Source organism: Vigna umbellata, chromosome 5 (genome assembly GCF_029865625.1).
Source record: "Vigna umbellata cultivar VRB3 chromosome 5, Vumbellata_1.0, whole genome shotgun sequence".
Taxonomy (NCBI): Eukaryota; Viridiplantae; Streptophyta; class Magnoliopsida; order Fabales; family Fabaceae; genus Vigna; species Vigna umbellata.
In genome coordinates this window covers 55,908,573-55,975,500 of record NC_142169.1, presented here as the reverse complement: position 1 = coordinate 55,975,500, position 66,928 = coordinate 55,908,573, and the positions used below count along the sequence as shown (strand labels likewise).

At 32.4% G+C, this 66,928-nt stretch overlaps 5 protein-coding genes and 1 pseudogene across 10 annotated transcripts; 2 read left to right on the top strand and 4 right to left on the bottom strand.

Annotated features, from left to right (window-relative positions):
* The first annotated feature begins 21,917 nt into the window (after positions 1–21,917).
* LOC124835608 (zinc finger (C2H2 type) family protein) lies at positions 21,918–24,006 on the top strand. The gene has a single exon (XM_047310575.2). The coding sequence runs from the start codon at positions 22,645–22,647 to the stop codon at positions 23,788–23,790; it is 1,146 nt and encodes a 381-aa protein (XP_047166531.1). The 5' UTR covers positions 21,918–22,644; the 3' UTR covers positions 23,791–24,006.
* A 2,450-nt stretch (positions 24,007–26,456) lies between these two features.
* On the bottom strand, positions 26,457–30,420 carry LOC124835611 (GDP-mannose transporter GONST2-like). 5 transcript variants are annotated; one of them, XM_047310579.2, is made up of 10 exons: positions 29,699–30,420; positions 29,238–29,434; positions 28,743–28,953; positions 28,411–28,550; positions 28,121–28,250; positions 27,529–27,627; positions 27,213–27,367; positions 27,017–27,133; positions 26,758–26,855; positions 26,457–26,661 (listed from the first exon to the last, which is right to left on the bottom strand). In XM_047310579.2, exons 2-10 carry the CDS (start codon positions 29,423–29,425, stop codon positions 26,618–26,620), a joined length of 1,182 nt encoding a protein of 393 aa, XP_047166535.1. In that variant the 5' UTR covers positions 29,426–29,434; positions 29,699–30,420; the 3' UTR covers positions 26,457–26,617. The 5 variants fall into 5 exon arrangements, with proteins under 5 accessions (XP_047166535.1, XP_047166534.1, XP_087971252.1 ...); XM_047310578.2 differs by having other exon boundaries at positions 30,019–30,420; XM_088115126.1 differs by having other exon boundaries at positions 30,156–30,420.
* Positions 30,421–34,287: 3,867 nt separating this feature from the next.
* LOC124835607 (transcription factor MYB119-like) lies at positions 34,288–36,984 on the bottom strand. Its single transcript, XM_047310574.2, has 3 exons — positions 36,569–36,984; positions 36,334–36,460; positions 34,288–34,992 (listed from the first exon to the last, which is right to left on the bottom strand). The coding sequence occupies exons 1-3, from the start codon at positions 36,982–36,984 to the stop codon at positions 34,288–34,290; spliced, it is 1,248 nt and encodes a 415-aa protein (XP_047166530.2).
* A 4,707-nt stretch (positions 36,985–41,691) lies between these two features.
* LOC148198671 (uncharacterized) lies at positions 41,692–42,722 on the top strand. Its single transcript, XM_088092109.1, has 2 exons — positions 41,692–42,181; positions 42,503–42,722. Exons 1-2 carry the CDS (start codon positions 41,995–41,997, stop codon positions 42,679–42,681), a joined length of 366 nt encoding a protein of 121 aa, XP_087948235.1. The 5' UTR covers positions 41,692–41,994; the 3' UTR covers positions 42,682–42,722.
* Positions 42,723–50,462: 7,740 nt separating this feature from the next.
* On the bottom strand, positions 50,463–52,625 carry LOC148198670 (ethylene-responsive transcription factor RAP2-4-like; annotated as a pseudogene).
* A 10,602-nt stretch (positions 52,626–63,227) lies between these two features.
* Positions 63,228–66,081, bottom strand: LOC124835560 (Tetratricopeptide repeat (TPR)-like superfamily protein). 2 transcript variants are annotated; one of them, XM_047310512.2, is made up of 3 exons: positions 65,924–66,081; positions 64,349–65,751; positions 63,228–63,687 (listed from the first exon to the last, which is right to left on the bottom strand). In XM_047310512.2, the coding sequence occupies exons 2-3, from the start codon at positions 65,674–65,676 to the stop codon at positions 63,438–63,440; spliced, it is 1,578 nt and encodes a 525-aa protein (XP_047166468.1). In that variant the 5' UTR covers positions 65,677–65,751; positions 65,924–66,081; the 3' UTR covers positions 63,228–63,437. The 2 variants fall into 2 exon arrangements, with proteins under 2 accessions (XP_047166468.1, XP_047166469.1); XM_047310513.2 differs by having other exon boundaries at positions 65,928–66,081.
* Positions 66,082–66,928: the final 847 nt, after the last annotated feature.

Here is a 66,928-nt window from a genome sequence, read left to right as displayed (position 1 = left end):
CGCTTTTGGGAGGCAACCCAACTTTCTTACCTTTTCTTATGTGTGATTTTGTTGTTTGAGTGTGATGTGATTGCTTGAATTTGCTTTAGAGTGTTTTAGCTTTATTTAGTTATTTTGGAGCATGTTAGTTTGCAATTTAACTTATGTGATGTTAAAAGTTACATAGGTGTTTTGGTGAGTTAATGTGCTTTAAGAGTGCTTCAATCTGTTTTCATTTGTTTTGGTGTGATTAAGTATGCTTTGTTATGTTATGATATGTTTAGGTGTGTTTCTGTGTAAAAATCTGGTTTTAAGGTGTAAGATTTAGGTGTATTGAATTTGGCATTCATATTTTAGATTCATGCATTTAATTTGTTTCACTGTGATTTCCATGTGTTTTTATTGAGTTGGAGCATGAAAATCTAGTTTTGATTGAGTGTGAATGCATGAAAAATGTCAAAAGTCCAAGAGTGAATGTCTAAACTGCTGAAAAATTGCATCTGCCAGACCACCGCTCAGCTGCACCTGCGCGGTACCTGCGCGCCACACCAGTAGAGAGCTTTTTCTGCATTTTACTGATATGGCGCTCAGCTGCACAAACCCTGTGCCGCTCAGCGCCAACAAGCCTGCACGAATAGGGCTCAGCTGCACAAAACCTGTGCCGCTCAGCTATGGCGCACCAGGACAACACTCCTACTTTACTAGTGTTTGTGTGATTTTTGTGTTGTTTGCATTATTGGTTTATGTTTTGCATGTTTGTGTAGTTTTGAATTGTTGTGATTTTTGAGTTGTGATGTTGTTTTTGTGGTATTGTATAAGTTTATTATGTTATTTATAGCTTGGTTTGTGTGTAAGTGCATTGAATGAAGGTCTAGAACCGAAACTCACTTGGTGAGTGGCCAATTTCGCAGAAATCTGCATTATGCAGAAAACTGAAGCGCCCCCTGCACCAGGGGCGCCCAGCGCGAGTTGCACCAGGGGCGCCCAGCACCAAAAATTCTAGTTCTGCACTTTTGTTTTTCTTGATTTATGATGAGTTTCCCATTCTTTTGCACTCTTTCACACACTCCTTTTGATGTGTTTTTATACCTTTTTGTGTTGTTGTACCTTTGGGAAGCTTAATTCTAAGACTTCCCTCTTTGTTCATGTACTTTTGTCTTTGTTTGTTTTGGATTTCATTGTCTTGTTTCTTTGCTTTCTTTTGCATATTTCTTTTAGTGTGTTTTATGGATCTTTCTATTCAGTTGTTGACTATGGGATACTAATTTTGCTTTGAGCTTTCTTGTTACAGGACAAGATCTTCTTTAGGACTTAACAAGATCAAAACCACCGCTGGCCAACCTTTGAGCCAGGCGTGAGCAGAGCATTATATGACTTGAAAATTTTGCTGCTCGTGTAGCATGGCCTGGGGGCCAGGCCCTACTGATGGGGGAGGTGGAGCAGTTTCGGAGTATACTCTACTGTTGGAGGAAGATATTGCAGATGAAAGTGAAGCTAGTGTCCTACACTGCTGGAGATGCAAAGAGTCCATTTTATTCGGTTTTTCAGTTTTAATTTCCAGTTCTTATTTGCTTTCAGTTTTTGAATTTGGATTTCTTTTTGACTTGCCTTATGGATAGTTCTTGTGCAATTGGTCTGGTGATTTGAGTGAATCATATGTTAAGCTTGAAATGAATGCAAATCTCTTGTGCTTGCTCTTTATCCATAAGAATTGTTTTGAAAATCTGATTGAGATTATGTGGTTGAGCTTGTTGAACAGAGATTATGGTTGCTTGTATCTGTTTAGATAGATGCTTGGTTTGAATTGTGATCGATATTCTTGGCATGGTCTTTATCAAATTTTGGAACCTTGAGTAAACCTGTGAGATGTTGTGCCTCAGAGTTTATTGCTGAATGTTATTACTTTGGAATCACAGTGGATTTTGCCTAAGTTTCTCTATTTGAACTGTTACTTGCATGTTACAAATGATCAAGGCCATCTTGTTCTTCCACCTCTTCTACATTTTGAACCTAAAAGCCAATGTATAACCTTTGAACCTTAAAGAAAACTTTCTCATTCCCGAAACCTTAAGCCTATTGAAAAATCCTTAATCTCCTTACCTTGAGTTGAGATGAACATATATGTTAGAGTGAGGAGAATGGTCTAAGTTTGGGGGAGTTCTTGTCAAAAGGGGAGCATTGAGAAAAACAATAAGATGAGTAAAAAGAAAGAAAAAGAAGAAAGAAGAAGAAAGACAAAAACATGAATTCAATGAAAAAGAGTTGGGAAATAAGTTGAGAGTGGTTTATTCAATTTTGGAGAAAAAGAGATACTATGTTATATCATGAACTAAATTGTTTGGTCTCTTATCTCAAGGTGCTTTGTTGTCCAGAAAAACCAATTTTTCTTCTTAGCCCAGCCACAATACAAGCTTCAAAAAGTCCTTGTGATGTAACTTGTTTGTTGATGTGTTTGATATTGTTGAAACGAAAGGCAAAGTTGATTTGTGTAACATTGTAATAGTTGAGAGTATGACACACATCCTTATACACCATTGTGCTTGAGTGAAACACTTTCCGTGGTGAGGATTGGTTCCATGCATTCAATGAAAACATCTTGCCATTTTTGTTGATCTATCAATTGCATCTATCATGTGATTTTGAACTGTTAGCACCATGATTGAAGTTTAGCTTGCTAAGACTATATTGTCTCTTGAATGTGATTTATAAGTTGAGCAAGCATGATTGATTTTGTTTATTTGATTGAAACTGTGCTTGAGTTGCTAGACCATTGTGATTGAATTGTTTGCAAGGTGAAGTACTTTTGCTTGAGGACAAGCAAAGTTGTAAGTTTGGGGGTATTTGATAATGCTAATTTTTACCATTATTTAAGCATCAATTTAGTAGCAAAATCAACTCCTTTCTAACTTGTAACTTGTTTAATCCTCTTCTTTTGTCATGTTTTCTAAATAAATGTGTTTTAGGCTACATTGATGTATTATCATCACTAATCCCCTTATTTTGTAGGTAATATTAAGCTTAGAAGAACCTCCAGCAATGTATAGAGCTTAACCAGTCACAAAAGCAAGTAAAAAAGAGAGAATTTTGGAATGCTGTGGCTGGGGTGCAGCTGGCGTGCAGCTGAGCGCCACCTGATCCGACTTGCTGTAGCTGAGCGGTACAGTCCTGTGCAGCTGAGCGCCACCTGATCCGACCTTCTGCCGCTGAGCGGTACAAGTTTTGTGCAGCTGAGCGCCAACTCTCTGGAATGTTGTCGCTGGCGTGCAGCTGGCGTACAGCTGAGCGCCAGCTCTCTGGAATGCTGTCGCTGGGCTGCCGCTGGGGTACAGCTGAGCGGTGACGCTGCTGATGTGTCAAAATTGCCTATTTATTGAAGTTGTCTCGAAGCATTTGGGGTCTTTGGATCTTTGGAGGCGCGATTTCACTCAGAGGAGAGCTTGGAGGGCTGCTAGGGTTCGTGGGAACACTCCCTTCTTCCTCTTGGGTTCTTCATCTTCTTCCATGGCCATTTTGTAAGCTTTAGGGTTCTCCATGGAAATGGAGAACCAAACCCATCTTTGTTGGGATTAGTTGTAGCCTTTGAATTCTTGTGTAATTGTTGAATGATTTGATTATATATATGCCTTTTCTATCAGGACCATTGAAGAAAAGAAAAGAATTCAGAATGATGTAAAAGCTCGGAATATTATTGCATCAGCATTGACTGTTGATGAGTTCTACAGGGTTTCTGTCTGCAAAACTGCTCAAGAAATGTGGGACGTGCTCAGAGTGACACATGAAGGAACGGATGACGTAAAGAGGGCAAGAAAGAACTCCCTAATTCAAGAGTATGAAATGTTCCGGATGAAGCAAGGAGAAACAATTTCCGACGTTCAAAAACGCTTCACCAACATTGTCAATCATCTCATTGGACTAGGTAAGTCATTTGATACTGATGAATTAAACATTAAAATCTTGAAGTCTTTAGACAGGTCGTGGCAACCTAAGGTGACTGCAATCTCGAAGTCACAAAACCTCAACACCATGACTATGGCGGCACTATTTGGAAAGTTGAGGGAACATGAATTAGATCTTGGAAGACTTGATGAAGAAGAAGCAAAAGCCAAAACCAACAAGAAGAGTTTGGCATTAAAATCAGAGGTTGAAAGAAGCAAAGCTAAATCGGAAGATGAAGATTCAGACGAAGAGGAAAACTTAAGCCTAGTGATCAAAAGATTAAACAAGTTCATGAAGTCTAAAGGTAAAGGAAGGTTTAGATACGAAAAGAAAGATAATCAAGCATCTTCCTCAAATTACCGATGCTATGGCTGTGGAGAGAAGGGGCATTTAAAGGCAGACTGCCCAAATCAAAAGAAAGGTGAAGACAAAAAGGAGAAAAGATTCTTCAAGAAAAAGAAAGCATACATTGCATGGGAAGATGACAACGAAACAATTTTCGATTTGAGCGAATCTGATGAAGAAGCAAACATTTGTTTAGTGGTGAACGACGACGCTGGAAGCCAAGTAAGTACATCTAGCGATTCTGATAATTATAGTCAAATTAGTGAAGATGAATTGCATGAAACTTATGCTGCTTTAATAGTAGAATCTGAAAAATTAGATAAAGCTCATAAGAAATTGAAAAAGGATTTCAAAAATTTAAAATTAAATTTTGAAAATATTTCTGAAGAAAATAAAAATTTGAAATCAGACTTTGAAAATATTCTTGAAGAAAATAAAAATTTAAAATTAAATTTTGAAAATATTTTTGAAGAAAATAAAGATTTGAAAAATAAAGTTTTATTTTTTGAAAAGGGTAAATTTACTAGTAGTGATGAATGTGCTTCTTGTGAAAATTTTAAGAAACTACTAGAACACACAACCTTAGGAGAATGTAGTAAAAATAACGAAAATAAGGTTGTTAAAAATAAGTATGTTCCTAAAATTAAAAATAAACATAATAATAGAACCCGTAGAACATGGATAGAAAAAGGAACAACTTATAGGAACACAAACTTTGTATCATGCTTTTATTGTATGAAAAAGGGTCATACTTCAAATAAATGTAAAATTAAGCATTATGGTGTTCCAAGTGGTAGATATGTTTGGGTTGTAAAATGATTTCTTTTTTCTAAATCTAACCCAAAGGACCCATACAAGTAGTTGGGTACCTATTGTTTAATATTTAGAATTTCTTTAAAACAAAATTTAAGAAAACTTTATTCCAAGGCCGATGAAACTATTTTTTTGGATATCTTCTAATATACAAAGCATATATAGTTTTCAATCGGAAAACATTTGAAATAGAAGAATGTGTGCATGTTGTATTTGATGAAATTGTAGACCTTGAGGCAAAACCTCTTGAGTCAGTTGAATTAGATGCAGGCAATGATGAAGATTTGTAGAAGACAACAAATGAAGCGAAGAATGATGACAATCCTCAAGATGAAGATCTAAACAAAATGTGGAAACAATCTAGAGGATTATCATTACGAAGTTGGAGGCATATCTAAAGGGATAAACATTAGAAGAGACCTAAGAATCTTTAGAGATATCTTAGGATTAAATTTTTAAATGCGTTCCAGTTTTGCAACTTTGAAAAACTAGCCATATTTTTGTATGCTTTAAAATTCCTATCTTATATAGTTCAATGTATGTTTAAACAATGTTTTATAAGTTCTTCATCCTAAAATTATTTACTTTAAATATCCTATTGTGTATGTTTGAATGAATCTTTAAATTTGAAATATTTTTAGCTCATATGCATACATGCTTTTATTAAGGGGGAGTATTATCTTAGGGGGAGAACATCAAACACACCTTTTTAATTATGATCAAAAAGGGGGAGAAAATGTTTAAAGCTTATTTAAGCTTATTTGCTTATTTGTGTTTATTCACTAATGCACTTTTTCTTCCATAAGTTGTGTTTTATCCAGATTATTACTAAAACCTTTAAATCAAAGTAGTTTTTGATCATCATCAAAAAGGGGGAGAATGTTAGCAAAAATCAAAGATGAAGTTTTGATGATGAACATATTTGCACAAGTCAAGATCCACAAAGACAAATTGAAGATCTCTGTATTTTATAAAGCTTTTATAATAATCAAAGTTGATGTAATAGTGCTCAAATATGTATTAGGGTTCATTCTTGTAATTTATATTTGACTTATTTAGTTAATCGATTATTCCTGAGAATAATCAATTAACACTAGCCGTTGGGGGTTTCAGATTTGAAAAACTAGCCGTTGGGGGTTTCAGATTTGAAAAACTAGCCGTTGTACTCATTATTAATCGATTAATATTTATGTTAATCGATTAAATGCGTTAGATGGCCCGTTTTCAAAGAATGGAAGGGTATTAGGCTGAGTCTATAAAATGGCTCACTCTTTATCTCAAAAATAACTCTTCCCTTGTGCAAAAGATCTCTGAACTCTTTGAGAACTCTGTGAGATTGTTGAAGCTAAGGAACTCTTGTCTGCAAAGTCCTGAAGTGCTATTGCGGTGACAGAGGAATAGCTTGTTCATCCTTGGTGTGTCCGAGGAAGTGCGTGGAAGAGAATCATCCTTCGTGAAGCATTCGAAGGAGGTGGTCATCCTTTGTGAAGATTCAAAGGAAGTGTAAGTTCGTCTCTTGTGGTTTCAAGAGAGGTGGTATCATCCTTTGTGAAGATTCAAAGGAAGTGTAAGTTCATCTCTTGTGGTTTCAAGAGAGGTGGTATTTCTAAACTCTTACAAATTGTTTTTCTTTGTGACTAATATTTGTAAGTGTTTTGTGTTAGTGAAAAAGGTTTATCTTGTTTGAGATAAGCGACTGGACGTAGGATCCTAGTGATCTGAACCAGGATAAAATCACCTGTGTAATTTTTCTCTTTCCCTTACTCTGTCATTTATATTTAATCATTCGCCCAGTAAGAAAAATTAAGAGAAAAATAATAAAAGGCACAATAAAAGTATATAACCAATTCACCCCCCCTCTTGGTTTGTTCCACGCTAATAATTCCGTTGCAGCGATTCTAACAATGGGACGTTGGCGTAAACAGGTTTTTAAACGTGGCATTCACAACTTTATACGTGGAATATAGGTTTTTAAACGTGGCATTCACAACTTTATACGTGGAATATATAATTAAAAAAATTCTGAGAATTGAAACCCAAATTAGGGTTCATCATCTTCAACCTCACCTTTCATCATCTTCAACCCTAGCGATTAATGCTCAGGGTTTATCATGAAATTTGGTTTTCATAAAACCCAAAAAAGTTTGTAAAATATGAAATTAAGCACCACCAAATTAGGGTTTATTAAAATCATATTAGGTTTGAGATTTGAGTGGAGTCGCAGGAACTTCTTGTCTTCCTCCTCCGACTTCGTTTCTATTCCCACAATTCCCGTTTATCGCTTTGCTCCCTCGCTCAAAATTAGACTCGAGGAGTTCGAGTCCTTCGCCATCGACCGCCTCCGAGGTCTATTTTCTTCTTCTCTTTTCTTTTGTCGTCTTTCGATTCTTCCAAGTTGAGATATCTGCTTTAAATTCCCTCTCTTTTCATGCCTAGGGTTTCAATTATCTATTATGCTTATAACAATGTCCGCTACTCGATATATACATATATTTGATTTAAGAAATTAGTATATCGTTGAAGTGGATATCCGAATTCAGCAAGCAATTTGTTTGTATTTTTAATAGGTTATCTAAATCTGGTCTATTGTGTTCAACTTCCGTTGTGCGGACATTTTGCAAGTTTTGTGGTTTTGTTTTAATGGATACTATTTCTTCTTGTAGTTCTCAAGGGCATTTCTGATGGTAAGTCGCGGGGGAAAAATCAGAAGAAATGGAAAATTTGGTAAAGTAAATTTTGTATTTGACAATTTAGATTTGTTCGTCTCTCTTTTATTCTCGACAAGAAAAAAAAAGCGTGTGTGGTGAGCTGTTTCGTTGTTGATTGGTGGAATTGTTGTTATAAGGCTAGTTCCCAAGAGAAACTTCAAGACTTGATCGATTCTATTTCTCCCGCCGAGGTGAATCAATCTTGATAACCTTTTCTCATTTCAATTTTGTTTTCTGTTTCCGAACATTTCAAATGATAATCAAAGTTTAGGCAGAGGTGTGCCATATTTTGTTTTTGCAATCCGTAGAGTATTCAGAGTATCCAGAAGTTGTTGGGACTCCTCGTCTAGGGTATTGAAGAAGATACAGAGTATGAGATTGGAAGAAGAGGCGGTAGAGTACGACTTGCGTCTGGGGTTCTTTAGGTTGTGAAATTTGAGATTTCTCCACAAGTTTATGTGACACCCGATTCAAATGTAATTTAGAATTGATTTTTGGATTTCTTCTCACAGGTTTGATGCGTAGGGAAGAAGATTTGTAGGTGATGATAGGGAAGAGGATTTCTGAGTGGTGCTTCATTATAATGGAAGATGACATTTTTTTTAAATTTTTAATCAAACATTTTCCACGTAACACCCTGCTTATGTCATGTTTAAAACCGGTCACGCCAATGTCTCAACTCATCAAAGGGTGTTGCTCCTTCCACCACCACCCCTTGCTCCCTCCACCTCCCCAACCCTCTACAATTTTTTTTTAATTACAAAAGTAGTCTTTTTTACTTTTAACCCTATTTATTTACTTTATTCTGAAACCCTAAATTTCTACCTATTTTTACTCACCCATTTTCACTGCACAGCCCCAGCCCCACTCTCCCAAGTCTCAATTTTTCTTTTTCCAGATTCCCACCCCCTCCAACTCTCACCGGATCCGTTTCTTCTCATCTCCCAATTCTTACTTCTCTTCTCCATATTCGTTTAGTTCTTCTTCATATTCTTGTCTCCATGTCTGTTTGTTTTCGTGGTGCGGTGGTGTGGCTTTTCGTGGTGCGGCGGGGTGTTTGTGTTGGTCATTCGGCGGTGCAGCGGTTCCAAAAGATAATGAATATTTTATGACTAACAATAATGAATATTTTATGACTAACATCATAAAAAATAATTTTATTAACATTGATAAAAAAATTCTAAATGACATCAATGGAAACATATATCATTAATGTTGGTAAAAAACAATTATTGCAAAATAAATCTGGAAATTAACCACAATCGATTGTTAACATGAGATAAATACTCATTATTGTTAGTAAAATGTGTTAAAGTATTTGTATCTCAATTTCAAAACAATAACGGAATAAAAAAATGAAAAATGTATACTCATTAATTAAAAAAATTTCAAAAGTTCAAAATTCTTACTATGTAATTATAATTTAAAATTTTCTAAATTTAAATGATCAAATTCCTATCTTAAAGTTTTAAAATTTCAATATTTTAATTTTTCATTTAAATGATTATATAAAATGTTTCAACCTTTTTATAAAATTAACTATCATCCACAATATTTTTTCTAACACATTGCGACATATATTTCTTCCTCATGTATGAACATTTTTTTATATGAGATTGCATAACTCTTCCTACGTTGGTGTGAGTAAGATAAACAATCAGAAAGTTCAAAAGATACAACAACGGAAAGAAGCATAAAAAACAGAGAGAGATAGAAGAAAATGAAACATATAAACATGGGTCCACCATTAAAATGGTTGTGTTGTTTGGGTGATGAGATCGAAGAAAGAAAGAAACAACATAACTGTCAATAACAAATGTTTGTTGGTTAAGCATAAACGAGACCATCGCATTCATGTAGGGAATTGGAGTGGCTAGAAATTTAAAAATATTAATCCTAAAAATAAAAGTGTACTGAAGGATAAAACAAAGAATCATAAGGTGGAGAGAGGGATAAAACATGAATGGGGAGGTGGATGGAGCAAGAGGTGGTGGTGGAGGAACAATACCACTCGTAAAAACTTAACTCGTTAAACCAATTTAATGGTAAGAACTTAAATGACTCAAATTTTCATTTTCTAGAACTTGAGGATTTCAATAAAACATGAATCTAACTAAAAAAACTCAGGAACTTTTGAGATTTAACCAAAATCAAAAGGCATTGTATTTACTTATTATATTAGTTTTGCTACGATCAACACCAATTAAAAAAATTCTGTGAAATTTAGAAATTTTAAGAAAATAGAAACTTGTATTTTTTATGCAAGCGGATTCAATTTGGTTTTCCTAATAATAATAATAAGATACAAATATTTATGCAATCAGAAGCATGTTAAATCTTAAAAATGAATGAAAAGAAAAACACAAGAGGAAAAAAAAAAGCAAAAACAATATAGAAAGCTTAATAATTAAAAGAGAAAATATTTTTAAATGCATTTTAAAATTCAAATTGTATTCCTGGTATAACATATGCAAGTTTTTTATCCCACTTGAAAAATCAATAGCAGTAGTCTTTAATTAAAAAAATAATAATTACTCTCAAACCAATATTGAAAAAATTAAGAATAAAGTCATTTAATTGCAAATGAAATCTATAACTTTTAACATATCAATAACACATTGTTAAAGGACAAAAGAATTAAATATATAATCAAACATTTTATCTAAAAAGAAAGAGAGATGCAACTATTCCATCATGAAATAATTTTATTATTTTTATAAATAATAATAACATGATTTTTCAAAATTTGGCCCAGAATTCTATTTAAGTTGGAATGGAGACGCCTGTACCTTACATTCACTCCCATTATCTTATTTTTCTTTGTCTATTCGTTAAGCTTCGAGTAGCATTAGGAAAAAAGATGAACAAAAAATAAAGGAAAAAATGAATAAAATACAACTTCACTATTTTTCTTTAAATATTGTAGGTTTAATTCATCATTTTTCTAGTTCGTAAAACTAGCATAATTTTCTCCCTATTTTACAATCATCTTTTTATCCACATCCGAAAGAAACAGATTTTATACCCTAAAAATTTTATTTTCAACTTTCTGACACACTTCCAACCTTTTCAAAAGATTTATTTCTTAACTTTAATAAAAATATTTTCTTTTCTTTCTTATTAAAGTCACCTTAATAAATATCTTTTTATTTTCTTCTTTTCCTTACTAAAATCACTCTGCACCAATTAATAATAATTTAATTTAATTTAAAATTTAAATACTATTTAATATAATTTTATATTTCAACAATTATCAAAATATGATTTATATTATAATAATAGTTATATTAAAAAACAAAAATAAAATAATTAAAATAAAAATAACAATAAAAATAAAAAATGAAAAAGTAAAATAATAATAATAATATAAAATTTGATTTGATACGTTAAAATATATTAAAATATTAAAATAAATTAAACAATTATTAAATTTTAAACAGAAACAAAAAAATTAAATATGCTAACGGTTTTGTTTTTTTATTTAAAATTTCATAAATATTTAATTTAATTAAAAATAATAATTTTATTTATTATATTTTTTTAATTTAATAATTATTAAAATAGGATTTATATTTTTATAATAATTTTCTTAAAAAAGTAAAAATAAAAATAAATAAAATAAAAGTAATAATAATAAAAATGAAAATAGTGTTTAAAATAAAATTAAAAATATTTAAATATATTATATTGAAATATTAAATTAAATAAAATAATTACTAAAATTTACATAAATAAAAATGAAAATTTGTTAATCGGAAATCGGCTAATATATTATTGCGGATATGGATATCCGATTAAAAATCTTCTTAAAATTATTATTTTTATTTAATTTTAATAATTATTTAATTTAATTTAATATTTTAATATAATTTAATGTATTTAAATATTTTAAATGTGATTTTAAATATTATTTTTATTTTCATTATTATTATTTTCATTATTTTTATTTTTATTCTTTTAATAAAATTATTATAAAAATATAAATTATATTTTAATAATTATTAAAATATAAAAGTATAATAAATAATATTATAATTTTCATTTGAATGAAATATTTGTTTAATTTTAAATTAAAAAACAAAACCGTTAGCATATTTAATTTTTTTTCTATTTAAAATTTAATAATTGGTTAATTTATTTTAATATTTTAATATATTTTAACATATCAAATCAAATTTTATATTATTATTATTATTTCATTTTTTATTTTTTATTTTTATTATTATTTTTATTTTAATTATTTTATTTTTATTTTAATTATTTTATTTTTATTTTTTAATATAACTATTAGTATAATATAATCATATTTTAATAATTATTAAAATATAAAATTATATTAAATAATATTTAAATTTTAAATTAAATTAAATTATTATAAAGATGGTGTAGAGTGGCTTTGATAAGAAAGAGAAGAAAATAAAAAGATATTTATTAAGGTGTCTTTAATAAGAAAGAGAAGAAAATAAAAATATTTTCATTAAAGTTAAAAAATAAATCTTTTGAAAAGGTTGGAGGTGCATATTGAGATATCATAAAGTTAAAATGAAATATTTGGAGATATAGAGTGATATGTTGGAGGTGTAGGATGAAACACAAAAGATCTGTCAAAATAGTTGGACTAAGAATAAGCCCATAAAAGATAGATAAACCACAAAAGAAAAGGTATTCTCATATTTTCTTGGAAAACCTTTTGTAATAATGTAATGGTAAATATAATCTTTTAAAATCTTGAAAGCTTTCAAAAAAATATTTTCAGGAATGTATAAAAAGTTTCCAGATTCATATTCCAAAAAGATCTGAAAATAAAAAGAAAAATCGGAGTGAGACATCCTCAATTGATTTTTTTTTAAACTATTAACAAGTTCCGTCATAAAATAAAATTTCCAAGTTAGGCACGTTGAAGACATACAACTCTTAAATAACATCTTAGATAAAAAAAAATATCTTAACAGGAAAAATGAAAAGAAATATGACTTAATATTTTCTTGTTTCACAAAGGAAAAGAGAATTTAACAATGTTGTAAAATTATAGCTTAAAATCATTAAAAAATTGGAGCTTAATTAACAACAAAATAAGTTATTTTCTTAAGAAATGAAAAAAAGTTTTGAAAAGAAAAGCACAAAAAATAAAGCAAATAACAGAGAGGAAAATTCATATTTTTTTAGATACTGTGCATATAGAGGCCATGATGTCCCCCTAACCTTACATCAACACTTCAATAAGACAGAGGTCTCTTTCATGCTTCCTCACTTCATTATGTACCTAACATATCTACACAAAAAATCTTCTCTTCTTAATATTTTACATCATATATATATATATATATAGAGAAAAAAAATTAGAGATTATGTTCACAATATATCGGTGAGGTTTTATATTTATGTGATAATGGATTGAAGTAGGTGACTTGCATTTACTGCTATTAACTTCCAATTGTCAAACGTTAAGCTAACTTTGACATGAGAGTGTCTTCTGCAAGTATCTTGCGAAGGTTTGATACAACACTTGGACTTCTAGATCACATCTAGACTTTAGACAATACAACACAATCCACACCGTTAACCTCAACCCCATACCCGAAACTGTTAGCATAAAACTAAAGAGAAGAAGTTTTGATGATGTATCAAAGTCAAGTCTCAAGTGCTCTTGTTGTAAGAAGATCTTCATGAAGACTTGTTCTTATGTTAAAGCTTTTGTAATTTAGTAGATTTATGTATGGGTTGTGGTTTATCTTTGATTTTATGTATTGTTTGTCTTAGGTTGCATTAGAATGCATTTTGAATCAAAAAACCTCATTTTACACTCAGGATAATCAATTATCAACTAATGATAATCAATTACAAACTAATGATAATCGATTATCAACTAATGATAATCAATTACAAACTAATGATAATCCATTATCACGAACAATTATGATAATTTTTAAGTAAGCTTTATGTCGTTGTGCATTCATTAAATGCATAATCGAAAAAAAAAATAAAAAAACAAAAAAAACTTCTCCTATAAGGGAGGTAGACGAACCATAATCCTTTGTTTGAGGGGAGGATGTTGGCTACAAACAAAGTCTCACATCACATAAAATATGAAATACACATGAATTTATATACACATAAGATACATCTCTTAGTAAGAGGTCTTTTGGAGTGGTACCAAAAGCAAATTCGGTAGGATACTTTTATATATTGATTAATTTTTTTCTTATAAAAAATATGAATTAATAACGTATTAGTTTTAAATATTTGATTCTTTTTTTAAAAAAACATGAATTAACACAATATGAATTAATAATATATATAATAATGTAACACGTTTAAAAATTATTTTTAATAAAAATATTATTATAACATTTATAGAAATAATAAATTTTATCTTAATTTATAAAAAAACTACGAAATTTTGAAAAAAAAATTGAGACTAAATTAAATATATATATATATATATATATATATATATATATAAATTAAATTAAAATGAAAATAATGACATTTGACGTTAACACCACGCTGTCACATGATACTAAGAGTTTTACGTATCAAGAACTTGATATATGACAAAAAAATCTTTTATATTTTTTCTTAAAGTATATATAAAAAAAATATAATTGAAGCACTTTTCAAAAGTTTCGAAGTAATTAAAACTTTTTTAAAAGTGAAAATCAACTTAAGTTCCACGCAGAGACCATCTAAGTTACTCATTTATGTTAAAATTAGTATCAGTTTTCCTATACTTGTAACTCATACTTTAGAAGTAGTTAATTATCCTAGTAAAAAAATTTCCAACATCATTGACCATAGGCCACCCAAAAATCCAAGAAACCCATGGTCTCATATTCCCGCATTACACCCATTCTTAAGAGAGTTCATATATCAGAAGAAGCTCTCACAATACTTAAGATACCATTTGCAATTACCACCATTGCAGAAAAGAATATCTAGTTTTACCAATGGAGGAATTGATACGATTACAACTAGATAAAAAATCATATACTTAAAACACTAATCACATGTTAAGAAATTTGTGCCACCAAACTCATTCAAGTAAAAAGATTCATTAAAAGACTCTAAATACGACAGAGAACTGTTCATTAATTACATATTCACTGAAATGGACAGCTATAACTAAACAAAGGACTATTCTTTGGTATTATACCTTATATAAATTATCACCATCCACAAAATGAGAAGAATTTTTTGCTCTTGTGGGTCTACATGTTGCCAAGTGCCATCATATATTCATCACAAATGTTACTCTTAGAAGTGCATATAAATTACTCTAACTCTTGCAGTTTCTCACCTATGTTTAAAAGATTCCAACAACGAGTACAATCAATCATCACTAGTAAGAAGATGAGATTCAAATTCATTGTAAGACAATTGTGAAAAACACAGATTACTCTAAGTGCTTGTTTTACTGTCTCCACATTTCACTTCCCTCTATATGTTGTCAATTTGAGGACCCTTCAAAACAGGAATGGGGTCTGGTCACAATAGACCATGCACAATTATTGACATAAAATCATGTGAACTCTCTGTTTCCGAATAATAACAATAATGTAATGTGAAGCATGAAAACAAACGAAACTAAAAGCATAGAAAGAGAGTAATTATGATGTATATTTTACTAACTTTCTACCAGATTTTGGTTTTTCTATGTATTTGGATCATATTTTCTCATAAATTACGAAAATAAGCGAGTCAAAAGATAATTACTGGTAATGAGCTAAGTCATTCGAACTTACGAAGACTTCGTAATACATCGTGGATAAATCTTTAAGGACAATGACTCTACACACCTTAAAAATACTGCTCGTGATTTTGTCTGCAATTTTACAACAACTTTTTCATGAATTTCTAAAAAAAATGATTTCTTATGAATTTTGCTTTTAAAATCGTCATGAATTCACACAATTTAATATATGATCAATAATTATTTTAAAATTTCTGGATAAATTTGTTCCAGATATGTAAAAAACCTCCAGATTTTACACTATGTATTTCTCCACAGGCAACTAGTCAATTAGATTCACTGGGTTTATTCTAAGTATGATAGTTGAGCCTTCTTTATTATAAGGGAAATGTAACTAATAAGATTGCAGCAGCAATTAAAGTTGCCAGATAACATGCATATTGATCGACAAATAAGAGCAAGCTTTCCTTTATTATTAGTGGTGTGAATAAAGCCTATTAAGATGGGGACACAAGCGTTGATGATGATACATTTTTCTATTCCTTATTATGTAAATCACGAGCTTAGTTTATATTTCATTATTGTAGTGTGTTTATATATATATACACTAACATAGACCAAATGTAACTTCATTTTATGCTCAACTTGCTTTTTCTTAGTGTGGTGTCAAGTTTCCACTTACTATTAGAATGGAAGCTTTGGTTGGTTTATCTAAAAGTTTAAGTAAGATGTTATATTCTTAATTCTTTAAAAGTTTAAGCTACCCATTTAAGAATTAAATTCTTACACTTGGTCATAAATTCTCTAATAAAGACATGTCATATTAGTACAAGACCAGTTACTTTAAAACTTAGATGTTGAAGTGTCACAACATAACCCCTAACCAACAGAATCACCATTGAAGATCTTTGGAGATTATTTTTTCATTGTTAAGCTGTTAGACAGTGCAATCAATAACAACATTGTGATAAAATAGTTATGCTTCTTCCACTTTAAAACAAAAATAAGTAAGGCACTTGTTAGGAAAATGAAAGTGGTTGCATCATATGCCATACTTAGTGATCACATTGTCGGCAGCTTTCTCTTAGTCTTGGAACCAAAAAAAAAAAGGAAAAGCTTTATTGTGCTGTCCTTAAAGGCCATTAGAGAGAACCAATTCAATAAAGCTCTTTTAAAGTGCCTATATAATGGACTCTTCTTTTCTTGTTCAGACCCTTTTTTTACTTTTTCTGTTTCAGACCCTTTTTACCTTCTATTCTTCAGTCAACCATGTGGTCAAAGTCAGAGGCACGAACGGTTGAAAGCTTAAGAATTAATCTCAGTTTCCTTCAATCCATGCACACCCACACATATATGTCTTGTAATCTTGAAGCCAAACCAGACTGGATATGAAAATTAGCCAAAATAACTTGGAGCTGAAACAAGAAACTTTGCATTATTCTAATAAAGTCCAAAACAATTATTGGATAATTGTATGCTTGTATTCTGTAGTTTAGTCCAACAGATGAAATTAGTGTCCACCCAACCTAACTACTTATCTTGAGAATGATCAATAATATATAGGTATCTTTTGATATTGTACTTTTAAGCATACCCTACAAAAATTGAGATTCTAGTTTGGTGTTTTGGTATACGTGCTGCTACTTTAATCTCATTTTATATATTGTAGAGCATGATTCTGTGAAAATTTGTTTCTGCATTCCCCAAATTAACCCTTAGAACTTATAATGGTCTATAAGAATTTGAACTTCTGTAAACTCACATAATAGTATGAACACTTGGTTAGACTGACAGAAGTAGTCTAAGGTAAAATGCAAAACTCATTGAGTGGAAATAGCTTGGATCCACTCAGAACTCAAAATTAATCTCACATCTCATGCATAATGGCCAAGATTATTATTATTGAAGGAAATGGTTTTATGAAGAAGAAATAACTAACAGTCTTGGTCAAAACAATCTGAAAGTCCATATCTAGCTGTGTGTGTACATACACTATGATGATTAACATATATAAAAAGAAAAGACTAAAACTGACGTACATTAGAACTTTTTGAGAAAAGTGTACGGATTCTATTAACTCGTTTTTCAACTGAGGATATGCTACTGTGGTCATCAGAAAAACATATTATTCCACTTGTATTCTACTTTAATTTCATGAGAAGTAAATGTTTACTGGGAATAACTTGCACATAGAGCAATAATTGTCAAAAAGCCTATATACTCTCTATCTCTACCCTAAGCAAAGTTACCGTTTTTAAGCCTTGAATTATTCACTGCTATACCAATTCCACCAAAATGAAAGTCAAACACTGCAATCATAGTCTTGAATAAGCCTCAAAATGCAATGCCCATGACACAGCAATAGAATGCAAGGCATAATAAATATCCTTCATCAGGTGGGCATGCTTCAATAAACAAGGGATATTTCTAGATCAACTTTAAAGTAAAGAGAAAACTATCTGGACCCACACCAGTACAAAGCTACAAAACTTAGATGATATCATGTGGCCCACATGGAAATCCTTGTTTGTCTAGGCCCCACTTTCATCATGAAAAACCCAACTGGGGCATTCTCAATGAAACATTCATATCCAACAATTATTACAAGCTTTACAAGGTCACTGGTTGAAGACTTGACTTGTGAGGAGTAATTTCATCTTCATTTTAAAAATTACCAAATTGAGAATCTTTAAGTAAAATAAATCTTCACCCTTCCATTATTTGTTTGTATGACATACCCTATTAAATAAAACTCACATCTTTTGATGTTTATTCTTATGTTTCTATTAAGCAAATATATGTTAAGTATAAATTAGTCTTATACTTTGAGTTTAGATACAACTCAATTCTAAAATCTAAACCAAGAATTACTCCCACTTAATGAGATAACTTTAACAAAGATTTACATTTAGATATAGCAACCCAATTCAAAAACTAACTCAAATTATGAAGATTGGCACTAGTTTGTATGCACTATTTATATTTAATTGACCTGCAATGATTAACAACCACTATGAATAACAGTTTGATTTGATTTTTTTCAAAAAAACCCATTTGTCCTGGTTTAAAATAGAATGATGATCACTTGAACTGTGGCCAAATAGTTATTACAGTCTCTATCTTGTGTGCCTTTGAGGGTTCAAATCCTGAAGCATGTCCATTACATTCAACTGGTCACACCATCATTATGTCAAGTACTTATATACCTTTAACGAGCGTTTTGATTCTGACTGCATTAGGAGAAAAACTTAGCACTCTGAGTCATGCTTAAGCTACTCAGCCAAAACATAAAACTGATGCTTAAGTTACAAGTTTGTTCGTGAATCAAGTTCCAAGATGTGTATCTAAAAGTTAGAAACGCATCCCTCGTACTATAATCACAGACACGATGTGTGTCATGCTTCTTTCAACTTTATGATTTTCTGTGTACTTTCACATGTTTAGGATCTGATTGTTTTAACTGAAAACTCACGTTTCCAGTGCAGAAGAGAAAATGTAGCATGAGGTAACGTCCGATGATTTTGTGCCTTGTGAATTGTGCATAGATTGTTGGTCTTTTTATCGTATTCCTCGTAAACTGTTATTGCAGGTATTGGGACGAGTATTAGAACACAATGGACTGTGAAATATGCATTAAAAGTGTTATAATAAAATAGATTATCATGCAATTACTACAAGAAGTTTCACAAACATACAAAATGGTGTAATTGAAATCATGCATATGCATTTGTAATTTTCAAACTCCATCACATGCTGGTTGTGTAAAACAGGAGATTGAGGATGAGGACAAGGGCTGTTAGTCATTATTGGAGCCATATGTGAACAAAACTGTATGATGAGGTTTATTCACTGTTATTATCAGTTTCTACACTAGTGCTTACAGAGAAACTGCTTCAGAAGTGGTTTAACATTTTACTATTTCCAAACTAACAGCAATTTTTGACTTTATATCTCTCTAGCCATCGCTTTTGAATCTCATTTCTCATTGCTATTCTCATGAAAGAATGGAATTAGGATAGCAATGGAACCAAATTCAGTAAAAATGAAACAATTTGTTTGGATAATCTTTTCATGAGAAACTTTTAAAAAGGAAAAAAAAAACCTTAAACTAAAGATATCTTATGTTTGTTAACTTCTATAATTTTTACCTCGTAATTTTTTGAAGTTTTTAATTTGTGAATGAAAAAGAATGGTGTTTGTAGTTTTGGAAAAATAGACATAACCTATAAAAGATATATAAATACATGTGGATGAGTCTGAAAGCAGTAATGAAATTGGCATGGTTGATTTGGTTTCATTCACTAAAATTAAAGGTGAAGACATAAAACCTTAAAGACAATAAATAGTTGCCTTGTAGTTAATGACAAAATGGCTTATCACTCTCACGTGCCCCAAAGGACAGGAACATTTGTCTGTGTGCCAAGGACACTGCATACTACAAATCTCAATACATATGAACCATGCAATCTGTGTATCAATACATTGTAACAGATTTAGTTTTATTTATTACAATCCCTAAATAACTTAAAGAACTCTAAAGAAGATAAGTTAAACACTCAAATCAGAAAATGGGCATTTAGAGACAAAGTCATGTGTGTACCAGCTCGAATCTTTACAAGGAAAGCTACATAAAGAAGTAGACAACCTTAAGTGCTTCACTTTGGATTCTCTTTCACAAATGGATTACATGTAAACGGTTATTTCATTGCAGCTGTCTCACACCTCCTATAATTAATAACTTTTTTTTTAATTTACCATTAATTAAGTACATAATTTGGTTAACCAAATAGTTTACATTACATTTAAGTGTAAAATATACTTTCAATACATTTTCTCATCCAACACTTCGATTTATAAGTTGCAATTTATATATACCAGTGATTATGTTTTTATAGATTAATTCAATTTTCATTTTTTTTATAAATACAAATATTTTTAATTAATTTTTTTATCCAATTGGACACTGAAAATTTTTACACTTAAAAGTTCTTATCGTTTAATTTTATCTGGTAAATGAAGTACTTATTATTTTGTTTACTTCTTTAGATATAAATATATATATATATATTAAAAATGTGAAATTTTATTATAAATATAAAATAAAGTTGTGCATGTATTAATACCAATAATTTTCATAGCACTCATAATCACTCATTTAAGAAAAAAATTAAATGACAGAAATTTAATAAAAAATATAACAAATTTAATAGAAATTTGATAAAAGCTATTTAAATTTATAATGAAATTAAAATTTAATTAAGGGTAGTTTTAATTCACATAATTTTCTTTTACTACTATCTAGATTTTTTTTAATGATATAATTAGCTAGAGGGTTTCTTTACCCACTTTGTTATTGTCTCTCGATTTCTTTCATATTGTTACCATCATGTTTTTCATTATTTACTTATTTTAACTATATATAATATATATATATATATATATATATATATATATATATATATATATAGCCAATAAAACAATGTTTTTAAGAAAATTGTGATGCAATGACGAATATGTCAATTTTTGTCATGCAATTATTAATAGATCGATAAAATAAATGTATTAAATTTAAAAAGTGATAAAATATAGAATAAAAAAGTGTATAGTGTATCTGTGATAGAAAATTGTGATGGAAGTGGAAGAATCCACGTGAGATACTGACATTGGTGTGATATGATTGAAAGTATATTAAATTGTGAAGTTTAGTGAGAAAATTGTAATGCCTAGCTAAATTATGATGCTAGCTAGGTTAAAGTATCTGCATTTCATCATCTTAAGGACCTTCTAATAATCTTCACATGCCAACTATCATCATTTCTCTCCAGCTATTCTGACATCATTGTCTTCCTCGCATGTTTCATAATATTTCATCTTTTTCTTTTATTTAACATTACTCACTCTTCAGTTTTAATTTCTTCAGTTTTTTACAATTTTTCTTTGCGAGTTTATCTTTATTAATGGTACGCAATTACTTATTAATTATCCGATAATTTTAGGTGAAAGATTTAATCGGACCAAATGAAGAAGAATAGTTAAAATAAGGGGAAAAACATGAGCCAATAATTAATGAAAATAGAAAATAAGAAAACTGTTGTGAAATAGTTCATATTTTAATATTGTACTACAATAGGACATCTTCAATTATTTCTTTTTCATGTGCCTAGCTTTACAGACATATTTATTATAGAATTTATTTCCATTGTAGTATAAAAGGGAGTCTTATTGGAAGGTGGCCCTGCTCTACTTTAAACTCCAAGACAGTTTTTTTTTTTAATAATTATGTAAAGTAATTGAGTGAAAGGGTGTATTAATAGTTAATTCCAACCCAAACAATAAATATAATAATTATATTTATGAAGGAATGCAACAAATATATAGTAAAACTTAAAAATCGTGTATAAGATATGATAAGTCAGTCACATTACGAAAAGCATTCAGTGTGTAAATTATGCTTATTCTTTATTTAATTATTGAGCTTATTTAATTATTTAATGCTTGATAATTACTACTGATCCACGTCAATGATTGTTGGCAGAAGAAAACCAGAGGGAAGGTGAGGTAAATCTGAGATAATTTCTTGCTTCATAATTGCTTAACCGTGTAGAAGCAGTGGCACCACAGAATCACTTTCCACCCTGAATTCAAGCTCAAATTAGCAAACCAAACACAGTATATATTATAGATTGAATCACGTACCGTTACTTTCGGTTAAAGCTTATACATCATGAACGCAGCAACACTATATCCTTAGCTTCTTCTTCTTCCATTCCTCATATAATAATCTCTTTCTGGGGCACACCACAGTAAGAAAGAAACAGAGATCAGTGCTTGCTTTGCTTAGTTAACGCTGTGAAGTTGCGTTCCACCTACTCTTTTTAGTCTCTTTATCTTTATTCTTCTTCTGTTCTAACGCCCCCACCCTACACCCCTCTCTCCCATCAACCTTCCTTTGCATTCTTTCTTTCTTTCTTTCTTTTCCTTTCTTCACTTTCCTCCCTTCTTCACCCTAACTCATTTCATCTTCTCCCTATGAAATGATTCACAAACACCACCCCGGTTGCACCATTCACCACCATGCCTACTTAGCCTACACCATCATTCACAATCTCAGAAGCCCCCACAGATTTAGGTAAGTGACCACAAAAGATTCATTCTTTTTCTGCCTTACAACTTATGGCATCATCCATTGCCACCTTCTTCAACAAGTTCCTTTATCTCCTCATCCTCTTGGTCCACCTTGGCTGCTTCATCTTCACCACCACCGCCGGAGGAAAAAAAACGCCACCATCAAAGAAACGCAAAATCTCACCCTCCTCCCCTTCCCACCCAAAATTCAAAACCCACAAAGCCCTGTCCTCTTCTTGGCATTTCATTAAACACCTTCTTTCCACCAAATCCTGCAAAACCCCCAAAACCGCCACCTCCCAATTATCCCCTCAATCTACCGCCCCCACCTCCACAACCTCCGTCTCCCCCGCAGCAGCACACTCCCTCGTTTCACTAACACAACCCGACCCGGACAGAAAACAACCCGGGTCTTGTCCCGAATCCGACATTTCCGCCGACACCAACCTCTTCTTCCCTCTCCGCAACGACATCTTCCCCTGCACCGCCTGCGGCGAGATCTTCCAGAAACCCCACCTCTTGGAAACCCACCAAACCCTTAAACACGCGGTTTCGGACCTATCCGGATCCGACCCAGGTCACAACATCGTCCAGATCATCTTCAAATCGGGTTGGCCTGAATCCAAACCCTCCCCCACCATAACCCGCATCCTCAAGATCCACAACAGCCCAAAGATCCTCGCCAAGTTCGAGGAGTACCGCGAGGTCGTCAAGTCCAAAGCGGCGCGTCACGGATCCCTCACGCGCCGCCGCGACGAGCGCTGCATCGCCGACGGGAACGAGCTCATGCGCTTCCACTGCTCCACGTTTCTGTGCGACTTGGGACACAGTGGGGATTCGTCAATTTGTTCTCAGCAATTTTGTAATATATGTGGAATTATTAAGTCGGGGTTTTCCCCTAAACTCGACGGAATTGCCACGCTGTCCACCAGCTGGCGTGCACACGTGGCTATACCAGATGACGTGGAACGAGAATTCGGCTTCATGAATGTCAAACGGGCCATGCTCGTTTGTAGGGTCATTGCGGGTCGGGTTGGATCCGATTCAGACGACGCCGAAAAAGCTGATGGTGGTTTTGATTCGGTAATGGCGAGGTCAGAGACTGGAGTTTACACGCGGCTTGACGAGGAGGAGTTGTTGGTGTTTAATCCTAGGGCTGTTCTTCCTTGCTTCGTGATTGTGTATACTGTGTGACGTGATGTATTCAATGGCTGTGATGACAATGATTATGTGAGCTCGGTCGATCCAACGTTGGATTGTAATTTTAATTTGGCTAAGTAATTTGTAGTTTTTTTTTTGGTTTTTCATAATCTGGGTTATTATTAGACCCTTGTGCACGAAATTTTGTGCATTAAATTGACACATTATGGTATAGAAATTGAATGTGGTGTATCTAAGACTTTTCGTGAATTCCTCTTGGCTGTGTTATACTAGGTCTTTTTTTTTAATTTTTTTTTCTGTTCTTAGTTAATGACTTTCTTGAATTTGGTATCATCATTGCTTTTCCAAAAGTAAAGTTTGTGAAAATTTTAAGGTTTTACCTGAGCAATTCTTATTTAACTAACGTTCTTTGGTTTGTTTGTTTCGTAGGTTTTGAATGATTCCTAACTTGTCAAAAGTTAAAAAGCGATTTCATGCAGAACAGGATGCCCTAATTTTCCATTCTTGTTTTTATGAATGACTTGTTAGTTTCTTCTGAGAGGGAAAACGCTTCGTTTTGATTAGTTATGTCAACTAGTGGAACGAAGCCATAATTGAAACGTTGATTTTGAAGCATGCAGTGCTGGCGTATTTGTAAGGACTTCCAAGGTTTTTGCTATATGAAGAACATTTAGGTTTGATTTGCTTTCTCAACAACTTCACAATAACAAAGCACGTTGATTTTAAAAAGCTACGTGCATGTTTGGTTTTCGTCTTCTTTTAAGATTTTCGGGACAAAAAGAAAAATTATTTTCGAATATGCATAGAAGAGTTTTATAAGGTTTCGGTAAGTGCATTTATATGTCAATTACTAGTATTATACATTCTTTTACATATAGACGTATGTTATATAGACGTCGGTGACGTTTATATGTCTGACAGGTAGGTGAAAAGTTATTTTATCATCTGCAATCGAACTGTTATCGAATCATCTAATTTCTACTATCACACACAAAATGTTTATACCTTGACGTAAAGAGAGTATGTTGGAAATCTCACATCAACTAGAGATAAAACCAAATTATAATATATAAATGAAGTGCAAATCTCACCTTATAAGTGGACGGAGTTGAGTTAGTCTTAAAAACCTATTTTCTAATAATTATACAGGATAACGTGACACAAACTTTGCAAATAATTACATATTATAAATAATTAGATATCAAATATATTATCAACTAACATAAAACCATTTTAATTTAATTAAAATTTCTCGAATTCGAATACTAAATAATGTTTTCTAGAGAATAAAATTTCTCACTGGGTCGGATAAATAACTAAATATAAAAAGAGCTAAAAGAAATTTCACAACCTAACACCAACAACTACTCTAGAATAATTTAATCTTGTGAAATTATATTCAAACACTTATTTATTTTATTTCTTGTATAATTTATGACATTAGTTAAAGAAAATCAAACACTTTATTTATTGGACCAATTATCTATGAATATAGTGTGGAAAAAGAGGAAAGGTTGTTTTAGACTTTTAGATAAATATTCCCTCTTTTGAAAGTTTGGCAAAGGAAAAAACTAGGAAGTGTATCATGTGATCTTCTGACTTTACTCCCCAACCTAAATTTTATAAATATTTCAAAATTAAAAGTTGTCTGATAACTAGATAATTTTGGAGAAGTATTATATATTTTGATAATATTAACTAATAAAAGAGTTTAATCAATATTGATAACCATTGAAAGCGCCAATTTCATTAAAACATGTATGGTTATTAACAAAAGAAATGTTAACAAAAATAAAACATTTAATGCAAAATCACGTCAAAGAAAACACAAAAATAATTATAAGAATTGCTTTGAACATTCAAGTTCAATAACATCACATGTTCTATAACATCCTTGGAAAACTTGCTCTCAAACACATGGTGAAACTTATGACTAAAAAATTCCCTTAACAATTGTTTTTTTAACATTATAGTTTATTATGTTCTATTTAAAAAAACAATGTTCTATTTCTTAAAATTTAAATTATACCTATTTCTTAAACAAGAGATTAAAAAAAACTGTTTTAAAACATTTATTCTAAATTTGCTTAATTATTAGGATGCAGAAATACATACTGTTCCATTATTTTAGGTGTTTTTTTTTATAGTTTTTATTTTCTAAACTATAAACCTAATTTATGGAGACCAAAAGAGGTAAAAGATTTTTTTTTCTCACACTTATAGCTTTAAATTACTCTGAAAATTTTCATCGATTATTTTCTCTTTTGGCTTCATAGATACTTTTTTTATAGTCGTCTATTCAAAAACTGTCTTTTATTATATCCAAATAAGATTGATTATCTTAAAATAAGTTATCAATAAATTTATCCCAAAACAAAAACTAATTTTTATCATAGTATATTATAACAATATTCAATCATGCTTATAATCAAATTTATGAAATAAATCCATTTCACAACTTTTCCCACCAAAAACTTGATGAAATAGTGGGTTGCGCAATGCAATGATATGATCGCTTGCAATACTTAAACAATTATGGTAGATTTGCTTGAATAGCAAAATCTAATTAACCGCTTTATTCCTTAAATTGGACCGTCCATTATTTTTATTTCACACAATTTATTTACATTTTCGGATGTTTGTCAAAGAATAGCATCAGATCATTACTTCAAGAAAAAGAATAAGAAGAATACATCAAATCAAGAACAAATTACAAAATCTTTTACTGAAATTAACAGGCCATACAATATCTCAAGAATTACAATATGTTTTAATAAAAAATCTATATAGTTATCCTATATTGTATTAATTCTTACACACTTCATATATAGGTTATTGTAACTTGTAAGGTATAATGTTATCAAGATATCTTGGCTCTTGCAAAGAGTACACCAGCAAAAAGACCTGAAAACAGAGTGCAACTTTTTGTTTCAGTAAGATCAAAAGGAAGCAGTCATTACCAAATAAAGAAAAAAGTGAAGTGATTCTTAATGAATTTACCAAACAAAATGCTGAATAAATTTGATACACTGAGAGGAACTTTGAACACCAAAATGCCAGCAATAGAGATTGGAATCTTGTTCAAGGAGCCTACAAGACTGTAAAACACACACAAATTCATTGGACAGAACTCAAATCACAAGAAACTTCTGCAACAGTAAAATTTGGTAAAATGGTAAAGAATTTATCCATAAGAAATCACTGAACATATTCCTGTGCTACATCTCTGCATTATTGAATTTCTACTCCACAAAAGTACCTATAAGTTGTAGGGCCAGTTTGATGCAAGAACCACATTGAGGTGAAGCTGATGGAGAGTCCAATCAGTCCACTGGCTGTTGCAACCACCCAAAACATCGGCAGCTTAATGACGTCGCTGGAAATCCAGAGGAAAACAATGGTGAGGAGGTAAAAGGGATGATTGAATTCTGAAGAAGAGAAACACATTCACTCACGCATGTATTACATAATGCCACTCTCCAAAAAGGAGAATCAAGATGATGGCAAAAGGTAAGGACAATAAATTGTTCAGCAACACCATTGACACCTCTTTAAGAGATCCAGATTTTGTTGACTTTTTTGCTTCATCCATAACCCACCTAAGAGTAAGCTGCCACACAAAGGAAAACAGATAATCAAAGCTTGGATTGAACACAACTGAAATTTGATCCAATGAAGGTTCTCATTCTCAAAACCATCAATCCTGGCATCAAACTGATCACAAGTTTCTTTAAAGAATTTAGACATGAAACAAAGGATAAATAGACGTACTGAATAGCTTGCAGTAAGAACACAGTTGATAATCTGCCAGGCATAACCAACTGTATCAAAGGAGAGATCTGTAATACCGGCACTGACAGCAGAGATAATCTGTATGAATTTTGTATTGAGAAGCAACAAATACTTCAGAAACTAAAATGAGCAATAGCTAATATGACTTATTAGCAATTTAGTGAACAACATGGACTGTTCAAGATAAATCATACAACTTGACCAATTAATGAGACTATCAGCATTTTCTTTTCCATGATTTCTGACATGATGAAGCAGCAAACGTTGTCGAATTAGTCAGACATACAAATGTCAGAACAAAGAGATGTTTCAAACACATTGCATTACCAAGGATTGTTGCACTTGCATCATGAAGTATCCAGCATGTTTCACCTTGATTAAACTAAAACTTACAATTATTTGAACTTACTGCTAGAAGTACATGAAGTTTTCATATAACAAGAATACAAGATGATTTAGTCATCCAATGGAGACAGTAGGTGTTAGAACACATGGTCCTGACCTGTAACTAAACTCAACTTGTCTGAAAATAACAGCACATGAATACGTACGATCTAAGAGTGCCATTTACCATCATAAACATTGCTGTCCAAACTTTGGGATTCTGACGTTTCCGAAATAAATATAATTCTCCAATTGCCGTTAAGATGTTTGTCACGTTCTTGAGAATTGTCACCATGGCAACATTTATGTATTTCAAACTGAAAAGAAAAATGATCCAGAAGACGTAAGTGTAGATAGGAGCCACGATCATTAGCTAACACAGAGAGCAGTGGAGCAACAGCAAGAGAGAACTAGTCCTTTCAAAAGTGTCTTACTAAGCAGGTTCAACATGTTCTTTGATGTTAACAAAGAAAATACCTATACATGCCTGAGACAAGCATGCCAATAAAGACCACATTGACAGGGATCCAGACCCTGATCAGCCTCCAGCTAAGCTTTTCAAGTGCAACTCTACCAGAGAGAGCCAAAAGAACAACAACCAGAGTACTGATAAAGTTCTGCAAAGTATAAGGAAGAATAATGATCACATAACTGCTGATTTTTCATTTACAACAGGCTCCAGGAAAGAAGTTAGGCACGAAGCAGTGAGACTATCGTTATTAAGAATTATAATCTGATAAGAAATTCAGAACCTCTTGCCATCATTTAACACTCTCACTGAGAAAGGAGAAGGATAAAGACCAGCTTACTTGATAAAGCATCAACGATACTCCCGCATTGAAATTATAACCTGATAGAACAATTTTGTTCAACATTATCATGGAGCAAGAAGAAATGCAATAAGCTGCTCCAGATATAAGAGGTCCAGACTTCTTGGCTGATCCAAGCAAATGATGTTTTTCCTCTTCATCAAGACTGACATTATCACTGATTGTAGCCTTATTTGCTTTCAGAAGAAATCTGCTTGTAAAGGTGAATGTATTCCACGTATTACTTAAGCACCACTATTATTTAATAAATCAACAATCATGGTATACAAGGTTAAACATGCACCCAAAATCCCACAATTTAGAACAAGATATTTCAACCACCCAAAAACCAGATCATATATCAGAACAATTGAGTGAGATGAATTCTAAATAACTGATATGAACATGAAGTCTTGTGAGCAAAATTTACAGTGACAGAATAGAAACAAAGCAAATAAAGGAAAATGCACGAATGCATAGAGATTTATTTCACACCTATCATTCAAAGCTCTGCGTTCTGCGTTTGTAGCAAAGTTGTTGATTGACAGGTTTCCTTGTTTGCGAACTGTGTGCATGGCATTAGTCCTTTCGTCTAGTAATTTTTCCGATATCATGCGCCCCCCTAACCCTGGTTCTTCAGGGTCATGCTGATAAATAATGTCTAACTTAAAATCAGACGACATTTCATTAACCTGAACATAGGAAAAAGGTGAAAAAAAAAAGTCAGACAAGATGGAACAGTTACACTTTATGCAAATTCTCGATTAGAGTAACGAGAAAATCACAAATTCAACAAAAAAACTATACAAAAATGTTGAGAAAAGTAACTTCTACACTACAAAAGAATGAAAATCTTGAAAGATGGTTTTAATTGATGTTTCACTCTCTGAACACAATATCTAAATTATAAATACAGTTTAAATCAAATTGGAACAGTTGATTATAGGGGGGAGTACCTGAAAATATTTCCACCAACAAACAATCTACAATGAAGTTCATCGACTAGAAGAGCTATTTCATCTTCCAACACAAATTCATTTCATAGTTAAAAAAAGGATTTCAACCTTAAACCATGCGATGCCCCATGCAATTCTCAATTTCCAATAAAACAGTCACTACCACAGTTTGGAACAAAAGACCACGATGAAATGGAAGCGGCCATCAGCAAATAAATGGGCACCAAAGCAACAAAAATAATGATTACAAAACGAAAACAGCAGCAAAAACAGGGGGAATTCAAAACCTCCAGAAAAAAGAAAACAAGTGGGGTTCTCACTTGTGCACAGGATAACTACCATACGCAGAGTGTCCGCAGTGAGATCATTCAAAAAGATTCAAACATGAACTAAATGACGAATGTCCACATGGAAAAAAAAAGGTGGGAAATTTTCCAGGGGAATGGAGAACCCGCACTTACTACCCAGTTGCGGAAAAAGGGAACTGACGAAGTAAAAGTTGAAACTTTTTGAAGAACACGCAAAGGGAAGAGCAATTAAGGTGATAGTGTGAAGCGGAGGTTCCATGTGGGAGAGAAGCGGTAATGAAGTAGAATAATGGAGATGGAGCGGATTCCCAGGGCTCCCAAGTCAACCTGAATGAAGGTGCCATGAAGATGGCTTGAAGAAGAAGTGAAGTGAGTGAAATGAAAGAAGGGTAAATGGGTTTTCGTATGAATCAATGTAACCATTTCATGGTTTTTCCTTTCTTTAAGGAATACAGACGTGCCAACGTCACATCCACAAACTCTTCAAACCTTAAACTTTTCCATTCTTTGAAATGGACACCTCCAACTTGAATTTTTTTATCAGCAAATAAAATTAATGAAAATTATAATCAAATTAAAAAGAAAATACTATGACTAAATTAAATAACTGAACGAAGATAAAGAGTAAATTAATATTTAAACCTGAAAAAATCACTATTGCTAGCACAGAGACATTCTTAATAAATCATAATAACAACCCGTCTGCATTAAAATACATAGGTAAACATAAAACTAATATATAAATGAGTGCTCAACAAAAACAGTTTGTATTTTTATGCAAGCTATGTAGTCCAAAATGTTGATATTTAGGCATTTCTACCATACTGATTTACAAAACATGATGTATTTATTGGGTTTACGAAAACCTTCCTCCATTGGACAAAACACTCCACAAGATAAGAAAATTATTAAGGTTTAAAGTTAATTACTAATAGTATGATAAATGTTTTTTTCAAACACAAAACTCTATTAACAATAGTTTCATTGACTAATTTTAAGATTAAATTTGGATATTTCCCAATTCTTATTTTTTTTCTGTGAAAACATTCTATAAATTTTAAAAAAATATATATCCAGAATTTATGTTCAAATTTTAATCTTTAATATGTTTTATATAGTTACTAAAGAACCCCGGAAAAATGGAAGTTCCGTTGATATAAACTTTTCTGAACAAAATTAAATTATTAATTAAATCTCTATTAATAACATAATCTGTAATGGGAATAGGTAGCTTTGTCATACTGTAACACATTACATCATATTGTTGATATAATAAATTATACTACTGAAATTTAATTTTATCCAACAGAAAAATTATACCAAAAAATATGATTTTATGACATAGATCTTTTAACTTAAATTCCCTTTTATTAATCTCCTTAGTTTCATTTGTGTACAAATGGATAAATAAACTTTTATAAAATCAAAATTATACATTACTGACACCAAAAGTTTGTTTAAGTTTTCTAAATAAAAATACCACTTTTTCCACTTAAATGAAAATATGACACACATAGGCCCAAATGAATCCACCAGCCCAAAATTCTATTTTTGGGTTCCTTTCTGGGGCTACATTACTGATGGGGATTTCTTTCTGCACACCCATGTTTACTTCTTGCACCTTCCCATTCTTAAGTGAAATGATTTAGATTTTCAAATTCTTTGTACAATTTAAAATATAAATTATATAATTTAGAATTTAAATTTACATTTCATTTCAGATTATACCATTCTATAGATTATGCAATTTAAAATGTAATCTCAAATTATTTTCCAAATTTATATTACAAATTATATAATTTAAAATGTAAGTTTAAATTATAAATTGTATAATTTACCTTTTAGATTTTCTTCCAAATCTATATAACAGATTGTAGGATCCAAAATACAAATTTACATTAAAATTAAAGTATTTGATATTTATTTATTTTTCATTATATTATTGTGTCACCTACTTTATACAAAATTGAATATTCAACTTCTATTAAATTTTTAGTCTTTCTCTTAGTACATACTTTTTAAACTAAACCTACTTTCTCTAGCACTCACCTAATACTTAATAAGTCTAACATTTTTATAATATTTTTACAAAACTAAATCCTGAAATATTTTTATTTATTTTATCACAAGTTATCATCAATATTAATTTATGAAAAAAATAAAGAAAAAAAACTAAAAAAATTTAATATTTAATTTATGTGATGGAAGTATTTACTACACAACACATGTAATTACTATTACAAGAAAAATTGATATTATTGACGGTTAAAATTCGTCGGTAATGCGTAAAATTCGTCAGTAAATTAAAATTATTGACGATAAAAATTCGTCGATAAAACTATTGTCGATTAATTTTATCGATATTTTTTTTCCGTCAGTTTTATCAAAATATTTTTTCATTGGTAGTTATAGGCAAAAAAATTCTGTCAGTAAATCCGTCGGTAATTACCAACAGAAAAATCGTCGATAAATTTATCGATAAATATCGTGATCTATTTTATCTTTTTCCTCCGATCTCCTTCTTCTTCCGCTCTTTTTTTTTTTTATTTTTACTAATACAAAAGATTGAACACATTAAAGGCAATGATAAACTTTGGTGTTGGTCGAACTTAGAGCAAAGCGTGTGGTAATAGTAGTGTGAGGTGGTGGTTGAATGGAGCGGGCCCTTGCTGAATGAAGATGAAGGTGGTTTTGATTTGTAGCTATAATAAAGTGGAAGAGAAGAAAAAGATGATGGAAGATGGAGAAGAAGAAACTCCCTCGCGCAAATGAGGAAGAAATGCGAGAGAGAAAGAGAAAGAGAGAATGTATATCGACAATGTCTCACGTATAGAGAGAAAAAATGAGCGAGAAAATTCTGGTTTATTTTACCGACAGATTTTACAAACGAATTTTTCATTGATATGTGAAATATGCATTATTGACAAATTTTACTAACGAAAAAATCTATCGAGAAGTAAAAAATGAGCAGAAAAATTCTTGCCATTTTTATAATTAAAATATACATTACCGACGAATTTGTCTCGTCGATAATGATTATTTAAAATTTTATAAATAAAATTCGTCGATTTATCGACAAACATATTTCCATCAATAGCATTCCATCGATAATTTCAGAAATTTTTGTATTAATTTATATTTAACTGAACAAACTATGAAACAAATGAGAAAAAACATATTATATATAAATATATATATATATATATATATATATATATATATATATATTAATTAATTATAGATATTCTCTTAAATTTAATTTATATGATCGAGAAAAGGCATGTGTCATTTCACGAATAAACTTTCTTTATTTATCTGCGTGACGTAGTTGTTGTAAATCATAATTAATATATAATGATCTATTACATGAGTTGTTACGTAAGTAAAAGTTGTAATCTTACCTAAAACTTCCATGTCATCACTCCTTTCCAAAAAGTTTGAATTAATTAACATAAAGACATATAGTAAAGAAAATGACTGAATATAAATAAAATTGCATAAACAATAGCTTTAGTTGTAGACAAATCAAACAACACATCAGAATTATTTAATCACCTCCATATAAGTTCTTATCCTAAACTAATTACAGCACAAATGTTGCATTTTTTTAATTATTGAAATTGGCGAAATTTTCAAAAAGTATGAAAATGGATAAGTCATGTATGTCTGGTACGATTTTATTAAGAAAAATCATATAAGTCTGACACAAATTTTGGCTTTTATATCATACACTGAAGCCATGTTAAATTAACACAATTTTTTCATAAGATATGAAAAAATTGACACAATTTACCTATTTTCATATATTTCTTTAAAAAAAATTGACTTATTTCAGTCATCTTGAGAAACAAAATTACACTGATTTCGTGCTGTTGCTTTATCTCTTACTCTTAATAGATTACTAGCTTGATTTATAATTTTATTGTAGGTCTATGATTTGGTGCATCTTAAGTATTCTTATGACAGTTTTTAATGTAGGGAAATAAGATATGTTATTAGTTTATGATAAATTAAAAATGTACTACTTACATAAAAAGAGTTAAATAAAACATTGAATCCATGATTATCTAATGATTTCAATCTTGACACACTCAAACTTGAAAGAAAAAGGATAAACGATGTTGGTAACAAAAAGAAGTTTTTTTAACCCTTAAGAGACAGTATAAAACAGCCAAACAACGTGGCACTATAATATATATTCATAGTAATCCACTATGTACTAACAACATAGTTTATTATTCCAAAATCTACCAAAATATAAAAGCCATAGACTAAACCATCTTAAGTTAAGATGTTCTTACTGTGCAAAAACTGAGAATTAGAAAAAACGAATTCCATGTTCTGGTTGTGAATCCCATTATTGCAGAGAAATGATGAAGCAGCAGTTCCATGAGAGAGACAGACATCAAAACCTATAGGAGTCCTTTTAGAGAGGAAAAGACTCTCATCAAAGGACATTTGTGAGTTTGAATGAACAACAGATCCTGATTGAGTGAGTTCAGTGAGAAACTGACTATTGTTACTGCTTTGATGATGATAACCATTAAAGCCTGCAGAAGAGTTGTTCAAAGTTTTGGTCTGCTTAACAGATTCAGCAATGACATTGTTTTCATCGAAAAATTGTTGCATGAAGGAAATCTCATCATCATAGGACTCAGACATTAGTGAGAAATTGCTGCTGTTGGTGGCAATATCAGATAACTGTTGTGATGCTGATGTTTGTTCCACAGAGGGATTTGAAGTGTTGCTGAGAGACAGACTTTTGATGTAGTCTTGCAGAATAGAGGACAATGGCTTTCCATTTCCCATTCCTGCTCTTTTGTTCTTTCTTCTTGAGTTTTGTCTCCTCTTTGTGGCATTCCAATGGTTTTTTATTGCATTTTCGGTTCTTCCTTTTATCTGTTTAGCAATTTCTGCCCATCGATTTCCAAACTCTGCATGATATTTTACTAAGATTTTTTCTTCTTCTTCACTCCAAGCATCTTTCTGTAATATCAAATACACACAAAAATTATAGTTTAAAAATTGTACGATACAAAAATAAATTTATATTAGATAAATAAAAGATAGTCCGAATAAAAATTATTTTCTACAGAATTTAAAAAATAAAAGCTAATTATATTTGCTCATTTTCATGAAATCTTTATTCTCAAAAAATGTATAAATATTGGTTTTATAGAAGCGGTTTAAAATTACTTTATATTGTAATCATATTTGCACATTTAGAATTTTATTATTTTAAAAAGTTGAAATTAATATATATATATATATATATATATATATAGAATTTGTTTAAACTTAAAAATAAAGGAAATTTTAAAAAATAAATATGCAAAATAAGTGATTTTTATTAATGTAGAAATTATTTATGTTTATAATTGTATTTTTTTTTGTTTTATAAGCTTACTTTGATAAATTATTAAAAATAATTTATATATTTATAAAAGGGTTTTTAATTTATAAATTTTTAGTTTAAACATTAAAATAAGTAAATAAACAGTTAAAAGGGAGATTTTTCCTCAAAAATAATCATAAAAAATAATTAAATAATTAATTGTTTTTTCTATATAAATAGTGCTAATATAATATAAATATTTTCATATTTAAATTAAATAAAAAATAGTCAGAGTACTATTTAAACTAATTAATATTTTAACTTAATAAGAGAAGTTTTTGATATTATTAGAAATAAAATTATCAAATTATTAAAAGCAGTATTAAAAGCAGTATTAGGTAATCTTAATCATAGAAGTTTCAAAATTATTAAGAATAAAATTAAGTTAATAAGTAAGTGTTGTGACTTAATCATAGGAGTTTTTACTATTATTAAGAATAAAGTTATCGAAATGTTAGAAGCAATAATGCTATAATTTTAGGAAATTTTATGAGACAAACATTGACCGAAACAGGAATATATGAATGCCTAATCCAACCAGTTTTAATCTTTATCCATGTTTATACGCATACAGAAAAGGAAACATATGGAAAGTGATCCATTTGAAAATTCGAAATAAACCTGGAAAAAACTGAATCTATGCCTAGATACTTCATCATTAACACATCATATGTTGAAAATTTCTTGTTTTTCTTTTTATCAACTTGAAAAACCCTTGTTAGACAGACTAATTTTGAGGTTTCTTTTGTTCTAAAAAAACCAGAGAAATATACACTGAAGCTGATCGTTCAAATAACATAACCCTAGGGCATGGTTTTTTTCTCACTTCTTCTAAGATTAAACTTTCTTAAAATACACAATGGAAATAAGTAAAAATTATAAAACAAATAGCATAAAAATTAGCAGGAAGATCAAGCGACTGATTGACATACCTTAATATCAGGACGCAGATGATTATGCCATCTCTCTCTACACTGCTTCCCAGCTCTTCCATCCAACTTTTCTGCTATCTGAGACCATTTTCCTGTACCATGTTGCTTCACCAACTTTAGCAGTTTCCTTTGATCACAGCAATAACAAACAACATATCAGAAAACAGTTGATAAATGAAAAGGATGCAGAAAAGGATGCAGAAAAGGGTATTGATTATTCTCATGATTTATCAACCTGTCTTCTTCTTCAGTCCACTGGCCTTTGATCCAAGGTACAGAAGACCCTTCCTTAGGTTTTCGTCCCACCCCTTTTCTGTTCTTTCCCGACACAAGCAAATCTTCTTTCAAACACAGTGGAGGTACTTGTTGTGTCCAATTCAGACCTTCCACTTCATTTGCTAAAAGCTTTTCAACAAAGTTCACTTCCCTACCACCATTATGCCAAAAAATGTTGTAGTTTGAGCCACCAAAACCATCCAAAACACTTGCATGGATATTGTTTGCAACATTCTGTGGCTGTTGCTGAGAGGAATGGCTCTGTTGTCCCCACAAAAACCTCTCTATGGCTGTCAAAGGAGGACCAACAGAAGACTTTGAAGGGTTAGATCCATTAACTGGAATAATGGCACCACCTCCTCCTATGTCTTTCATGAAAGATATATAATGGAGAAAGATATCAGAAAGATATCAGAAAGGGAAAGAACTTTGTTTATGGTAAGGTCTTAAGGGATTTTGTGAGGGGACAAAATGGTGGATAAACGATGGTTATTATATTATACACATTTGCATGGATTAGAAAACAAGGTTTATGCACTATTTATTCAAAAATTACGAGTTAGAGATGGTGTAACTCCTCGACTTCCATTGGACTAAGGAAGAATCTGCTGTATTAACTTAACCTTTTATTTCACTTTATAATGTGTTTTAATTCTAGATTCACTTTTGAATTTTTCTACAAATTTGGCTTATGAAAAGTTGTTGAATAGGTGTAATTGATATTAAAATGTTACTTAATATTCTTAATGGGCTAATTAATTGCGATAATGGCATAATTAGAGTTAATTTTCGATTTAAGTCATTATTCTTCTTACATATTATATATTTAAAATCATTAAAGGCTGTAAATTTTTGTTTACATTTTTTTTTCGGAATTTTCTTGTTCAAAATAACTAGGAATATGGTTTGCGCACAAGAATTCTTTGGGTATATTGCAAATGGTGACATTCTTAGAGTAGATTGAGTTATGTAATTTGTAAATTTTAGTGAACACGTATATGAACAGACTCAAGTATATTCTGAATTTTGTTTTCAAAAATTTATTCTCTTTTGAGTTCTTTTTCAATTTATATGTTTGACATAATAATTTAGAAATTAAAAATAATAGAAAGTAAAACGTAGGGTACATATTTTCTTTTTGTCAAGGGTTTTTTTTTCAAATTATCCAGCCTAATATATTTATGTTTATTCAATTCACATTGAAGAAAAGTATTGAGATTCAAGAGGAAATAAAACATTGAGAAATGCGAACATATCTTCCTTGTCATGTGGAAGTGAAATGTATATGATCAAGTACTTGTGTAAAATAAGTTTGGTTATGTGTATAACTTTTAGGGTATTTTTAATAAAATTAGTTGAAAAAGGTAGATGAAAGTTTAAAAAAAATAAAGTTAAAATAGTATTTGATAAAATTAGTTAAAAGTTTAAAATATTTTAGTAAAAATAAAAACAAATAATTGAATAATATATGTGTGTTTCGTCTAAATTATGTTAAAACTATAACATGAGCAATATGTAAAAAATTGTTAAAAAAAGTCACCTTACTAAACGTAAATGAAATAATTTTATCTACCAATTCCATTTTTGTTTCATCTATAATCGAGATCAAATATTCTATACCCTTTGTAAATTACGAATTATCTTTATAATCTTTTAACAAAGTAAATTGAAATTACTTATTTCCTTTTTATTTTTTGAATATTTACATCTAAATTAAATTAAAAAGATAACTATGACGAATTAGTTAAAGATAAATAATAGTCGGCTTAAATATACTTTTAATCACTTAACATTTAAACTGAGGTTACTACTTTCTTTTTATCATTTAATTACAAATTTTATTTTTAAGTCCTTCAATTTTTTTAAACCTTATTTTTGGTCTATAAGGTTAAAATGAAAATATTTCGAAAGTTATATTAAATTTTTGTTATCTCTCACATTATTTAGAAGAAATATATTTGGTTTGTATATTCATAAAAAGGATAAGATTTTGTCTGTTTGAAAATTTCACATTAAGTAATAATACAGTCAAATTATAATATGTAGACAAATATATATAAATCCCATTTTAATAAATTAATTTTAAATATTAAATTAATATTATTTCTTAAGGTGAAGAGATATATTAAAAATTTAACATCAATTAAAAATATAATCAAATTATATATATATATATATATTCAATACTTCTTTTTATCTCTTACCTATCTCTCTCCATCCAAAAAATGACAATTTATTCAGAACAAGCTGAGGGATCTCCACTCACCATTAATCGTAGTTGAAGCATTAAGTAAACATCACTATTCCTAGAGAATAAAAATAATACGAATTTTTAATCGGAGGATTAGAAGAAGTTATATCTATAATTTAAAAGACTAGAAGATAAATAGATCTTTAATTAATTTTTAAAAGTTTCCATTCATTCAATCGAATAAAAAAAAATATATTAAATGTACCACTATTTGTCACATAATTGTTTTTGTGTAGTCTAATAAACTAAAATTATATTTAGAAAAATCTAAAGAACAATATATATATATATATATATATATATATATATATATATATATATTTGGAAGAAATAAATATAGACGGTTAAAAGCATGTTCAGAATATAATTGATTAGAACTACCTAAAACATAGTTCTTGAATACTTTTTTTTTAATTTCAATAAATTAAATATATATATATATATATATATATATATATATATATATATATATCTAGTTTTCAGATTATCAGCCCAAACGTATTTAGTTATTGAACTTAAATATTACAAAGTTTTTAAGACTATAAAATTGAAGAAAGTAATGAATAATTAAAGGATTAATAACCAAAATTATGGAAAAAATCATTTATCAAAATTACTATTTTTTCAAAATATAGAAACCGAAATTATGATTAAATATTTTTGCTATTAATTTCTGATATATTATTTTATTTTTCAGAAAACAGCGTATAGTTTTAAATGGTTAATTGAATTACAGGGCTTTCCTGATATAAAAATGATCACTTGCAAAGTGTTTAGCAAGACTCATAGTCCAACTATGTAGCTTCTAATAAATTCTCCATGTTTCTCTCTTCTTTTATATTTAAATATCATTGTAATCTTTTTTTCCATTTATATTTATAAGAATTATGTGAATTCTTTAAAAAAAACTTTTGAATTCTTTAAATGGTTGATTGAATTTTTATATTTATAAGAAAATTTGTGAACTCTTTAAATAAAAATTATTGCAATAAATATTAAAAAAAATTCTTATTTTATTTATTTTCTTTTTCTTAAGGATAAAAAAATAATAAAGTGTAGTACTTAAAAATCGTGACAATTTTATTATTTAAAAAGTTATATTATAAATAAAATTTCTATTAAATGAGTTTAATTATATGAAAACTATCATCTTTCTAAAATCTTTTTCTAAAAATTTATCTGTCTTTTCTTTAAATATCTGAACTCATTTTTTTGTCTTTTTGAAGATCAAATACCTTAGGAATAATACTACACATTTAACATATCATAATTCAAAATAGAGTAAATTCACTTTTTATTCTTTTTTGAGTTAGGATAATATTTTAAGTTGCATGTGGTTATTTAGTCCATGCATATATGATTTAAAATAGTTTAAGGTGAATCTTTATTTACTTGTGATCATGAGGATGTGTTCTAATATTTGACAAGGGTTTTCTTTATGTAGTTAGAACATTCTATGAGAACTCAAGTTTTAGGAACAACTTTTGCGTAAAGGTTATTTTCTACACTAGGTAAAGAAAGCTAGTTAGATTTAAATATTAATGCTATGTCATGAAATTGAATTGTGTGATTGTAGAAGGCTATTCATTCACTAAGTGAGAATTTTATTTATGAATTTGTAAATATAATCTTTAAATGTGGAATGTGAATGTAGTGATGTGCAAAGTATGTGTTGATGACAAAGATCGTAATAAGATTATCCTGACTCTACTAGTATTGGACTCATATAGAGGAAGATACCTAGTTGTAAGAGTCGAAGGAGATTAATATCTAAAGTTTTGGTGTATTTATAGAATTTACCATGTCATACCCTAACATTTGAAGCTTGGAGCATGATGTATAAACTGTGAAAGGATGGATGATTATTATGAAATGATTTCAATTTTTTAACTAGTATGATTTAAATAAATTGTAGCTTATCATGTGTTGTTTATTGTGGTTGTGGTATTCAATTGCAATGTTTGTGTTTTTCATGAGAGTACAGGATAATGCAATGGCAAGAGAGGATGAACATTGAGGCTTCCTTGAGTGTGAGAAGTTACTATATGTAGTCTTTAGCTTAGATGTATATATAATTATATTTTGTAATTGAGTTATCTTACACTAACACAAAAAATTGTCTTTAACATCAAATGATCTATGTCTGAATAAAAACAATAAACATAAAAAATGTGTAATGATACTTTTTGTAAATAAGTAAAACGATTTTACATCATATCATTTATGGACTGACATAAACAAGATAATTTAAGTCAAAGTGTTCAATTACATCCACATGTTCTCTCCTTATTTTCATTTGTGAGAAAACATGTTGAAATGCTTCCAACTTAGGACTTCATCTCTGGTGAATGGTGGTGATTTGATGGTATCTTTTGAACAAGTCTTCTCGTTTAGTGATGGATGGGAAGTATTTCTACCCAATTGGTTTCATCATTGAGATTTGTATACTAAAGTTTCTATTTGTATTTGTAACTTGAAACGTAAACATAAAACAAAGAAGAAAAACTCTAAACACTTAGAAAACAAAGACAAATAATAAGAAAATATTATTTTGAAAAGTTAAAAGTATAAAAGAGAGAAAAGATGAAAGCTTTATAAAACAAAGAATACCTATATGATTGAAGTCACTAGCACACTAAGCTATTTTTAGGAAGGAAAAGGTTTATTCGACAACAGATTTTTGACAATAATTTGACAACGATACGTGTGACATTATCATTGGTTGTTTTTATCAAATTTTTTTAAAAGTTTCATTTTGTCTTCGAGGGCATCTTTGGAAAGATGGTTCAGAATGTACTTTTCACTTTTTGAAACAATACTCAAAAGAAAAACCTATTCCTCTCTTCGAAACTCTCTCACCGCCTTCGACATTCCTCATTCGAATCTCCGCCACCGAAGTAAAGTACTGTGTTTATTCACTGTTGTTCGTTCGTTGCTTGGATCCACCGTTGTCTCCGGAGGAAGTCGTGTGGCCTTCTACTTTTTCGTTTCTGGGTAACACAAAAGAAGAAGACCTTGGTTTCCGAGGGTGTTTGTTGTCACTGTTCATCGCTGCAAAGTTGCAATATTTTGGCTGATTCAGCGTTTCAGATGGCTTTTGGTGGTTGATTCTCCTACCAAGTTGAGAATTTGAGATGAGCAGCCAAAAGGGTCGTCATGAAGAAGAGATGGGCACCTCAGAAACCACCGGGAAAGTGGTTGTGGTTGCAGTTAAAGCTTCCAGAGATATCTCAAGGACTGCTCTGGTGTGGGCTTTGACTCATGTTGTTCAACCAGGGGATTGCATTAAGCTGTTGGTGGTCATTCCGGCTCTTTCTTCAAGTATTGCTTACTTTTCTTCATTCTCTCTCTCTTTTTTTCCTTTTAATTTATATATGATTGGTTTGGCTCTTTCTTAGTTACATTACTCAGTTTAGTTTCACATTAATGGCTTTATAAAACTGAGTTAAAGAAAAAGTAAACTAGAAGATGAATACAAAGAATGAGGCACTGGTTGGCACATTCTACGCAATTCTGTTTTGAACCTTCAAATATGTAAGGCTTTAGGACCTCGACGTTGCTAGAGATCTGAACAATCCAGAAACCTGTTCTACTCATTCTTGTATCGAGGTTCGTAACTGACTACAATTTCTGCATTTGCAGGCAAGAGGGTATGGGCATTTTCAAGATTTACCACTGACTGTGCCTCCAGTAATTGGAGATCCAGTTTAGGAACTGCTTCAGATCAGAAAGTAGTTATAACAAAATCCTGTTCTCAGTTAGTGCTTCAACTCCATGATTTTTACGATCCAGAGAAGGTTGGGACATACATAACATTGTAATAGCTTCCATATATGCATATTCTTTCTTGCTTTCTTTATGTCTAGTGTTCGGTTTTCCTAAACTGTCAAACAATTTACACATATAAAGATCAGAGTGAAGATTCTTTCTGGTTCTTCATGTGGAGGTGTGGCCGCTGAGGCCAAGAGAGTTGAGTCAAGCTGGGTTATATTGGACAAGTAATTTTTAACTTTCTTTGTTAAAGGCTGCGTTGTTGCTTGATACATCTGTGAAGTTTTCCCAATTACTCATACACCGAAGATGATTGTCTATTTGCAGAAAGTTGAAGCATGAAAAGAAATATTGCATGGAGCAGCTGCATTGCAATATTGCATGGATGGTGATTTCTCAAAGCATGAAGACAACGTGCAGAGATCCAGCGACAAGACTTTGGCAACTGCATATGAAGCTTTGCTTCAGAAATTCTCAAAGTTGGATGAAGATCCTATACTAGGAATGCTTAACTGTAAAATTGATGTGAACTTGAGCAAAAGTGTTAGAGAAGCAATTTCACTAGCTAAAGGTTCACCTCCTAGATTTTATAGGTTTTCAATTATATGTTGCAACACTTAGGATTTTATAGGTTTTCAATTATATGTTTATTAGTTGCCTAGATATTTACATTGTATGAGCCTTGTACATGTTTTTTGTAAACAAAAGATTATGATTATAAATGTTGGGCAATATGTACTGATAATATATTATATAAATAAAATTTCAATTTTGATAGAGTACCATACGTTTTCTTCCAGTGTTGTTCGACTATATATATTGAAACCTTTTTTTGGGGAGCAGTGTTCATCTAGCTGGGGAGTACCGTTGAAGTTTCTGTACAAATTATCCTTTTTCCTCTGGTAATCGATTACAGTAACCAGGATTACCAGAGGAAAAAGGATAATTTGTACAGAAACTTCAACGGTACTCCCCAGCTAGATGAACACTGCTCCCCAACTCTGTTTTTCTGACCTTTGCTACTTGTTTTGTTCTTAACTTTCTCCACCAAACTCCAAATGACTTGATTCTTGTTTTGTTGGAATCTAGACTCAAAGAGCTTTCCAACAAAACAAGAATCAACTCATTTGGAGTTCGGTGGAGAAAGTTATGAGCAAAACAACCAGCAAAGATGAGAGGTGGTAGAAATATATAAAACGTTAACTTTAAGGAATTAACTGCATCTACTCAGATGTCCAAAAATTATAAATTAGTAGTCATTGGAAAGATTTTTGAGTCTACTTTCTAATAAAAAAAGAATCACATAATTTGGAGGTCTGTGAAAAAAGTTATGATTAAAATAGTCAGCAAAGGTCAAAGTTGACAGCATGGGTTATGCACCTCACCTCAATTGGAGAAAACCACCTAAATGGACATTTTTATTTTGAAGAAATCAATGACCTAACCTCATTATTAGTGCAGGGAGTACACCCAATAACATTGAAGTCACTCACCCATCTCAAAAAAGGAAAAATTCAACAAAAATAGAGAATGGGGAGCATTGTTCATCTAGCTCGGGAGTACAGTTGAAGTTTCTGTACAAATTACCCTTTTTCCTTTGGTAATCGATTACAGGGGTCTTGTAATCGATTACTACAGGAAAAAGTGTAATTTGTACAGAAACTTCAACTGTACTCCCCAGCTAGATGAACATTGTTCCCCAAAGTTGATTTTGTGTCCCCAAAGTCATTTTTCATTACTCAATACCCTTCATTATTTTGTTTATATTTGTTTAATATTGAAGTATTCCAACTTGAAGTGTTCCATTAATGATGCATCCACAAAACCTTCAAAAGACAGTCATAACGAATCCAAAATATTCCTGGGGAGTGCTTAAGCCACGTTTGGGTAGCACTCTTCAACTTTCGGTACAAAAGGCACTTTTTCTACTGGTAAGCGATTACCAGCTCCCTGTAATCGATTACAACAACATCAGTCTTGTGTCAATGATGACGAACAAACAACTGCAAAACAAAATTAATATTTGTTGGTACAAATAACCAACGTAAGTGACAACCCAAAAGCAAGACACACCAAAAAATGACGAACAGATGCAAGACCAAAATCCACTCCCCAAAATACAAATACCGAGACTGACACTGTGATCACCTGTACTTGGTCTTCCATCAACAACTGACACTGACCTAACTTGAAAATCCTTCTTTTCCACACCTTCATCCATGGTTAACCACTTCAAAAAAAAATTAAAACACAGTCCTGCAGAGAGTGGGGAGTTATTCAGGCAATACTGGGTAGCAGTAACCAACTTTTGGTACAAAATATCATTTTTCCAATTGTAAGCGATTACCAACACATGTAAGCGATTACATCTGCATGTCAAACCTTGTCCATGGTGAAGGGCCTCCCCCATCAACCCAGGATCACCTCTACTTGGTCTTCCATCAACAAGTGACACTGACCTAACTTGAAAATCCTTCTTTTCCAATCATTCATCCATGGCTAACCACTTCAAAAAAAATAAATGAAAACACAGTTCTGCTGACAGTGGGGAGTTGTTCAGGAAATACTGGGTAGCAGTAGTCAACTTTTGGTACAAAATTCCAATTTTCCAATTGTAAGCGATTACCAACACATGTAAGCGATTACATCTGCATGTCAAACCTTGTCCATGGTGAAGGGCATCCCCCATCCACCCAGGATCACCTGTACTTGGTCTTCCATCAACAAAGGACTCACCTAACTTGAAAATCCTTCTTTTCCACACCTTCATCCATGGTTAACCACTTCAAAAATAATTGAAAACATAGTCCTACACACAGTGGGGAGTTCTTCAGCCGAAACTGGGTAGCACTAGTCAACTTTTGGTACAAAATGGCATTTTTCCAATTGTAAGCGATAACCAACACATGTAAGCGATTACAACTGCATGTCAAAGGCTGTCCATGGTCAATGGCCTCCCCCATCAACCCAAGATCACATGTACTTGGTCTTCCATCAACAAAGGACTCACCTAACTTCAAAATCCTTCTTCTGCACACCTTCATCCATGCCCAACTTGGTTAACCAATTCACAAAACACTCAAAATAACGAACAAAGAAGCCAATGTCAGGGGTCGAAGCCATTGTACAAAATAACGAACAAAGAACCACAAACTTCAAAAAACCCTTCCATTGAGACCGGTTAAAGCAGACCACGAACTCCACAAACAAAACTGCACCACACCAACTCAAATGGGTACACAGTCAACACAACAAACACACAAAATGAAATGAAAATCAAAAACCTGAAAATGGAAGACGAAAAAGAGAGTGTGAAGGAGAACGAGAGTGATGGAACAGAGAACGAGAGTGGTGGGGCAGAGAAGAACGACTGTGTGAAGGAGAGACAACGAAAATTTGAAAAAGAAATCCCTAGCAATGAGCACCAACTATTCTGGACAAAGGATTAAGTGAAAAATGAAGCAGGGCAGTTTGGGAAACTCATCCAAAGCAGATTTTCTTATTAAGAAAATAAATTCAAACCCAACCAAGTACAACGCGCCACGTGGCGTTGTCAAAAGTGTTGTCAAAACCCAGTTGTTGGAATATCGCTGCCCTTTTAGGAAAGAGTGTTATACACACAGTTGTACATTACTTATTCCTTTACATCCCTATCAAGCCGATGTCCCCAAGAGTAAGGACCATCAGTTTGCTTCGAGATTGAAGAAAAGAAGAACCATTGATTTGTTTGGTGCGAGAATCAGCAACTTGATGTTGAGTTGGTAGATGAACAACTTTAATAAAACCACTACTAACATTATTGTCACGAACAAAATAAAGATCAAGTTCAAAATGCTTTGATCTAGATTGCAAAACTGGATTAGCAGCAACCAAAACAGTATTGAGAGATTATCACAATATATATAGTAGGTGTAGAAGGATGAATGGTAAGTTCACTGAGAAAAGATTGAATCCAATGAATGTCAGCAGTAACAACAATTAAACCCTTGTACTTTGCCTCGGTACTGCTCCGATAAATAGCTTTTTGTTTCTGTGAAGACCAGTGATTGATGATTATATCATCCACATATATAAAAATGAAAATAGCATATATGGAAGTAATTTTGACAAACAAAGAATTATCAATTTTTGTAGGACAAAAACCAAAAGGAGTAAGAGTAGTCCTCAACTTTTGAAACCATGGACGAGGGTTTGTTTTAGCCCATAAATGTCTGTGCAATTTGCAGACTTGGCCTGAGTTTGGGGAAACCGGGAGGTTGACTCGTGTATACAGTTTCCAACAAATCACCATGCAAAAAGCATTATTTATATTAATTTGATGAATATGCCAGTTATTATATAAAGCTAAAGTAAGAACAATAGGTGACTGGACTAAATGTGTCATCATAGTGAAGTCCTCTCTTTGATTTTACCCTTTGGCAACTAATATTGTTGTGTCTTTGGAAACTTCCATCATTATTTATATCTACTTTTAAAAACCCATTTTCATCCAATTGCCATTGGTTTGGAGAGCAGATAACTCATCTTGCATGGCAGCATACCATTATAGTTTAGAAAGAGCTTCTTTGACAGATGTACGTAGGTTCAACAATGTGATCATATAATAGAATCCGGGCAGGGGCAGGAACCATAGTTAAAGGAACATGAGAAAAGGAAGGATTAGAAATAGAGAAAGTATCATTACATCGAAATAACGAAGGGGTCTAGAAATATACAATTTTCCAAAAGGGATAGACATTTGTAACCTTCTTGTTGCGTTGCATAGCCCAAGAACAGACATTAATTGATGAGTTCTAAAATTCAGTTTATGTTTATTATAAGGTCTAAGAAGAGGATAGCAAGCTCACCAAAAAATGCAAAGAAAATTATAATCTGGTAACTTCTTAAATAACTTCTCATGTAAAACGGGTGTAGGTAAAATTTTTATAAAAGTGGTGGCAATGAAGAAAACTGCTACAGAACATCAAGACCCGTGATGAATCGCTCCAATTTGAAACCGTGAATGCTTGCAAGAACTTGTTGTATACCAAAAAATTATAATGTGAAACGTTTGCAGAGAAGGGACAGATTGCTGAGCGGAAGACATGTTAATCTTATCTTGCTTTGATACCATGAAACGTAAACACAAAACAATGAAGAAAAGCTTTGAACACAGAGAAGAAAAAGAATAAGAAAAGTATTATTCCGAAAAGTTAAAACTACAAAAGAGAGAAAAGGTGAAAGCTTTATATACAACAAAGACGACCAATCTGACTAAAGTCTTTAGGACACTAAGCTATTTTAAGGAAAGACAATTGTACACTGTTATATATTACTTATTCCTTTACATGACAGAATCTATTTTTGCAACTCAGTCATGTGCCTTTTTTATTTTTATTTTTCATGTTCATCAAAATCGAGCATTGGTTTTTATCTTGCTTCATTTTTAACCAATAACAAAAGCTACAATAAAATGAGTTTTTCTAAGAGTTTTTAGTTTTGGTTTACTCACATATATGATGATTTCTACGTCGGGTGACATTTTCTAAATAGTTCTTTAACTTTTTTTTTAACAAATGGATTCTTATTTTTGAAAATTTCGTACTAACACGGTTAAGGAGGGTATGTATATTTTTTATTAATTTTTAAATATTTTTCTATTTTAGAAAAAAAAATGTCAGTTTCAAATTAATATTGTGCCACACAACATAGTGTAACGTGTCACCAACAGTGTCACATGTTACTGTGAGACCACGTGTCATTGAGTCAGTTTTAATTTGGTCTTTATATTTTTATTTTGTCTCAATTTGGTTCTTGTATTTTTATTTTTGTCTCAATTTAGTCCTATTTTTTTTAATTAAATAATTTTTTCCCTCTCCAAATTCAAACAAAATTTAATTTTTATATAAATATTATACAAATATTTTTATTGAAATTGATATTTTTATTAAATATTTTTAACAATATTAAGTTTATTTATATTTATATTTAGTAAATTATATAAATGGTAATTATGTTTTTTAAATATATGTATAAGAGTTAAAAAAAATGACAATTAAAGATAGTTTTTTCTTCCATGATCTTTTACATTAATTAGAATTTTCACATAGTTTCTCCAAGTTTTATTTTAAAATAATGAAATTTCACGTAATTTGTTTACTTCCTTACAACTATAGTTTTTGCCTTTTCCATGTCCTTTTGCCTACCATTTTCTACAAACTCTATCTAAGGAACCACACCCCATCACCTAGCATCTCTTCTAAGCTTTGTCCCAACCTAGGAGGTTGGTATCAACTATTTTTGAAAATTTTTCACGTGATTATATATAAGTTGTTCACCGTAATATTGTTGCATTATGATTTTTTTCTATCTAATTTATTTAGATGTCTTTAGATATATTATTTCATGCACACCATAAAATTAAGATGGAAGTCCCTCCAATTTTAAATCTGAGCTAATATTGTGGCTCTAATTTTAAAACCCTATACAATTCCTTTTATTAACAATTCAAATTTTAGATGCTTACATTGGAGTTATTGCTTATAATACAGTTGTAGGATGAATGCTTTATTATTTGTATGACTATTTCTTGAGCCTTAATGATACTGAGAGATTACAAGTGAAATATTAGTTGTGTATATATGAGTTAACACTATTTGAAATTTAGAAAGTACTACCTGTGAAATAAAAATATTTTTGTCATCCACTAGGAAATTATAACAAAAAAGGAGATTTTTTGTCATCCTAATAAAAATATAAAAATCATGATACGTTAACAACTTTTTTTAACAATTTTTTGACAATAGACTACATATTATTATTGTATTGATTCGCATATTTAAAACGGACTAATCACGAGTTATTACGTAAGCGATTGTAAAAAAATGGTCAAAAAGAAGATGTTAAAAAACTTTTTCCAAATAAAATTGTAACAAAAAAAGAAAGAGATTTTTTATGACTCCACAAAGGGCAAGTAGTGGGTGCGTTGTCGTTTCACTTACTTTCTGTCACTTCCTTTCTTTATAAAAATTCTAAGCCAACATTCACATATATATATATATATATATATATATATATATATATAAACTCATTACAAGATAACATAAACAATAAAATTTTAAATAAAGTTTGGTCTTAGTCACAGACAGTAATATATAAAGTGAAGGATTCGATTGGTTTTCGTGTTTGAAATGTGTTTGAAACTTCGGAGACATTTCAGAAAGAAAAAAAGAACACCATTTAAAATAGTTTTAGTTTGTATTGATCTTTGATGTGGATTTGTCATGCGCTTAATATTGTGTGGTTATCATTTTTGTTCACCTTTCAAGCACACTGTATTTAGATTTTTGTGTAGAAAGTAACAATGGGTCAACTATATAATGATATTAACAAAGAATGATATTAGAGAAAATGTTACCTGTTTATTGTTGGTAATTAGTGATATGATAATGTAGTTTACACTAAGAAACTATGATATTGCCATATGACATTTAAGATGAGATTTTGAGTGAATGTATTTCTGTATTAAAATAAAAGACGTGTCCCATTACAAAATAAAAATTGAATGGATAAATCAAAAGATTGATGGAAACTCTAGTTCTATATTAATTTAAAGGTTTAATAGGTTCGGAGGTCCCTATATTTGCGGGTTCGTTTCATTTGGGTTCTCCAATTTTAGAAGTGATCAATTAGGTCCCTAATTTAACAAAATTGAGTCAATAATACCCTTTCCGTTAAATGTAATGGACGGAGTTAACTTTTTAAAGTTGTGGCATGCTGAGGCATCATTTTATTTGCAGGTGGCAGAGTTTGAGCTTAATACGTGGCAATTTCTGCAATTTTTAATTTGCATTCAGATTCCCTTCGGATTCCCTTCAGACCCCTCGCTCTCCGTCGTAACAGGAGACGAGGAAGCTTCCACCTTGCAACACTTGTTGTTGATGTTGTCGTCCGAACCCTTCTCAGAATCACCCTTCTCTGGCGGAGGAGCCACTTTGGACCGTGACCTCTTCGACGAACCCTGAGGCTTTTCGGTCTTCCCCTGTTTCTGCATCTCAGCCAGGCCTTCGCATATGGCCTGAAGCTTCGCGTCAACGGAGGAATGGAGCGGCTTGTACTCCCCGAAGCCTCCGCCCATCGAGGAACCCTGGTGACAGAGGTTTGGGAAGTTAAGCCTGGCGAAGTCACCTCGGAGTTTGTACGCCAGAGCGGCTTCCTCGGCGGTGTCGAATGTTCCTAGCCAGAGCCTGGTCCGATTCTTGGGGAGTCTGATCTCAGCCACCCACTTCCCCCAGAGCCTGGTCCGATTCTTGGGGATTCTGCTGCTGCTGGCTCTGGGTCTGGATTTGAGCCTGGATCTGAGAGATCTGAGAGGGGGTTAGGTGGTTGAGGCCGAGAAGAGACGTTGGTTGTCCATGCGCGAAGCCTATGATGTTTTGGGTGTTGGATAGGGATAACCCGTCGGCAAATGCATTGGTCATCGATGCAGAGCAGTTGTTTGAGTACATAACAGGGAAGGAGGATGAAGAGGGGAAGTAGATGGGAGAAGGAGAGTAAGAAGTAGAAGGAAAAGAGGAGTTTGAAGGTGAGGAAGAAAAGGAAGGGGTTGAGGAAGGACTCTTCATAAAAGGTTCAAGAACGTCCATTAGTTCACCCTGAACGGATCTGAGGGAAGCCGAAACTCTATGCTGCTGTAAAACCTGGATCTCGTTTCTGAATTTTGACTAGCGAATTTTGACACTAAAACCTGGATCTCGTTTCTTGGTGGGTTAAAAGACAAACCCAAAAATCTTAGTTTGAAAGACAGATGATTAACAGAAAGGGATTCAGAGAAGCGGGGTGTTGCAGAGAGGGGGGAGAAGGAGAAGAAGATGAACCACAGAAGGCCTCAGCATGCCACGTCACTCTTGGTTCTGCCACGTATTAAGCTCAAACTCTGCCACCTGTAAATAAAATGATGCCTCAGCATGCCACCTGTTTAAAAAGTTAACGCCGTCCATTGCATTTAACGGAAAGGGTATTATTGACTCAATTTTGTTAAATTAGGGACCTAATTGATCACTTCTAAAATTGGAGGATCCAAGTGAAACGAACCCACAAATATAGGGACCTCCGAACCTATTAAACCTAATTTAAATTGCTTAGTCATCTTATTGATTATTTATAAAATATTAGTTACACTAGTGTAGAAATGGCCTTTAACGTCACCTCTTAGACGTCGGATCACACAATATCTAATGTAAAAAATTAACCGATGGCATTTTGGTAAATAAGTTGGCCTTGGCGACGTCGGTTCATGGGGGGCCTGACGTCTAGACGTCGGTTACAGGTGCATAACCGACGTCTATACTTTAAACCATGTTAATTCGTACAATTAGACGCCAAAAAGGGAGCGCCAGAATGTGAAAAGTAATTTTTTTTCGCCATTTAGACGTCGGATCCCGCTACACTGACGTCTAAATAGGCATTGAGACGTCGGTCCCCCATACATCCGACGCCTAAATGGCCTGACAGGGTAGGTGAAAAGTTGTTTTGGACGTCGGCTCCCCTTACATCCGATGTCTATATACACCGCGAATATTATTTTTTAAATCGAATGGACGTCATATTAGTGAGGTCCCCGATGTCTAGTCGAGAATAGACGTCGGGCACTGGGGGCACCGACGTCTTGATTCCTGTTAAATCAGAAATCGCGAACCCACGATTACGCGTTCTTCATCGTCTTCCTCCTCGCCTTTTCTCTCCGCGGCATTGCATTTCCAGGTGTGTTTCATCTCTTTTGAACCATTTAAACTTACTTTTACTCCGATTAAATTAGTCTTTGATGGATCATCTTCCATTTGAACCGATTAAAATGAGTTTTCGTTGTGTTTTGGTGCAGTTTGTCTCGTGTTTTTGGGTAGCGTAGTAGCACCTTCTCCCTTTGCTAGTTTTCTCGTAAGAAAAGCTTGCGTCTTTTGGATCTCTTATAGCATTTCAACCCAAAATCGAACCTGGGTCCTTGCCTAGTTCTCATGTCACCGTATTCTTTTTCATTGGTGGTTGGAATGGAACTAGGCAAGGCCCATATTCGGTTGAAATGGCATAAGAGATCCAAAAGACGCAAGCTTTTCTTATGAGGAAACTAGCAAAGGAAGAAGGTGTTACTACACTACCCAAAGACACAAGCTGCAGTAGACGTCGGTTAATGTCATGTCTGACGTCCCATTAACATCACCCATAAAGACGTCGGATCGGAATATAATGTTAAAAACCCAAAATAACAGATGTCTAAAACCCTTTCTGCACTAACGTTATGCTCATACAGAAAAACCCGATAAATTTTGAAAAGTGTATTATCTATTCTTCAAAAAAAAAGAATACAAACTCTAGATTATACATTAAATTTTTAATATTTATTCATTATATAGGCCCTATTTGATAGAGAGAGAGAGAGAGAGAAAATGCTAAAAAAAATGAGTGAAAGTGGACGGAGAATATAATAGTAATTAAATATATTGAATTGAAAAAAAGTAAAAAATAGAAAAAAAGATAAAAATGATTATTGAAATAAATGCTCGTCAATTTCAAAATTAATTTTATGTGAGTCCCCTCAATCATACAACACTAAATGTATTTCTATTTACTTAAAACTTTTTTATCTTCTAAACAAAACCAAACATAAGTGTACTTTAAGCCATCAACAAAATGGGAAATGATAATAAATTTAACTATTAAATAGTTTTTCACTAGTAAAAAATGTAGATTTTGACGCTCCATATACGCTTCGGTTATACAAAAACCGAAGCGTACAAGGTTATATACCTCGGTCACCATCCAACCCGTGGTGGAACAGCTATATTGCTTCGATTAAGACAAAACCGAGGCCTATACACCCCTACTGCTCAGTCTGAGAAGTCTGAAAAGGCCTTGAGAAGTCTGACAACTACCTACTGCCTCGGTTCGCCACGAAACCGATGTCTAAACCCCTTCCTATTGCCTCGGTTAGGATGAGACCGAAGCCTATATATACACCTTTGCTGCTCACCTGAAAAGACCTGAGAAGTCTGACAACTCCCTACTGCCTCGGTTTGTTAGGAAACCGGTGCCTAAACCATGTCCTATTGCATCGGTCTGTAGGGGAACCGATGCCTAAACCACCTGCTCCAACTGCTGCTACGCCTGCTCCAACTTTTACTTGCCAGACCTAAGGCATCGGTTTAGCACTGAACTGAGGTCTATTAGCCACACGTTCTACACCGTTGATGCTTTTAACCGATGTTGTATGCTGACATTACCTCGCGTGTGTGAGTAACCGAGGTAGTAGCTCAACTTCATATTTTCAAATCTCGCAGAACCTCCATTTACGTCGACAGTTTCTTCTTCTTCCTCGTATACGGTCTTCTTCTTCATTTGCGTTTGCGCTTTCGTCCACCAGTGCCACTCCTTGGCTCGCCACGCCACCGCTTTGCTACTAGTTGTCTCGCCGGCCTCCGTCTTGGTAGTGCCACTACTCGTCGTCGTTCTTGGTCGCGCCTCCTCCCTTCGCCGTCACGCCATTGGTGCCTCGCTGGTGCTACCTCCGCCATTGTTGCTGCCAGTGGTCTCGCCTGCCTCGGTCTTGCCAGTGCTTGCGCATTCCTGCTCGTCCTCGTTCTTGGCCGCGCCTCCTCCCTTCACCATCGCGCCATCGTTGCCCTGCCGGTGCTTCCTCCGCCACTGCTGCCTCCGCCGGTACTGCCTCCAACGTTGTTTCAATCTTGTTGTCTGCATTGAGGTTTGTTCATTGTGTTTTTGCTGATAATAATTGGTGGAGGCTGAAAGAGAAACAAATTGTATGTATTGGTTGTTTTTATTTTTTTAATTTTGTTGGCAGTGTATTGGTTGTTTGTTGTTGGCAGTGTATTGGCTGTTTCGCAGTTGGATTGTTAGGATATTTCATGTATTTGAAATTTCCCTTATCATTAACGTATATCTTATTTTGTATGGTAAAATAAAAGGAATTCTATAATATTATTTTTTTCCAAAATTAAATTTATTTTTATAATACATTAAGTTAAATAACTCAGCACAAATAAAACACAGTGAAATATTAGTGAATGTTAAAAACAGAATTATGCTAATTTAACATGAGGGTTTATAAATAATATCACCATCATTCAACACTTTAAAAAATAGACTTAATAACCTATTTTGTCTCTAGTTTTGCTGATTTTTCTCAAAAAGGTCCTTTGTTTGAAAAAAGTGTCAATTTGGTTCTCATTTAGTAAATATTGCGTCAACGTCGTTCCATCCGTTAAATAGAAACAAACGCGTTAATGGATTGATGATCTGGCAAAGATAATGGTAACGTGTCATTTTTAAGGTTGTATGTGTGGTGACATGTTTAGTATTTCCTTTAATTATAATTAGTTTGGATTAATGTTTTCCTTTTAATGACTTTTAATTATAACAATTCTGAATTAATTCCTAAATTTTAATATGATACTTCTTGTCCCTTATTTCTGTTGTTGTTTCCATCTTGCAAAGTAGCCTTCTTCTTCTTCCCATTCTGGTTCGTTTCGCATTGAGGGAGGCTAGGTATGGTGGCTCAGACGCGACTCATCTCCACGATGTGTGGGTTCGTTCGCCGACATCTCTACAACGGCGAGGGTCTTAGTTAGTGGACGTTTTCGTGGCAGTGCATGGCGTTGGCTTGGGGTTTCGTTTGGGGGATCTTGGGGTTCCTTTTGGATTTTCATTTTCTCCTTCTCTGATTCGAATTTGTAGAGGACTTTTGTTCTTTCCCTGTACTTTGTTCCTGACTAGGGTTTATGAAATCTGGAATTTGGGGATTTTGGAATTTGGTTCTTACGATTGGGGTTTTTCTTGAGTATTTAGATTTGCAAATTGGGTTTCTTGAATCTTCTGTGCAGGTTGCGCGATTTGGTGGCGAGAGTGTTGATTTTGGATCTTTGGTTCTTCCCTGTTCTCGCAAATGGGTGTAGATTTTGTTCTTCTATGCAGTTTAGGGTTCGATTGGGGTCTTGGTTATTCTTGGAATTCTTGGTTTGTTTGATGCAGAGGGCTTTTGCACGGAGAGACTTAGTGACTGTTGTAAGTTTGGGTTTCTCTTGGTCGTGGAAGAGGGTTTGGGTTTCTCTTGGTCGTGAAAGAGGGTTCGGGCTAGACTGGCGGTGTCCATTCCTTGGCGGTGACGAGAAGTCACGGTGGTCCGACGATGTCACCAGTGATCCTGGTTGGGCAGTTGAACCTAATTGGGCATGGAAGCCAAAAGTTGAATTTAGGGTTGGATATTGAAACTGCAATGGCAGAAAAAAAATAATAAGAATTTTAATTGCACTGTAGGCCCAGAGTATGTACTATCCACCTCAACCTCTAATTACTTAACACGTCACCACACATACAACCTTAAAAATGACACATTACCATTATCTTCTGTCAAATCATCAATCCATTAACGATGTTTGTTATCTATTTAACAGAAGAGACGATGTTGACGCAATATTTACTGAGGACCAAGTTGATACTCTTTTCAAACGAATGACCTTTTTTAAAAAAATGAACAAAATTGGAGACAAAATTGGCTATTAAACGTTAAAAAGTATATCAAATTTGATTTAAATTATGAAGACCATTTATGCATTGAGCAAGTTTTGGAGAAGAGTTTTCAAAATCTTTGGTTAGAGAGTGATGTATCATAATTCTTTTGAATCAATTAGTAGTTTCTTTGAATATTGAACGGAGATGACGTTGGTGTATAGATTTTAAAGTTTCTTACTTTTATTTTTTTAAAGAAATTATTATGTTAATAAGTTGAATAATTTGGTTTTGATTAATAGAAAACGATATAAACAATTTAATATTTTATCTTCATGTATTTATTTAAATTTTTTCATAATAGATAAATTTTGTTGATGTTTCGTGAAGTATAATTTTTATCAAAAGTTTAACATAGTTCCTTATGTCTCTTATTTTATTTTAATTTTTAATAAATTTTCGACGAATGAATTTTAAGATATCAGTTAAAACGTCAAATTGATAATGATATTTTATCGAATTAAATTATATTAATGCTGGTTGAATATACATAAAAGTAAGTATAAAACACATTTAAATAAAATTATACTAATATGATATAAATTTCTAAATTATACTAATATGTGATATAAATATAGAATTTATTAATTTAAGAAGTTATTATATTTTAGCATATTTATAACAATTAAAGATATATTTGAAAAGTATCATATTATATTCTAGAAATTAACGTCATCAGAATCTACGCCGAACTTAAGCAGAAAAATAAGTTTGAATTAAATTATATCAATTTTAATGTATAATTAAAAAAAACTTTAGTAACTGTTGATCCAAAGGATATAGTGAAAATAGAGAAAATACAAGGATGATAATGTTAAGTTATTTAATCAAATAGGATGATTAAGATGTAATTAACACATGTAACAATAAGTATGGTTAAAATCAAAAGCACGTTATTTAATTGAACATCAAAGAAATTACTTCCTTTTCATATTTTTAATCCCAAATATATATGCAATATATTACGACATTTTACTTTTGGGGCATTATAGAAAATATATGATTTTGATAATTTTACATTAATTTTGGAACAAACTCCTACCAGTATGATTTAAAAGAAGAATTGTTGGCGACAATGAAAATGTCCATGAAGAAGAATGTAAAATTCAACCATCAAACACAAAGATATATAAGATATATAAGATTATAAAAGTCAATCATATCTATTGAATTATTTATTTTTATTATATTTTGTAAATTTTTTTGGTGTTCTTATTTTAGTTGTTTTTAAATACGAAAATCGTATCATCTATCACTACAATAAATAAATATATATATATATATATATATATATATATATAAATAAAGTTATTGAAAATAAAACCAAATATATAAATATATGATTACAAATACGAACAATATACTTAAAATTCAACCAATCTAACTAACTTTATTTAATATATGTTATACCATTGTTGTAAAAGTGTATATAGTTTTATTTGTGATTGCATTTATACTTGAAATTGAAATTGTGTTATGTTTGTACCTGTAACTTTTGTATATGTTGTTCATCTGACTCTATTTTCTACTTGTAAATCTAATGTAATTATTTTTTAAATTATATCTATATAACTATGTTGTTGCATATTTTAGACCTTTATATAACTATTGTATGTTGGAGGTGCAATATTTGGATTTAGATAGAGCTTACAAATGAAGAAAATGGATGACAACATCCAATATATGGAATAAGATTATTTTTTTCTTATTTTTCTACCATGATTTTTTAATATGATTTTAATAAATAAATAACATTGTAAGATAAGATCAATATATTTGAATTGAAAATAAATCGACTATCATTTTCCTTGCCATCAATACGCTTACTTAAAAATAAATAAACTTTGCATAAAAGTAATAAAATTAGTTAATTTGACTCATTATTATCTAATTAGTCATAAATCCATGAAAAATGAAGAAAAACTAGTTGAATAAAAAAACTAAAAATTCAAATTCATCATTTTTTTTTATAATTCTATAATTTTCTATTTTAAAATACATACATACATATATATATATATATATATATATATATATATATATATATACACATAATTATATAAATATACATATTTTCATCTTTCAAACAATACAACGCAAAAAACTAATTTTTTAAAATGTTTTTTGTTTTTGTTTAAAAATTACCAAGCTTAAAATATCACCATGTCCCCACGTAATTAAGGACATTTCTCATCATTAATTAGTAAAAAAATATAATATTTTATATTGCTATATTAAAGCTACTTTTATAATAACCTATATAGTAAAATACTCATTTTTTTTCTTTTTGGTGTTCACATTTTTTCCAATTTTAACTTTTGAATAAAAAAATATAAATTAAAAAAAATTATTTTACCAATTTTATCATTTTCTTTAAATTCAACCGATTTTTAATTAAAATCTATTTACAAAATAAATAAAATTTATTTACAATAAAATTATAAAAGTATTTATATTTAATTTTATAATTATAATAATAGCAACTGTAATAAATATAATTTGTAAAGGTATAAAATTAGACAATAAAAAAATATTAAAGCTAATTAATATATGAAATTAAAATGCCACATTGAAAAGTTAATAAATATAATTTATTATAAGCAAAATTTTAAATTAAATTTATTTTAAAATATTAAATATTAAATATTAAAAATTAAATCATAGTATCAATTTTGAAGAATAATAGTTCTAGCATTCATAAGTAAGACTAAATTGATTTGATTTTAGAAGGGAAAAAAAATATTTAGTTCTAGCAAAAGAAAATATAGAGAAGTTGAACAGTGATGGGATGGTGGTTGATGAAACATCACAAACTCTTCCATCTTCAACTGCTTCTTTCACGTGAAAATGGCGTCATTTTCTGCTTGGCTTTGCTTAAACATTGCATGTCATCCCAACAATTTAATGGATTAATCATTCATCTGCTTTTTACATTCATGGTGCTGCCTAGCACTAATGTTCTTTTGTTTGGTCCATTTTCTCTTCCCTTATAGTTGAAAGAAGTCACAAGGTATATTCAAAGAGAAGATCCAAATAAAAATTAATTTCAGGCTTGGTAAAACAATAAATTGCTCCTCAACTTTATTGTTAGACCGACCACCTATACCAACAGCTAAGTCGACCATTAGGACGATCACCAGACCGACAACATGGTCAGATTATCAACGACAATAACTTATTAAATTCTTAATTTAGATTAAGGTGTAATTGGGTTGTCATTAGACAAGCAAAAAGTAAAAGGTCCATTACAACTATTATATAAAGGTCTCAAGTATGACTTTAAAACATCATGTACACAATATGCATATTTAGCCATCCAAATTGTCTCTTATTGATTTAAGCATCAGAGTGCCTTTTGTAGTACCCTCCTACATGTTTTGAATGAGCGAAACAAAATGTAACCGTGCTTCCCAACAACTTGGTCAATTTCCTCAATAACCCATATGGTCTGCTACAATGCTCGGTCGGCCCCTACATGTCTTGCTCGGTCTGCTATAATGCTCCTTAACCATCTCTAACCTTGAATTCGGCCTAAGACCCCACTATTCCCAAAACATTTTGGCGCCCACCGTGGACCGGAACAGACATCCCATTGCAATCACAACGAGTCAGATGAGTGACACTGGGGAGGACGACTACCCAACCTGCTAATCTCATTTAGCTTCAATCTCAACGTCCTGGCTTTTGTTCTAGTGCATAATCATCCTCGTCCAAGATTCAAGCATAGAACGTTCGATCTCTCCATCTTCACCATTCAACTTATAACCTAAACTAGCTCTAAAATTACACTTATCAGTCTCATTTTGCGTCGACCTTTTAGCTTTGAAGTTTTTGACCATCCAATGTGGATTATCTTTTCCTTTCCATGCAGGTCACATGACACTACATACCGATCAGACAGTTTCGGTCAACATGAACAAGTCGGCAGGGAAAGTTCTTCGTGAACTCTTGTCGCACCTTCGACAGGTCGGTAGGGAACGTTCTTGGTGAAATCCTGTCGCACCTTCGACAGGTCGGTTAAGAACGTTCTTCGTGTTCTGTAGCACCTGGTCGACAGGAAACATTCTTCATAAACTCTTGTCGCACCTTCAACAGATAGTTAGGGAACGTTCTTCGTAAACTCCTGTCGCACCTTTAACAGGTCGGCAGGGAACGTTCTTTATGAACTCCTGTCACACCTTCAACAAGTCGGCATGGAAGGTTCTTTGTGAACTCCTATTGCACCTCCAACTGTCAATAAGGAACTTTCTTTGGGAACTCCTATCGCACTCTCAATAGATCGGCCTCTTCAGGCCTCAATTGCTTGGTTAACCTTGGCCTCATCAAATGGTCAACCATCCCTGGCCTCATCAAATGGTTGACCATCCTTGGCCTCAACAAATGGTAGGCCAGACATGGCCTCACAAGTACTCGCCATCCATGGCTTCACAAGTACTCCCTCGCAAGTGCTAGACCAACCTTGGCCTAATCAAGTGCTCGGTCAACCATGACCTCACAAGTATTTTATCATCCTCGGTCTTGTCAAATGGTTGGCAAGCCATGGTCTCACAGGTACTCGATCAACCTTGGCCTAATCAAGTGCTTGGCTAACCATGACCTCACATGTACTCAGTCATCTTGGCTTCATCAAATGATCGGGCAACCATGGCCTCATAGGCACTCGGTCATCCATGGCCGCAAGAGTAGTCGGTCACTTATGACCTCGCAAGTACTTGGCCAACCTTGGTCTTATCAAGTGCTCAGCCATCCATGGCCTCACAGGTAGTCGACCATCCATGGCCTCGCAAGTGCTTGGCCAACCTTGGTCTTATCAAGTGCTCGGTTAGCCATGACCTCACAGGTATCGGCCAACCTTGGCTTCTCCAAATGCTCAGCCAACCATGGTCTCGTAGGTACTCGGCCAACCTTGGCCTGATCAAGTACTTAGTCAACCATGGACTCATAGGTATTCGGTCATCCATGGTCTTATAAGTACTCGGCCATCTATGGTCTCACAAGTGCTCAGCCAACCTTAGCCTCATCAAGTGCTCAGCCAACCATGGCTTCACAAGTACTCGGTCAACATTGGTCTCATTAAGTGCTCGGTCATCTATGGCCTCATAGGTACTCGGTCATCCATGACCTCACAAGTTTTTGGCCAACCTTGGCCTTATCAAGTGCTTGACCATGGCCTCACAAGTACTTAACTAACCTTGTCATTAAATCGTCGGGCAACCATAACCTCACAGGTACTCGGTCATTCATGACCTCACAGGTACTCGACCATCCATGGCCTCATAATTACTCGATCAACTTTGGCCACACCAAGTGCTTGACCAACCATGACCTCATAGGTACTCGACCATCCATGTCTCATTAAATGATCGACCATCCTTGGCCTTAGCAAATGGTCGACCAATCATAGCCTCACAAGTACTCGGTCATTCATGGTCTCACAAGTACTCGGTCAACCATGACCTTAAAATGTTCAGTCATGTTGACATCAACTTCTCAACCAATCATTGGCCTGAGGAGGTACTTCAATCATCAACAAACCTAGGTTAATCAACGTATAGTAGGTGCCACCTAATCCATCTTCATCGAAAAGAACCTATTAACCCATTCACACATTATATCATTCTTGAGTTTGGAGTCTTGTGTATTATATGACTACCATACCGTTTGTCAAGTTGTCCACCAAAACCAACCGTCAAGTTAACCGTCAGGATACTATTAGGTTGACCACCAAGCCAACCACCAAGTATTTCAGAAATGATGTTGACAAACACAACTTAAATTAAATAACTTTTGATGAGTGACCAATTAAAAAGTTAAAAATAAGATTCAATCCTATACATGAAACAAACACTATTTTAAACCTTGAATATGATTAAAAAAATAACTAATGTTTCTCATATTTATAAAATTCACAAATGCATATCCACACTAAGATTTAATATAGTTAAGTTAATTATTTGGTAACCATATATTTGCACACCAGCCTTATAATTTATATTGTTAACTTAGATATTCCTCTTATCTTATTTTAGACAGAGTTTAGCCCGCTGTACACTGTTGAACATAATTATATAAAATAAAATTGATGAACCATCTTTATAAAGTTGTGCATATATTAATTATATTATATTATTTAGCTTAACCTCTCCCTGTATGCACAAATAATTGAAAATTACATACTTATATATTCTTCATTTATAAGATCTTCATTAGTAGTGTCTAAACATTTATTTGGGTGAATTTTCATAAAATGAATTATCATTTCTTCAACATTATAGATATTTATTCTCTATAACAATTTCATTGTAGATACATGATTGTATCTATAAAATACAGCTTGCAATCCTAATATTTTTCCTTCTTGTTTTTTCTAATGATATAAAAGTAGAGAAGAAGAATTGGATTCTAGCAGTGATGCCATATAATTGGAAAAATGAATATGAAATCATAAATAAACTGGAAAAAAGTATATTAAAAAATATCTTGGGAACCTCTTTAAAATATGCTTTTATTGGATTTCCACCACATGCTTTCATTCTCTTCATAGTTAATGATTCTATGTAAAGAAAGCCTGCAACCATTGATCATTGTCGCGAATCCAACAAAACAGCTTACATAAGCTAAATGAGATCATTTCAATAATTAAGTAAACAGAACAGCATATTTAAATGATCATGTCCCAATTCCCACGTGACCAGTACACAACACATTTTAAATCTTTTTGTAAATCAAAACATTATATTTAGGAGAAGACAATTAATTACATTTACCATGTGATTCTAATCTCCCAAAAGAAACTAAAAATAGGACTGGTAATAGTAATTAGATATACAGAAATAAATCCTCCATTCCTAAATTAGTCATGTTGACTCAAGACTAAATGGTCATTGGTCCACTCCCCAGTTCACACTCCAAATATCTTCTAATCAGTAATCACAGCACTGGCATTATTCCAACCACACTAATCCACTATTCATTTACATACTTATCATAATTATAACAACTCACTGTAAAGATTAATATGCATATACTAAAGAAGAGGTTATTGCAAGACTTATGTACACTTATTATTATAATAATTACAAAGTTATACAATGATCACATGATTACCATTTCCTTGGTGGCCCTTGATCTCCTCCACTCCAATGAAAAAATGTAACAAAAAAAAAAGAGATATAAGCTACAAAATTTTCTTGTTTTTCTTTTTCTTTCTTCTCTATATTTTTCTGCAATTTAGTTTTGTTTTTGTTGATTAAACTTCTTGAGAGTTGTCTGGGGAAGAAAGAGGGAAGCAGGTGTCTTCGCCACCGGTGTTCCAAAGAAAATGAGCATAGTTAGCAGCATAGAAGGAGTTATTAGGATCAGCTGAAATGGCCTCCAAATAAGTTTCTTCTGCCGCCCACAGATCATTCTTCACTTTCCAGAGAAAGGTGGCGTATTTATTATATGCCTCCGCGTCTGGTGGTTCCACCTCTATTGCTTTCTTGAAGTACTCTTCCGCTCTGTATTCAAACCACAACCTAATTGTTAGTCAATAACACAACCACTTATCACATGTAGATTAAATTGCAACAGCACGTTACAAGATTCAACTAATTAGTTAAATAGATTCAACTAATTAGTTAAATAGATTTTCTTGAGCACAAAAGTAAAAGTCAACAAAGTTACGTGTTAGATCTTCCTAGTCCTGCACGTGCAATATCATGCGAGGAAGAGATAGATCTTGCTCACAAATCAGTGGTGTAGGTATACCACACCACATATTCAACTATCAATATTCAATTGGACTAAAAGCGATTTCTTTATCCTTTTCTTCATCAAGGTTAAATCTCAAAACAAAGATTTCTTTATTTTTTTCTTCATCAAGGTTACATCTCAAAACAAAAAAAAAACAAGCTGAGTGACATCTTTGAAAACAATTGAACACTGTTATTAGGACCAAAAGTGTCACGGTGAATATCTAATTGAACAACATATTTAGAGTTAGACTTTGAAATTACTATTCAAACTGGAACTACTCCATTTGAATTTATCTAAATAGTTAGCAATGAAAAATTCTCATAAAACAATATTATGAATCAGTAAAAGTAAGATGAACACGGTAAAAAAAAGTTAATTTTAGAGAAAAATAATAAAAGTGAAGCATGTTTGATAGGTTCGAACCTGTCATAATCGTGAGCAACGAGGTAGAGGAACTGGGCATAGTTGGAAAGAAGAAGAGTGTTGTTAGGATCCTGAGACAAGCCTGTTTGGTACACAAGCTCCGTTCTCAGATACTCTGCATAGTCATCGGATTCGATCCTCGCCATCACAGGTGAAACAAACCCTTTCATGGCATCACGATCCAAACCCTCACCTCTCGAACTCACTTCCATTCTCGAAGCCTCTTCCACCATCGCGTTCCAAAGCTTCGCCTCTTCCTCCTCTTGCCCCAACACCGACTCTGTTTCCCCTGTTTTGCAAACCTGAGATGAAGCACCCTCGGGAAACACCGTGCCATACCGGTCCGACCGGTCGAACCGGCCATCCCCGTCGGTGCCATTTGCAGCAGGACGCACCCTCCCGCCTCCTCCATTACCACCGCCTACGGAGGCGGTGTTCTTCCCGTTGGAAACAGAGAAGGTCTTCACGGCAGAGGAATCAATGGTATGAGTGTGACCCCTTTGGTCCTGAACCTCCACGACGGTGGTTACCGGTGGCGGAGCCACGGCGGCGATCGCAGTGTTGTGCCCCATTGAATAAACAGTAAAATTCGCCAGTAAAATCATTACATACACCATGAGAGTTGGAGTGTGAGAGAAAACTTGCTGAAACAACCACACGAAGGAGGCGTGCATTTCGTTCTGCACGCGTTGGAGGATTCCTTGCAGATCTTCGTAGAAGAGAACCTCCCTCATTTGAAGAGTGTAACTATGGAGTTCTCTGATTATAAAAACCATAGAAGAGAAAGCTTTCTTGACAGAGCAATATGCAGATTCCCCTGCGTCTCTAAACCCTTCCTTCCACTGTAGCTTCTTCTTAATTATCCTCAACGAAAACGGAAGCTCCACGCTGTTCGCTTTCCGTTCAATATTCGCTGGAATAATCTCCTCCGGCGGTTCAAACTCCTCTGCGAAATTCAGCGCCGGAGCAGTCTCTTGAAAGTCCTCGGATTCCGAATCGTTGGCATTGACGGCGTCACAAGAGAGTTGAAACTTGAGCGCGAGATCCTCTATCTTCTTCGCGAACTCTTCGTCGGAGAAAGGCTCCAAGCTTGCGCTGCACGCTCTCCGCAACTTCCCCCTGCGCGTGAAAAGCGCGTGGTGATCGAACGACTTCGTCTTTGGAAGAAGGCGCGTGGACGAAGGGAACAGGTTGGAGCGGTGCACGAAGCTGCAAACTAGAGTTCGGGGCTTCGAGGAAGGGGAAGAGATGGCAGAGGCAAGAGTTTGCGAGGAAGAAGGAGAATGAGGAAGAACGGGTTGCGACAATTGCAGAACCTTGAGTCCCATAACGACGTCGTAAACCGGTGAATGAAAATCTCCCCTTTTATGAAGAAAGAAGTGTTCCTTTTAGCTCACTCAAACCTACACAAGAAAACGAAACAGATTCATCGGTAAACGCCACAAAGCAACACGAAATTCTTGCATTCCATTGGGATTCACCATGTAATGATTATAACTTCCATGGAAAACGGATCTGAGAATATAACTGTGTCCAAGAAAATAACAGAGTGAATTAATTAATGAACAAACTTACTCACTGCAACTAAGCAAGTTCGCGGGTCCGCAGGTTATGGACTCTGTTTCTATGAGACGCCGACGATGGTTTTCCGACGAGTGTGACGGCGGAGACGAAGCGCAAGAGTTGCGGCTTCAGTTTATATCAAAAGGGTTAAATGGGGAATGCAGGGGAATATATAGGGCAAAGGCAAAATGTGAGAGAAGATGGAGAAAAATATCAGAGGGTGGTGACCGGTTGCTACGGTAATAGTGCCATTCTATTGCATGCAAACCGCCATCAAGCCTTACAGCTGCATCAGGTTCTCAGTCTTCGTGTGGGTCCCTTCTTGTCACTGTTCTCCACCATCATACTCTGATTTTTCCCAAACTTTTACTACATGAAAATTCACTATAACACAAAAAATATATAAAAAGAAACTAAAAATTAAAAGAAACTTTTGCATGAATCTCGCTCCATATGAATTTTTTCTCCTTTTCATGGTGACAAATCCTCTTTTACCGAGTTCTTGTGATTAATATTTATATAATAAATAAAATATCGTAAAGGTTCAAACGATTCCAGTGAATAACTTTGTTTTCATTAAGTAAATCTTTTAATTTTAAAAAGTTGTGATTATGACTTGCTAAGCATGAAAAAAAAAGTATCCTTCTTCCAAAAGGTTTAGGATCATGTGAATCTTTTGCCAACAAAATATTTGATTTATAAGGTTTTCATATATTTTTATTGCTAATATTCGAAAATATATTGCTTCAGCAATAATTTTTATTATCTATACCTAATCTTTTATCCGCCATAAATTATCATCTTTATAATGTATAATCACTTTAAGTAATTATTAAATGGCGAACCACTTGATAACGTAGATATGGATAAATACGTTCACATTTAAAATGCATAATTACGATTCATTTGATAATTAAAAATTGAATTATTTTGCACCTAGCTATTTTCTAAAGCTGCATTAAAAATATCTAAAGAGGGCTACTAAATTGTGGTTGTTTGAGATGGAAGAAATGAGTA

Bases quoted from the DNA above. Each gene is read 5' to 3' on its own strand.
- LOC124835560 (XM_047310512.2), bottom strand. From the start codon at position 65,676: ATGGGACTCAAGGTTCTGCAATTGTCGCAACCCGTTCTTCCTCATTCT. The intron at 63,688-64,348 runs GTTCGAACCTAT...GTTTGAATACAG, and splicing joins GTTGCTCACGATTATGACAG to AGCGGAAGAGTACTTCAAGA.
- LOC124835611 (XM_047310579.2), bottom strand. From the start codon at position 29,425: ATGTCGTCTGATTTTAAGTTAGACATTATTTATCAGCATGACCCTGAA. The intron at 27,368-27,528 runs GTACGTCTATTT...TTTGTGTGGCAG, and splicing joins TTCTTACTGCAAGCTATTCA to CTTACTCTTAGGTGGGTTAT. The intron at 26,662-26,757 runs GTAAATTCATTA...CTCTGTTTTCAG, and splicing joins TTTATTCAGCATTTTGTTTG to GTCTTTTTGCTGGTGTACTC.
- LOC124835607 (XM_047310574.2), bottom strand. From the start codon at position 36,984: ATGAAAGACATAGGAGGAGGTGGTGCCATTATTCCAGTTAATGGATCT. The intron at 36,461-36,568 runs GTTGATAAATCA...CTGTGATCAAAG, and splicing joins TGGACTGAAGAAGAAGACAG to GAAACTGCTAAAGTTGGTGA. The intron at 34,993-36,333 runs GTATGTCAATCA...TTGATATTACAG, and splicing joins ATCTGCGTCCTGATATTAAG to AAAGATGCTTGGAGTGAAGA.
- LOC124835608 (XM_047310575.2), top strand. From the start codon at position 22,645: ATGGCATCATCCATTGCCACCTTCTTCAACAAGTTCCTTTATCTCCTC.
- LOC148198671 (XM_088092109.1), top strand. From the start codon at position 41,995: ATGAGCAGCCAAAAGGGTCGTCATGAAGAAGAGATGGGCACCTCAGAA. The intron at 42,182-42,502 runs GTATTGCTTACT...CTGCATTTGCAG, and splicing joins CATTCCGGCTCTTTCTTCAA to GCAAGAGGGTATGGGCATTT.